Consider the following 72,089-nt stretch of genomic DNA (forward strand, 5'->3'; position numbering starts at 1 on the left):
ATCCGTCATGGCAAAGGTCAAAAACTTAAATTATATAATTTATATAAATACATAATTTACACAATTAGTCAAAAAATAAATATAAAAGTTAGGAAAGAGATAAAAGTATACATACACACAAAACCAAAAAAATAATGACGGTGTGATAGGGAAAGTCGAGCAAAAATAATGTACTAATATCCTTTGTCATCTCCCCATCCCCACAAAACCAAAAAAATGTTAATTTTATTGCATTTGTATGGCTGACTTGCCATGCTAGCACACCGTCATAGCAAAGATCAGACACATAAATTATATAATTTATCTAAATATATAATTTATACCATTGGTCAGAAAATAAATATAAGAGGTAGCGAAAATAAAAAAGTATGCATGTAGACAAATGGGAGATAGGGAAACTCGAGCCGAAATAGTATCTCAATATCCCGTCGCATCTCCCAATCCCCTCAAAACTAAAAATAGGGTGAATTTTATTGCATTTTTTGACCTGTTATGCCAGGGCACCCGCCATGGCAAATGTTAGAATCGTAAATTATATAATTTACGTCAGTATATAATTTATATTAGTTGTCAAAAAATAAATATAAAAATTAAAAAATAATAATAATACACAGGCAGACAAATGGGAGATCGGAAGAGCCGGGCCAAAATAAAATATTAATATCCCATGCCATCTCCTCATCCCCCCAAAACCAAAAAGACAAATTTTATTGCACTTTTTGACCTGCCATGGGAGCGCACCCGCCATGGCAAAGGTCATATACGTAAATTACAATACTTGATCTTCTCAATTCTAATAACAAATCATTTTTTTCATCTCACAATTTTTCCACACGTCTCACTCTCATTCCTTCAACACAACCAATCAGGCATGGAATGCCACATATGAGCTTTCCCAGTGCCATATGACCGTAGCACACTACAACACTGGATCTCATTGGAATTGAACCGTTATCGATTCTTGGAAAACTGCAACAAAAGGATAGATCTCATAAGGTCTCTAACCTGACTAGCAAAAGTTCAACTTGATTATTTAGAAATCGAGTCCTTCTCTACTTTTCTTAAATCATATATCAAACTTTTTCAAGAACTACACAATCAATTAATAGCTATATGATGAAAACCAATATTGTAGCGCGCAATTCAAATACAATAGTCAGAGGCAACATTGTAATAACTAACAAAATAATTCAAACCATAGTTTACTAAAAACAGGGTACCTACAAAATGTTGTATGGGTACAAGCAAGGAATATGGTATAAAAATCTGAAAGAAAAAATTGATGATAGCAAACACAAGAAAGAAAGAGAAAGAAGCTGTTGGTTCACTTATCTAAATTCCTCTTCAAATTTAAAGTTTTAACCTCGAATTTTGATAGAACGTTTACTTGATGTTTTAACGTCAGAGATAAAAGAATATATGAAAAGAAAAGAAAAAGAACCTGCAGACTTGATCAAGAGAAAATATGAAACGAATCAAAACAAAACAGCCAACACAGGAAATAAAGCCTATTTGAGAAAAATTTTGGAGGTAGATACATTAGAATTCAACAAACAATTCAATCTCAATAATACAAAAACAAAACAAAATATTTATAAATACGGGAAAAAAAAATAAAGATTCATGGTCCGTGTACCTACGGTCTTGACCAAGAAAAGATATGAGAGGAATCTTAACGGAACAGTCAACGAAGGAAGGAGAAAGCAAGAAGTGTTAACGACATGTTATATATCCGAATAAGCGACTGTTCTTGAGATGTGGAGTAACTCGAAGTTGATGACATCCAATAGGAAAAGAGAGATAAAAAGGGAGATAAACGCTACGATGGAAGATAATAAATTTAAAAAGAAAAAAAAAAAGATTCAAAATCAGGCACCTGCAGTCTCAATCAAACAAATATACGAAGGGAATCAAAATGAAACAACCAATGCAGGAAAGAGAGAGAGAGGAGTGATAACAGCACACGAAATAACCAAATCAGATACTCTCCTTGAGATTTGGAGAAATTCCAAGTCAATGACATCAGAGATAAAAAGAGAAAGAGAAAAGGGGAGATAGATGCAATAGGATTCAATGGACAATTATATCTCAACGATACAATACAAAGTAAAATAGTAATAAATTTGGAAAGGAAAGAAAAAAATTAGAATAACACATTGCAAAAAGTTAAACAAACCATATAATGGTTGAGGTAGCAAGCTGAAAAATGCCAGTTAATATCCACCAAACAGCCAAATGAGAAGGAATTGTTAGAACAGATCAACAACCAAGAAAGATGTTCTTTTTAGAAAACAAATCTTTCAGCAAATTAAGTATCATTAAACAGTCTTTCGCCTGGCTTTTTTTGCATGCTCTTGCTTTCCTAGGAACAAAAAGTGAGCTATTAAGCATGCATTCTAACAGTCCAAAACATAATCAACTAGCAACCAAAAGGCCTAAAGGCATATTAGCCTCTGCACAGGCAGATTTTCCAGTAACACAGAATACATGCAAATCAACTCACACACTTTGGAGTTTCCTATATCCTATTAGATAGAGTCAATGTAGGACGCAAACACACTGGATACTGTAGGTGATCAATGAAAAGCAAGAAAAGAACTCACGTAATAACATCCAATGCAAAAAAAAAGTGGTCAAGGCACACCAACATGCACTTTGATAGACTGTTCAAATTGGGTATTCATTTACCGCAAGTATTGATAGATTGTCCAAGTATAAGTTTGCATGCATGCCAAGGTCACACATCAACCAGCATAAATTCCCTTATTACCTCACCAACCAATTGTGAGTAACGATTACATGAGGCAGGGTGAAATTATAAAAGAAAACTGGCAAATAGGAAAAAAATAAAAAATGAGCAGGAAAAGAAAACTGGGCAACAGATGCCTCACTATATTTCACACATTTCTCATATTTCCTTCAAATTTCATGTTCAACAAACAAAAAAGTTACAGCAACAACCGAAACAATACCTATAGGATTGATGCAAATAAATAAACATACCAACTTAATCACCGGTAATAACAAAACACAAAACCAACAAACATTAAAATTGATACTAACCATTCAATTTTAAGTTTACGTCCAAGAATGACATTACCGCAGAATAAGGATGCATATTAGAGTTGAAGGGCGTAGAGAGTAGTGTCAGTAAGGAGTCTTCCTTCTCAGAAGAAGAAGAAGATAAATCCAAAAGACGAGATTTGTAGCATACCAACAATTCCTCCGCACTATCTCAAGACCTCGATATAAACTTCTACACGAACTCCTTTTCTGTCAAAAGCACCGCCTCATTAAAACTCAAGTCCTCTCTGCTACAACTTTTCAACCTCAAAACCTGCAAAACCCTGTAACAAGGAAAGATTCTATCTTCAAAACTGTAGGTCAAGCAGACAGGTTCTCAGCAAAAATTTCCCTCTTAAACCCCATTATGTTCAAGAAGAATTGAATTTCTGTCTTCAACTTCTCCTTGGAGGTCATAAGAAGAAGCTTACCCCCTAAACATAATCACACTTTAATTTCTCCGGAAACCCATAGCTTACAATCAAATCAAATTTTTTCTTGAAACTTTTTCCACTCGGGCAACTGATCATATTATATTGCCCAAACAAGCATATCCTCGAGTTAACTGAAACTCATGACACCAAAAAAAAAAAAAAAAAAAAAAAAAAAGGAACCAAGCAAGATCAGAAGAACCAAAAAGAGCTACTCCTCGAAAGAACTGGATATTTGGGTTAACAATCTTATTGAAGCCTGAAAAAGTAGGCTTCTGGGTAGCAGGACAGTGGACTGTATCTGGGTATCAGAGAATCTGCGCCTCTGAAAGAAATCACATATTGAGGATTTTCAGGGGACTTTATGCAAGAATACCGATTCTAAAAGTCGGGCACACTAGACGTCAAGAAACCCAAAGATTTGATTAAATTGTTGATCGCACCATATACCTGTGCCTAAAATTGATAATAGCGGAGGGGAAGAGAGAAAGACAAATGAACCTTCGGATTTCAGTGAGGGTTTTCGGCAGCTAAAAAGCTTTGGAAAATCTGCATTCCTAGAGAATGTTGGGAGGTACAAGAGCTAGGGTTGGTTTAGGATTTAACCAAACCGGGAACCACTGAATCGTCAGACCCCGAACAGGTGCGCCACTCATCAAGATTGAGAAAACAAAAACACAATTAACCTATTCAACGAACGATACCCGCGTTTTCCAGAATCCACGATAAACAATAAAGAAAACACTGCTGGAGGGATTAAATTCTTGAAATGTTGCAAGACCAAGTACTATTAAATTGCAAATCAAGTCGAAGATAAAATCCAAAGAAAATCAAAAGATTCACGTACCAACCGAATCGGAAATTTTTTCCATCAGTGGGTTCCGCTATTGATCTTATCCGAAACGACAAATACAATCAAGAAAGAAGAGAGACACGGTGGGTACATGAACGCCGACAACATTGTCCGGATAAAGAAAATACCTCGATAAGCAAGCTCGCGGCGAGAGAAGATATTGTCGGTTATAGTTGAAAATATTATTCGTCTTCGTCTTCGTCGTGTTGGGCTTAAATTCTTTTTCATCCCGTGAGGCGCTCTGCTTCGGGACCTTCTACCCTTCTTTTTTCTTTTGTTTCTGAAAACTTGGGGATTTTCTACTTAGATAGAGAATCAGGGTTTGACTTTGACCGGAAATTTACATATCCAGCTGTCGTTATGTTATTTAATATATTTTAAAAAATCTGAATGACCATATTTTTTTGCAAATCTTGCATTATACATGCTTCCAACATTTGTTTTCAGGATGATTGAATTTACCACAAATTTTGCAAGAATGATATTTTCCTTGTTTTAATGAATCTTCTGAACTCTATGAATGTTTCACTTTATTTACTGAGTACTAACCTTCATCTTATAAAGTTGAAGTCCTAAACTTGTCCCTCAGCCTTACTTGAAAAATACTCTTAGTGATCCCATCATTTCTTATTGAAACCCTTTGCTTCTGAGCCTGTAGTTTACTGATAAGTTCAACAGCAGTAAGTTTTTCAAGATCACATGTTTTTTTTTTCTATCACAGACAACTTTCATTCAAACTTCTCAAGGAGGTTGATCATCATTTTTTCAGCGGCTCTCTGATCATTGAATTCTCCTCTAAGTAGCCTTATTTAATTAAAAAAATTCATAACTCTTGTAAAATACTCTTTAATACTTTCTTCCTCCTACATTCTTAACAGCTCAAACTCTCTTTTTAGAGTCAATAATTTCACACCTCTCGCTTTAGCACTCCCTACATATTCTTCCTTCAAATAGTCCCAAGCCTTCTTAGCTGTTTTGAAGGCCATCAACCTTACAAATATGTCTTCAAGCACTGTAGAATGAAGAATCAAAAGGGTTTTAAAATTCCTCATGGATCTTTCTGTGTCTTGCCTAATTTGGGGTAAAGTGGGATTTTTGGGCAATGGAACTCTTACAAGTACCTCCTCCATAATACTCCACAAATTATGTGATATTGCAAGTGCTAATTAAGACAAATGAGTGTCAGATATAGATTTAAATAACGAGTGTATGATAAAATTTATGCAGCGAAATCTAATCATAACAAATTCCTTACAAATATATATAATATTCTAAATACATATATAAACTGAGACCAAAAGTGGCTACAAAATACAAAATATAAGAGCCACTTCTTTCATTATGTTACTGGATTCATTAGAGTGCGGGAATAGTCATGTACTCAGACTTGTGGATCCACGGGATTCTCATACACTTTTAACAGTAGGTCTGCCTACGGTTCCTCATTTATTTCCTCATCTAGGGGGGAAGACATAGAAACAGTGAGTTCCATATGCTAAGTAAGGAAAACAGTATTAAATTAACATCGTAAGATTTTAAAAATTTATTATTTTGTCTTACCATTTAGCTTCCTCGTTTACCTATCTCACTATTATGAAAACTATTTGTTTGAATATGAAAATAGTACGTTAGCAAAGAAGATCAAATATATATCATGCCAAATAATAGAGAAAATCAAATAAATCATAAAATGTACAGATTTTTCGTGCATACTTCACGAAGTCGTTACAAACTTCCATCTTTGATGGCAGATATAGATTTCTAACTACGCAAGTGGAATAAGCAAATCAGATACAGATACGAAAATTTATTCAGGCCCACTTCTAGTTGGCCAAACAATAGTGCGATCTATGATCACGACCGTACCAACCATCATAATCCTAACAGATATCTATCGTCATGACATTACTTAACCACGGGTGACCCCTACAGATAGTGCGATACCACTCTTGTCAGAGGACACGCCGTCATCTACTAAGAGTGGTTCTCTTACGTCTTCTCAGATCAAATAAGGGATGAGGAAACAGATACCCCGAAGAGTAAGGGGAACAGATACCCTCAGAGATAAAAAGGCTAACGAGATATTTGATTCAATATGCAAGTCAATACAGATACACTTCGGACCATACAGACTTCATTCCACTTTTCTCTTTTTCTTGTCTTTTTTTTTTACTTTTATTATTACGAATTACATATTATATTTATTACATGCAAATTCATCAAGTGTCTGTAATTCACATAGTATACTTGAAAACCAGAATAATTCAACTCATTTTAACATAGAAACATACAAAACAGATAAAATAACAATCATATTAAATTTGCTTATATAAAAATATTATTTAAGATGTTGAAAGTAATACTAGATTTCTTACCGAAATCTTGATGTTTTCTTCTTCATCTTTTCCTTTTATTCTCTTTTTCTCTCATTAATTTACTATCTCTTTCTCTCTCTCTCCACCGGTAGCTGCGGCGAGCCGCCCAAGGCAGCAGCAGTGCACTACCCGAGGTGGTAGTGCTCTAGTCGACACACGCAGGCACGCAGTAGGCCAGCGCAGATAGGCCCTGTGCACCTGGGGCTTGCACGCAAGCATACTGCGTGCAAGCCCCAGGTGCACAGGGCCTATCTGCGCTGGCCTACTGCGTGCAAGCCCCAGGTGCACAGGGCCTATCTGTGCTAGCCTACTGTGTGGACGGCGCGTGCACAGTATGCAACGCTAGTCTGTGCACGGGGTGACGCGTGGACAGTCCGCCTACGCACAACTTACGCGCAGTAGGTCCTTACCCCGCATTGTGTGCACGGATGAGACGTGTGCCCGTGCATCCGTGTGTGCGGAGGGGACGTGCACGTTGTGCGTACATCTCATGCGTGCTAGCGTGGAAAGGGGACATGCGCACGCCCTGCGGCCACTGTGTGCGCATGCACGCACGCACAGTGCCCAGCACTCGCGCGAGCAAATCGCCCTCTCGCGGGATTTTTTCCGCGGGCAGGTTTTTTCTATTTCGCCGTTTTCCTATTTCTTTCTAAAATTTTCTTTTAGTTTAAAAATAAAATAAAATAATTTTTAAAATAAAATAAAATTAATAAAAATAAAAATAAATCAAAATTACGAATCATGAGAAATATTAAATAGCGTAAATTTATTTAGTTTAAGGCGGCTAAAGATCCGAATAAATAGAGTTTTTAAATCATTTTAGCACAGTAATGGATGAGGTATTACAAACTATAAATAAGATGATAGACTTCCATTTTCATTGCTCAATAATCATAATTATCTACTGTAAATACTGGAGGAGCTGACAAGTCCACATTTGAAGCCATTTTTTGTACTGGAATGAGGAACAGAGTCCCTTAAAAAAATTGGTCTGATCTGTTGAGCCTTGTGAAAAATTGAGTGAGAAGTTGAGAAATTTATGAAAAATGAGTGCAAACTACAAGGAAGAAAGAAGGGGAAATTGCTGAAATGATATTTTTATTGATATTTTCAGCATACATTCAACTCTTTAAATCCATAAAAAACTTAAGGTAATCAACATGATCATTAAATCAAATTTATTGATTATACAAGTTCCAAAAAAAGATAAATTTACAATGATCTATGCTTATTCAACAACCTGAATTAATTTTTCTAGAGATTTGTTTAAGTTTTTATTTAAAAAAAAACTCATAAGTCAACACTCCTTAGGTTTTTCTTTGAATACACCAAACTTTGACCTTAAATCTTCAAATTTGCCTCTTGGAACAATCACTAATTTGGAGAAACAGAAACCTAAAGACTTACCAGCAGTGTCTTAATAAAACGTTGATGATGTTGTTTGTCACTCTTTGATTGTGAGAGGACTATTGTATTGTTTAGTCAATTACCCTATTCCTGTCACTTGGAAAGTTGATGAAAGCTGCCTCATTTACTGCAGAAGACTTGGTCTCTAGAGTTGTTTACTTCTAGTCAAAATTAGTTACACAAAATCAGGGTTTTATTGCAAATAAAACAGGAGTAGAATAACTCTTTTTTCTTGATAAACATGTCTTTATTTTTTGCAGATTTTTAGACTGTTAGTTACTCAAATTCTTGTATAAAAAGGTGCTTCTGTCAATGAAAAAAATAGATTTCTACAGTTCCCTTTCAACCTTATAAACTCTATCTTTTTTTGCTTTTTATTATATTTACTTTGCCAAACAAACACAAAACAAAAATACAACAACAAATTGGTATCATAGCTATATTCTTAAGGGTTTTTGTGAGATTGAGAGAGTTTAAACACTTTTCCTAAACACTAACCCTTACCTCACTTTAAACAGAAAATGGATTTAGAAGCTTCATTCACTCCAATTGCACCTCTAGTGTTTGATGGAACAAATTATCAAATGTGGGCTGTTAAAATAGAAGTTTATCTCAAAGCTCATGATCTTTGGGAAGCTGTAGAGCAAGAATATGATGTTCCTGAGTTATCCAACAATCCAACTCTTGGGCAAATCAAACTTCAAAAAGAAATGAGGCTTAGAAAATCAAAAGCCAGATCAACTTTACTTACAGTTGTCTCTTATGTTATTTTCAACAGAATAATGACAATGAAAACTGCTAAAGAGATCTGGGATTTCTTAAAGAAAAAATATAAAGGAAGTGAAAGGATCGAAGGAATGCAGGTACTGAATTTGATTCGAGAATTTGAAATGCAAAGGATGAAAGAGTCAGAAACTATCAAATATAATGTAGACAAACTTCTCTGTATCGCCAATAAAGTAAGACTTCTTGACACTAATTTTTCTAATTCTAGAATTGTTTAAAAAATTCTTGTTAAAATCCTTGAAAAATTCAAAGCTATAATTACCTCTCTGGAAAACTTAAGAGATCTGTCAAAGATTACGTTAGCAAAATTGTTAAATGCTCTACAGGCTCAAAAACAAAGAAAGCAAATGAGGCAAGAAGGTTTGGTGGAAGGAGCTTTCCAAGCTAAAATGCAAATCCAGAAAAGTGACAAAGGCAAGAAGAAGAACAAGAAAAATAACAAAGGTGATGGTAGCAGCAACAACAAGAAAACTGGAGATTTTTCTCCTTGCCAACACTGTAAGAAGACAAATCACTTACAAAAAAAATTGTTGGTGGAGACCTGATGTGAGATGTAAGAAGTGCAATCAGTTGGGACATGTGGAAAAGATTTGCAAGAAAGGGGCTCATCAACAAGAAGGAGAAGCATAAGTTGCTGATCAACAACAGGAGGAGCAATTGTTTGTTACTACTTGTTTTGCCAGTAAACATGCTAGTGATTGTTGGCTCATTGATAGTTTGTTACTACATGACTATTATAGAAGTTTGTTTAAGCAATTTGAAAAATCAAGCATCTCCAAAATCAAAATGGGCAATGGATAAGATATTCCAGTTGAAGGCAAGGGCATGGTTGCCATTGAAGGAAATTCAAGTGCAAAATTAATTTCAGATTTTCTATTAGTGCCTGAAATTAATCAAAATCTGTTGAGTGATGAATAACATCTTGACCAAGGATACTCTGCAATTTTTAAAGACAAATGCTGCTCAATTTTTAATCACACTAGTGTGGAAATGGTCACCATAAAAATGAAAGGAAAAAGCTTCTCATTAGACTGGACAGAAGAGGAGTCAGCTGCATTTCTTAACACAACAAATGAAACAGAATTATGGCATAAAAGGCTTAGGCATTTTTCACCAAACACCTTAAGTGCATATGTAGAAAAAGGAGATGGCGCAGGGAATGCCAAATTTGGAAAAAGAAATCTCAATTTGTGCTTCTTGTCAATATGACAAGCAAAACAAGCTTCCTTTTCCCCAGAATGTAGCTTGGAGAGCAAAGGAAAAGTTTTAACTCATTCATACTGATGTTGTTTGGCCAATGAAAACAGAATCCTTAAATGGGGGCAAGTATTATTACTTTCGTTGATGATTTCATAAGAATGTGCTGGGTCTATTTCTTGAAATTTAAATCTGAAGTTGCAAATGTCTTTTGGAAGATCAAAAACTGGATTGAGAATCAGAGTGGTCAGAAAATTCAGGTGCTAAGATAAGATATGGCTCTGAATATAGCTCTAACAAGTTTGCTGAGTTTTATGAAGATGCAAGTATTGAACATCAGCATATTGTACCGTACACTCCACAACAAAACGGTGTGAGTGAAAGAAAAAATCGAACAATCATGGAGATGTCAAAGTAGCTGTTATTTGAGGAAGATTTATCCAAAACGTTTTGGGCAAAAGCTGTGAACACTGCAGTCTTTCTATTAAATAGGCTGTCAACAAGAGTACTCCACAACAAGACTCTCTATGAAGCTTGGCATGGTTGCAAATGCTCACTGCACAATTTAAAAACTTTTGGATGCTTATGTTTCACTTATGTTCCTCAATTAAAAAGAGATAAACTTGATAAGAAGGTCAAGATTGGCATTTTTGTAGGCTACAACAATGTTATAAAAACCCATAGAGTTTATCAGCCCCAAACAGGAAAGCTTATCAACAGAGACATCAAATTTCTTGAAGCTGAAAAGTGGAATTTTAAAGATGCAGAAAAAAGCCAGAGTGAGCTAATTGTACAAAATTCTGGTGATCTTGTTGATGAAGCACCAGTAAGAGGAATGAGATCACTTACTGACATTTACCAAAGATACAATGTAGCCACTTTAGAACCAACAGAATTTGAAGAAGCAAAAAACAAAAATCAAAGATGAATGGATGCTATGAAGGAGGAGCTCATGATGATCGAGAAGAATCAAACATGGAAGCTAGTTGATAACCAAGCCACAAAAAATCCATTGATGTAAAATGGTTGTACAGGATAAAACTCAATGCAGATGGTACTATCAACAAACATAAAGCCAGACTTGTGGTCAAAGGTTATACTTAAGTATTGTGTAGATTATTTTTCAGAAACTTTTGCACCAATAGCAAGAATTGACACCATCAGAATGTGAGTTACTATTGCAGCACAAAAAGGCTGGAAAATATTTCAACTTGATGTGAAATCAGCCTTTCCAAATGGTTACTTGCAAGAGAAGATTTTTCGTAGAACAACCAGAAGGATTTGTTGTCAAAGGAGAAGAAGACAGGGTGTATTTATTGAAAAAGGCCTTGTATGGCCTAAAACAAGCTCCAAGAGCTTGGTATAGCCGGATTGATGAGTATTTACTCAATCTTGACTTCAAGAAAAGTCTGAGTGAATCAAATTTATATGTCAGAAGCACTAACATTGATTTGATTGTAGTTTCAATGTATGTTGATGATTTGTTTATAATAGGAAATAATGAAACAATGATGAACCAATTCAAAGCAGAAATGATGAAGGTCTTTGAAATGATAGATTTTGGAGAAATGTCCTAATTTTTTGGCATGAAAGTGTAGCAAAACCAGCATTGGATCTTCATTGGTCAACAAAAATATGCCAAGGATATTCTAAAAAAAATCAATATGGAAGAGTGCAAACAAATGAATACACCAATGAATTAAAAGGAGAAGTTTTGTATTGAAGATGGAGCTGAAAAAGTAGATGAGGGAGTCTATAGAAGTCTCATTGGCTGTGTGATATATCTCACAGTAACAAGACCAAATATCATGCATTCTGTGAGCCTGCTGTCCAGATTTATGCATTGTGAAAGTGGAATTCACCTCAAGGCTGTCAAAAGAATGATAAGGTATATCAAAGGTACAATTGATTATGATCTTCAATTCACTCATTCTTAAAATTCTAAGCTACAAAGTTATACTGATAGTGATTGGGGCGGTGGTTTTGACGACATGAAGAGTACTTCAGACTACTGCTTTAATTTTGGTTCAGGAATTTTCTCTTGGTATTCCAAAAAAATAAGAGATTGTTGCACAATAAACTACAGAAGCTGAGTATGTATCAGCAACTGGCTGCAAATCAAGTTTTATGGCTTAGAAAGATCTCAGTAGACCTACACATGGAGCAAAGGAAAGCTACTGAGATTTATGTTGATAATCAAGCTGCAATAGCCATATCCGGCTATCCTATTTTTCATGGGAGTACCAAGCATTTCAAGATCAAATATTATTTTCTAAGAGAAGTTCAAAAACATGAAGAAGTACATCTTGTCTACTGCAAAACAGAAGATCAACTTGCTGATGTACTAACCAAGCCCTTGTCTAAAATAAAGTTTGAAATCTTGAGAAACAGAATAGGTGTCTGCGGTAAAAGATGCAAGAAGGAGTGATGAAAGCTGCCTCATTTACTGCAGAAGACTTGGTCTCTGGAATTGTTTATTTCAAGTCAAAATCAGTTCCACAAAATTATGATTTTATTGCAAATAAAACTACAGTAGAATAGTTTTTTTTTTCTTGATAAATATGTCTTTATTTTCTGCAGATTTTTAGACTGTTAGTTGCTCAAATTCTTGTATAAAAGCGTACTTCTGTCAATGGAAAAAATAGATTTCTGCAGTTCCCTTTCAGCCTTATAAACTCTATCTTCTTTGCTCTTTATCATAATTGCTTTGCCAAACAAACACAAAACAAAAATACAACAACAAAAGTAGAAAGCAATGTTCTTGCATGTTGCATCCTTATAAAATATTGGTGATGTTGTCCGCTGCTCATTGATTGCCGGAGGATCTGGTATTGTCACGCGATTAATCTATTCCTCTCATTTATAAAATAGAAAGCAACGATCTTTCAAGTCTCACATCATGTGATTTGATATTGTTTTTTTTACTTTAGGGTATTTATCTTGCTCTCGTAGTCTTTTTATGCAGTAACTGTCTGTGCTTATTTAATTTTTTCATTTTCTTCACTGATTCACTATTTTGGTAAACTACAAATCAAACCCTAAGTTGTTCTTGACAGTTGTAGTTGTTATTGGCTCATAGATAGTTGTAGTTCTCAATGAGAATGCTATCTATTCTGCTATGTACAATGATAATCTGAAGTTTCTTATGTCAAAAATTAGGTTGATTCCTACTCAAGTAGTGATACAGCTTTTTTTTTCGCTGACCTAAGCTTCCTTGGTTCCTAAGTTTCCATGTCAAATTTTGATGTGGTTATTTACCAAGTTGTTGCCAAAGCCACAAATGATTGTTGTATCTTTTTCTGACAGCTGAAGTAGAGGCATGAGCTGAAAGCTAAAGAGCAGGCATTGGGTGAAGCTAGAATCTTTTTTGTTGTTGTTGCACAATTAATAGTGGTTATAGACTCTTGTAACCAGTTGGGTCTTCTTTTCGCTCTTGCACTTGCCCTTTGAGAGTGAGACTCACCATTTTCTATTTCAGCATCAAGATTGGGATGGCGGATGCCTTCTGTTTGTAGCATATCAGAATCTAAAACTTGGGCATCAATCGATGTACTTGTATCGGGTAAATCACTATTGATGACATCATCTGTTTGTGCACCTGTATATTGATGTGTGCTTGATTCAGTAACTGGGATTTGAGGAACGACTGTTAATGCTTCTGTCTGTCCTTGAGTTGCATATGGGAACTGATTTTCATAGAAGACTACATCTCCGAACACTATCCATTCATTGTTATCAATATCAAAAAGCTTGTATCTTTTCTTTCCTTCAACAAATCCCACAAAAACACATTTAAGTTCTTGGGGCAAACTTGTGCCTGTGAGGTTGATTATTTGTTGAATAACATAGGCATCCAAACACTTTAAGTCTGCTGTAGTCTGGCGGTCTTTGATGCTGTATTTCATACGGACTTTTTCATTTTAGGATTGCAGAAGGCAATCTATTTATAATGTATGTGGCCTGCAATATTGCTTCTCCCCGGAATGTCAGTGGCAGTGAGGCTTGGAACGGTACAGCTCGAGCTACTTGCAATAGTTGCCTATGTTTTCGTTCAACTCTTCTATTCTGTTGTGGGGAATAAGCACAGGTGGTGTGATGAATTATGCCGAATTCAGTGAAGACATTCTGACATGTAGAGGGCCAAAAATTCTCCTCCATTATTACTTCGAATTGTTTTGATTTTTGCATCAAACTGTTTTGTGATCATTCTGATTAACTTTTCAAGCAGAAAACCAGTTTGTGCTTTATTCTGCATGAGATAGGTTCAAGTGCATCTACTTTTATCATCTACAATTGTCAAGAAGTAAGAGGCACCAAAAAAGGATAGTTGATTATAGGGACCCCATACATCCACATGCATTAGTTCAAACAATGTATCGCTATGTTTATCACTACTTTAAAATGACATTCTCATCTGTTTTGCTTTTGCACATACATCACATGGTTCGACTGACCGATCTCCTTTATTATCCTTAAAACGTAATTTTTGCAGCACAAGTGAAGAGGGATGCCCCAGCCTTTGATACCAACATGTCGAGGTATCCATTACATTACTGATTATTCCATTATTCAACTGGTAATCTGAAGCAGAGCCACATGTATGAGCTTCATACTGTCTGATACTTTCTGGTTTGAAGGAGGTGGAATCAAGGCAATATAGGTTGCCTGCAGACTTGCCGACAGCCACTGTTTTGTTAGTCTTCTGGTCCTATATTATTTGGCAAACTTTAGGGCAAAAGACAAATGTAATTCCATTAGTTTTGGTAAACTTGCTACCAGACAATGAATTGTGGTGAAAGGAAGGTATATGTAACACTTCTTTTAGAGTCAGCCCATTCTTCAAATCTATATCTTCAGAATATTCGACCCTTAAAATTGTTCCATCTGGTAAATGCACTGAGCTCGGTCATTTTATTCTACTGAGACTGTGAAACTAGGAGCTATTTGCACAAATATGATTGCTGGCCCCTGTATCTATTATCCAACAAGAATTTTTTAAAGTTATATCAAAAGCTATACCTGTAAATTCTTGTGTATATCCCACAAAGTTGTGATCTACAGTGGACTTTCCCTTCAGTATCTTCGATAGCTTCTCTTGGATAATTTCCCTCATAGACATCTTCATCATACTTCCTTCCTGTTTTTCATAATTACTTCCCAATTCCTCATTATCAAGTGGAGTATCTACTATGCTGATTGCTGATTTTAGTCTTGTATGCAGCAGGCCCTTTATTTTCTGCCTCAGTTCTTTATACCAGTCTGGATATCGATTAGCTTAAAGCATGTATCTTTTATATGTCTATTCTCTTTACAATACGTGCAGAATTTTTCTTCCTTCTTGAAGAACTCCTTCCTGGAATTGCTTCTGCCTATGCTGATACTCTTTTGTGAGGCGAAAGATGTGGTTAAGGCCGCTACCTCCATCGCTTCAGTAAAACTGCTCTTCATTTGTCGTTGTCTTTCAATATTCATTACCATTGAGTATACCTTGTCAATGTGAGGCAGAGGATCAAGCAGCAGTATTTGATTTTTTGATTGATCGTATGAGTCATTGAGACTCATGAGGAACTGCATAATTTTCGAGTTGTCGTTTAGCCTTAAGACCTGTTCTGAAATGCCACAAGTGTATCTTCCACATGTGCATTATGGAGTCAGAATGATGTTGTTCAACTCATCCCCCCAGCCAGCAAAGCTTGGTGAGGTATACCACGAGGGAGTCGTTTTCTTAAGAAATAGATCCTAACTCTCTTTTTAACTGATATTCTCGGGTCCATTCGACTCACCAAACCTCTTTTCTAGTTTATCCCATAGTTCCTGAGCTGAGTTCACAAAGAGGAACGCTTTGTGGAATTCTTTTGAGAAGGAGTTTAATATCCAAGAAACCACCATAGCATTACTTGTAAACCAATCTTTATGTTCTGCTGAATCTTCAGATGGGATTCTTACTTTACTAGTTACAAATCCTAGTTTATGTTTTGCTGCCAGCACGATTTTGAGTGATTTGCTCCATGTCCGATAGTTCATGCCATTAAAAGGGATTGAGACAAGTGAAATTCCGGGGTTCTTATTTGACTTACTCATCGCTGAAGTTCTTTCAATCGAAGCGGTATTGTTCTGCACTTGATTCATCGCCTTCTGTCACTGGTGTTGCTCTGATACCATGAACAGAAACATGTTTGCTGTAGAACTTGTTACAGAGGAGAAAAAAGGAAGAGAATGAGTTTACAGTAGAAATCTATTACGAAGAAGAAAATGAATTAACAAAGGAAGAGAATGAGTGTTCTGTATGATTTGGTGAATTTGAGATCCAGTTCTGTATCATCGAACCCATTTGCCAATAACATTATTTTTCTCTTGTGCGGCGAAGTTTCTTCTTGCAACTGAGAATGTTATTTTGCTCTATAATTTTGTTACTCTTTTATATCTAAGAAATCTCTATAGCAGAATTTTATATTTAAATCATATATGTTACTGCAATTCTAGGGAAATGTTACGTGAAAGAAGTATCTTCCTCAACAGTCTGTTACATCTTAGTAAAAAAGAGTTTTGTACTTGGAGCTAGCAATTCATAGTTAGGAATTATCATAGTTCAATATGTGTGTCTGCATGCATGGTAGAAATTAGCAAGAATAAGAGTATTGGAAAGGGAAAATGAAATGGTTGGAGTTGTTCAAATTACAGAAATGTAAGGTTGAAGTAGGCACCAGAAGTTTTGCACTCAAAAAATTCAAAAGCACCATACTCTATGAGGGTGCTGGATCTTTGTTATTTCTCTAGGAAGTCATGGTTCGAGTTATACATTTTCTGTCCCGTGTGTCTGAGAGATCTTGATTCGAATTATGGATTATATTGTGCTGTGTGTCCTTATTATATGGTGTTATTTTGATATTTAAAAAAAATTGAAATCCCGTATTCCAAAAGTTACCACTTTAAATCTCTAATTTCTCAGATTTAAATCTTCTTTTGACTATAAAAAGTTATTAGTGAATTTTTCATGTGTTATAAAAGAATGATGGATGTACCCATAGCTACCCCTAACATGAACTACTCCTTGTCAGTGGCCAAACCTAATTTCATGTGCTGTTGCACAATTTCTGGTCAACAGGCGGTGCACCGTCAGACCCAAATACAAGTTTTGGAAATTAATTTGGGACTACATTTAATGATTAGGTTGTCTACAACTTTAGAATTTCTAATGTATAAACAAAGTGGACTGTGATACGATTCGATAAGTTGATTAAGCTAAATAGGATCGACATCAATTTTAAATCAGATATGGAAAAAAAATACTGTTCAGTCTATAAATTGATGTTTTAAATAATATGGCAAACATACAGTTGTAGAAAATATGCTTTGTTGGATTATGAAAGTTTAAATTGGCAGAATGAAAGTTCAAGTGGAACAAATAAACGCCACAAAAAGAAGATATTATTGGGAATGGCTTCTTATTCTATCATAACTCCGCTTGAAGAAGAGAGAAGAGTTCATTTTATAATTTCTTTGATAGGAAATTTGCCACAAAAAAAAAAACATCCCCCCTCTTACCATGAAGTTGATCTTCCCTTTTCACCTTTTCTGCCTGACAAAACATTCTTTTATATATATATATAGATTTACATGTGTATGCGTGTCTCTCTAACTGAAACATTTAATTTACTTGCAATAACATGTCCTGTTCAATTAAGCTCGAGGAGGGCCGCAGTTCAGGGCAGATGGGCTGCTCACTGGACCACCATTAGCACCTGTAATGGGAGGTTTTGCAGGACCTGATACTAATTCAGGCGTTGGGGACTTGAGCCAAGCCAAGTCAACGTTAGATTTGTCATATGCCAAGAGACAAGATGGGAAAGTTTCCATTATTGGATATGAGCCCAGAGCTACCCTCCAACAAGTTCTAATCTTCTGCACTCAGATTGTAGCTCTATACCAATAATTGTATCAGTTCATGGGAATGGAGAATATAAGTTAAAAACCGATCTTTTTTATGCCAAATAAAAATAGCTAAAAATTTTGTAGGCATCAGCCGAAAGGCTCAAAGTCCCTTTATCAAAGTGGACAAGAGAAACTTTTACACTTGGCAGAGACAAGAAAGCAGACACACAATGACTTTTTCACTCCATTTTCTCCACACACAAACACATACACATACACATACACCTGTATATTTATATTTATTTCACTCCAAGAGCAAACGTTAAAAGGCATTGTCTCGGAGACTATTCTCATCATACTAAGATTCTCTGAACTTGCAAACTGGGGCTAAGTCTTTCAACTTTTGAACTCTGTTCTGGTAAATTACAGGGTTACTATGAACTGGTACAATGATCATAACGCATATCTTCATCCCCATAAAAGTCCATGAAGTTTATATATTCCAAGTAAGGTGACATGCAAGCAATTTCCCCATTATAATTTGAGATAGGTTCCTGGTTTTCATATTGCTGCCATTGATTCACCGAGCTAACTGAACTAAACTCGAATGACGGAAAGTACTCTGATGCAGCTTCTTCCACTTGTGGGTAATCCTGCATTTATAAGTACTTATAAGAAATCAAACCTCACAAAACAAAGAATTAACGTTAAGTAGTTGTTATATACAAACACCTTGGAAGAATCAACAATTAACTCTGGTGAGATCCACGGACTTGTAGGATTGCTGTCCATACAAACATTTTCAAGTGATGGAATTACTCTTGCTTCACCATAAGGATATGGAGAGACAAGAGGACTGGCTTGACGGTTATCATTGCAGGGGTTACTCCCTTGTGGCTCACTTGCTGAAGGACTGATATCCGGGTTGCTTGAGCTTTCTCCAACGCTCTTGAATTTCAGGTCTCCATGTGTTTTTTTAACCACACGACACAAAGCAAAAGCTCCCTACAGGACATAATATTCGTTAAAACAACTATAATTTCAGTGTTTGAAAGTAGATGTTAAGTCTAGAGAGTTCACCTGAACATTTTGTGAGCCTTGAGGAAGATCATCATCATAGAGTCGATATTCGTGCATTACATAATCTGTTCTATTGCCTAAAGGGGCGCGTCCATGGTAAAAAACCAAGGTCTTGCGGTAGCCAGCAGTGGTAGACTGACACTCCACTTTTCGATCTTTTCCAGTTGCTTTCCAGTAACCTGATTTGGTGGCTCGATTTGTTCGTGATCCATTTGGGTACTTCCTATCCCTTGGACAAAAGAAAAACCACTCCATATCTCGTCTTGGAAGGAAGGATTTGTCTGCAAAATTGCAGTAAGCTAACTAATAAGAAAATCAATCAACATTGCTTCCATAAAAAGGAAGTAAATTTCTTAGGAATGTTGTTAGTCATTTTCAGTGTGGCATTTCTGAAAGCATCTGATATTCAGCTTAAATTAAGTCAATGATCTCTATATGAAATCCAATTAACAACAATAATATGCATAAAATTATACTTGCAAGGTGTAAATGGATTAAAAGTACCTGGTAATTCCCAAGGATCAAACTTGTATAAATCAACCACAGGGATTACTTCAAGCTCAATCTCCAGTCCTTGTACTTTTCTTTTCAAGTAATAATCAATCAGTTCCTCATCAGTTGGATGGAATCGAAAACCCGGTGGCAGCGATGCTCCTCTCATCACTCTTTCTTTCACTCACTATTTCTTATACAATTACTATACCAAAAGAAGAAGAAAGAAAAAGATAGAACACAAGAAAGTAGCTAAACAAAGATCTGTTTGGCTAAGTGCCTAAGCTGTACCTATTAAAGATCTGAAAAATCCAAAAGTAGAAGCTTTTATCCACACTTGATTTCTTGTCAAGGATGAAGTGCAACTTCCATGGATTGCACCTTTTGTATTGCATAAACATTGTCCTTAAAACTTGCTACTCTTGCTTAATCAAATTATATATTACCCACCCACCACTTACCCAGATATATAGTGAACAGAAACTGAATGATATAGAAGCAAATACCCAGTTAATTTATAGCAATACCTAGAAGCCTAATCGATTGATGTAGCAAAAATCTGATCCTAACAATACAAAAAGGTTCAGATTTTGGGTTGAATTAATTTTGGGTATAAGTGAAAAGTCTGGATGAACAAGAAACTCAATCAATTAAAAAGGAGGGAACTTAGAAGGAAATGAAGAGAGTGGAAGTAGAGTTACAGGAGAGGAATATAGCAAGTTATATAAGATTTGGAATGAGACGAAGAAGCAACCAAGTACCAAAAGTTCCTCATAAATAAATAAATTATTAATTAAAGAAAAAACATGGACCGAAAGTTTACAGATTACTTGTCTGCAACCTCTCCAAAATTCCACAGGAATGGCCCACGAAGAGAAACTCTTTTCACACTTATACAGTTACTCCCGCCCACTTAATGTCATGACCGTTGAATCCTCTCCCTCGTCCAGCTGAATCCTTGTCAGCTGGTAAAAAGGCCTTTCAAGGGGATTATCACAGTCTAATTACAGTAGCTGACATTTCCTTTTGGCAAGAGCTAAATTCTTTTTTCTTTTAAAAAAAACTTCAAATATGTATATATATATATATATATATGTAATTATACATATTTTTAAATTTTATTCTTAAAGTTAATAGGTTTCAAATCCCTAATTAAAATTTTTGATTCATTTAGAAATTTTAAATTTCTATGATATAATTTATTTTTCAAACTATAAAAGAAAAAGAATGCGGTGACCTCACAATTTACTGGATAATATAAAATTTAAATTAGTTGGATTAAATATATTTAAGTAGACTTATAATATATATTTAATACACAGTAAAAACAATATTACAAAAAGGTAATCCAAATACTTTTTCAATTAACATTTAAAATAATTATATTATCTTGAGACAAAACTCAAATGTAAGTCCCACAATTTTTAGTAACTATAGATACATGATATTTTTATGACAAGATCAAAAATTATATTTAACTCATATAGTTTGATACTTGTATCTGTTTCGAATTCAAAAATATATATATTTCTAATAATCTCAATGTTTACCTATATTAATAGGGTCGAATTATAATTAACTCAAAGTTTCAAAATAAATTTACAAATCAATTTTCATTCTTATCAAAAGCAAATAATTTCATAGATTTTTTTAAACCCTCAATTTCTTAAAAAATTGGATTGATTCTCAACTTTTACTCATAAGCTGTAAAGGCCTCATTTCATAATAACAAGAAAATAGAATGATAATTTCATAGGCAATATAATTTAATACTCAATAATAAAAAAAAAACATAATCAAAACATTCATTTTAAACTAATTAACTGACATAAATAAAATGGTTGAGTAAACTAACAAAAGAGAAAGCAATTAAAATTAATAAATTAAAGTGTATGAAGCAGTGGCAAGTAAACAAAGTAGTATAGCAATAAATAAGCAACACACATAAGCTATGGCAATTATATACTGCCAGTTATCGGCTCCATCGATAACCTGTATTTAATTAATTAGGGATTGTTAGTATTTAAAATTTTCAGTTTATTATTTATTAGACTTTAATTAATCATAACGAAAGAAAGGATGATGGATTCTTACCTCGGGTCGGTGTTTAAACACCCATTTTTTACTGTACTTTTTTGTGGTTCTTAATTTCTAGATTTCTTGAGTTTTTCTGTAAAAACTAAAAATACACGTCAATTATCATGGTAATACATGAAAAACGGCCAAAATGGAGTTAAAATTCCCCTGGAGCCTGTTTAGGGTTCCGACACGGCTGCACCTCAGTACTCTGGCACTAACTCTGCCGCTTACGGCGGTGCCTCCTCTCGGTCAGGTTAGTTTCGACTGGTTCTGTGCGAAAACCTGTGAAATTTGAGATTAGGTGGCCTCTATTGGCAGAAAAAAAAAAAAAAAAAAATGACGACAATTTGGGATTTCCGATGCAGCTGCTCCGTCATTCATCCCTCGCAGTTGCGTTTTTTTTTTTTTTAGGTTGTCCTGCACTGGAAACACATTAGGAAATCAATGGTCAAAAAATAAATGGGAACAGAAAGGGGATTCAGGCTCATCAGAGGGGTTTTGGGTTTTGGGTACAGCGGCTCGGTTGAGCTCCGCCCTCTGTTTCTGGCTTCTCATTTAGTTTTTCGGTGCTGATAAGGGTTTGAGGTGGCTTAAAATTGAAAGGGAAGAAAAAACGAATCAGAACCGTCCGATCAAAGGCACGTGGACCATTCGATCGTATCTTAAGGGGAAACAGATATGGATCGTTTGTGCGCGCGGGAGCAAATCTGGACCGTTGGATTAGTTGGCACGCGAATTGCCCACGTGGCTTCTTACGTGGACGCGTATTCGCATCTCTGCCACGCGTCGCACGACAATTAGCCGTGTTACTGACATGGCGGTCCTACGTGGCCATTTTTCTATTTTTGCACTTTTGTCCCAGTTTTTCAATTTTTTTTTGAAATAGGTCATTCTTTATTTTCAATTTCGCCCTAACTTTTAAAAATTATTTTTAAATACACTCAAAATGTATATATTTTAAAAAATTATAAGAAAAATTAAAATTAAAATTATTATTAATATAAATTTAATTACCCGACCTTAAATTCCGGAATCAAAGCGTTACATAAGCAACAAAAGAAATTATAAAATTGATAAACAATTAAATAAATCAAAATTCAAAATATCTCAAAAGAAAAGCAAAATAACTTCTAGAACAGATTATCAAAAGAGTCACCAAAAATTTAAAACTTAACTTGATATGTAAACATGAACTAACAATAGTAGAGAAATTTTATGACATTTGGAAAAAGTATGTGAGAAAATTTCAACAAAGAGAAGTAGTAATAGAGGGAAAAGTTTAAATGTTCTTATATCGTGTATAGTTTAAACATTTATTAAAAGGAAAAAAAAAGATTGACTCATGATTTGAGGTTCAAGTAAATTTAGGTGTGAAATTAAAAAAAAAAAAAAAAAAAGGTAGTAAAGAGAGAAAAGAGAAAATTAAGAAGATGTTTTTATGGGGAAATGAAAAATGAGAAGAAGACAAGGCGGCGGCTTCCTTATCCTATCGCTGTTTGTCTGCTGCTTTCCGTCCTTCTCTTCCATTGCCGGACGCCAACGGTGCATAAAATTTCTCTTCTTATTTTTGTGAAATAATAATATAGACCATGTAAAACATGCAGACCTTTTACTATTTGAAATGAATGATGTATGCCTATGCCTATTTAGTGGAGAAAAGAATAATGAAACACTTATTCCCCATCTTCTTCTTGAACCAACTCATGTTGATTATCTTCGTGCATTACCCATATTGATGTTTTTTGTTAATGAAGTGACTAAGTGGAATCCTCATACGCCTTCCAACTTATTCTACAAGAAATTATTAAAGAATATCATGACTTCATAATATTTGTTGAAAACTAATATACGTTAATCTTAGATTGGGTATAAATAAATGGCTTATTAAACTAGTAGTAGTATATCACGAATGAAAACCATAATTACTTCTCTTCTATTTTTCTCTGTTTGTGTTATATTTTCTCTTCAATTTTCTCATATAACCCTTTCTATCATTATAGTTTATCAATAGTATTGAAGTTGATTTCAGTTTTTAGGGATATTTTAGAGAACATGAAAACCAAAAAGGATGGAGGAAATGGACTCAAAAAAATGGTTGAATTCTAAAAAAAAAAAAAAAAATAGAAGGGTTTAAAGAAAGAAACAAGAATTTGGGAAGTAAAGTAGTTACTAATGTGTTTGCCGCCAAATATGAGAGAGTAAAATGGGAACACAGAGTGAATGAATTACAAAAATGTGGAAAGGTTCAAGAATAAGGAACCAACTGGATTACCCATGATTGGCAAGGCAAGAGACAATTTTAAAGGGTAAATAAATATACGAGGTTGAATGACATTGAGTTGGAGGAGACTGTGGAAGAGCAAAAAATTAGAATTCTCTCTTTATACTTGTAATTAGTGAAATCTTATTGTAATTTAACTATGGTTGTTTGATTTATTATCTTAATTATCTTCTCAGTTTTAAAGATTATTAAGGGCAAGTGTTGTAAAAAAGAGAAGGAAAATAATCAAACGCCAGAGGAGGAAATCTCTATCCCCTTTCCTGTACAAATGTTGTGAGCAAACCGTCAATGGAATCCCTAAAGTAGTCAAAGAAAAGAATAAACTTTTCTCCAAGGAGTATGATACTGAAAACCTTGCATTGAAGCAAAATTGATGCATTCTGAATATAAACAAGTTCCTTCGTAAGAACACAAAAAAGATATGGTTGTCAGAGTTAAATTTGATTTAATCAAATATACAAATAGTGTGTTTGGTTATGTGCATTTCTAGAGATTTACTTGTAGTTGTATGCATTTCTAATTTTTGTCTAATGTGGTGGTGGTTGTTCTTTTCAGAAATTATGATAAATAGTTTCTATTAATAAATTGTATTTTTAAACTTCTTTTTAGACTAAACATATATAATCTATGTCCTTGCAATTGAAATGTTAAATATTAGAGACTTAGAAAACAATATACTTATACACTAACATATTTTTTTTTTAGTTTTTTATTTAAGAAAAACTTATTTTTAATGTTGAAAATTTGTTTTTAAAACTTGAATAAAAAAAAAGTAAAAAAACAATAATATGTCCAACAATTTTTTTTTGTAACTAATTGGTAATTTTCCAAATGCTGACCAATTCTATTCTAACTTTTATACCCGGCCAAATCCATTTTCAAACAGTTGGAACCTAGTTGTTTATTGAATAAGTCAAAAATAAATAAATAAATATGTCATTCAAAAACCAACAATCAAGTTTATTATATATCAACACATTCAAAATTTATTATGTACCTACAATACTTGGTAATATATATACTAATCTATTGAAATTTAATTTCTTGTGTGAATAATTTAATTCCACTCCTTCATATGTTTTCAAACCAAATGATCATTGAAAGGGAAAATAGTTGAAACCTAACTATTTAGCTGAGATTAGTTTCTTCCCCTTGTTGCTAAAAAAAAAAAGAATATATTCTTCAGTCATTCTCATTATTATATAATATAAGCATTTTACTTTCCCTTGTGCTCCACCATCCTTCCTTTCTAATTCCTTTCTATTTCATTCTATTACTTAAACCCCTCTCCCGTCCCACCCAAATAATCTAGAAGACCAAACAATGTCCACATAAAAATTAAGATAATAAATAACAATACCATGTTACAGATGAGGAACGTCTGTTTCAATTTATTTCAATATCCTCACATAAGATGCAATTGTTCATAAATAGCATACATGGTATGGAGGCACTAAGATGATGCAGCAGCCTCTTCCAGCAGCTGTTTAACCTTGGTGATGTAGTCATTCTTTGCTTCTTCACTGGATTTCCCTGCCATATACCACCACCATCTGATCATTCAACTTTTTCTTCTCCAAGAAAAGGCTCATTGTGTATGGTGCACCTCATAAAAAGAGAATACATATATTGTATAATATATGTATATCAGTATATGTAAACTTAGTTTACAAATTTCCAATGGATCTCTTACCTTCAACAGCCTTCCACGCATCCCATTTTGCTCTGTCTCTCATGTTAAACATTCCAGGACGACCTGCTTATATGACACTGAGGGAATTAGGGGACCAATAAATTTGACTAGGAAAGTAAAATTGAAAGTTATAAAAAAGAAGCAAGCACAAAAGGCATATTAACTGGTGTTCACTGGACCAACAGTGGCTTGCTTGTATAGCCCATAGAGGATAAGCTTGTTCTCATTTGTTGTAGTTTCTGGCAGGGTCTTGGCTTTCTCAGCATACTCTTCGAATTCCTCCTGCAAGGACCACATCAATCTAACAAGATCCAGAACAATCACATGCACACAAACACATACACACACATTTCAAATTCTTGATACAAATCTTATCCACCCAAAAAAAAAAAAAAAGAACAATGAAAGATACCAGATTCCATTAACAAAATGAGCAGCAAAAAGGGTAAATTTTTACTGACGAGTGAATTCATGAAGGAATCAATAGCATTTGGCATCAGGATTCCCACCAGTACTTGAAATTCATTTGTTGATATAAGCAACAATGAGGTTTAGAAATTAACTATTTATTTAGATAACAATCTAGTTTAATTCTTCCATCAACCGCTAAGCCCATCCAAAACCTTAATCCCCGATAAGCATATCATCGGCCTGAATTTGAACGGGGTAACAACAGATACATCTAACAATTCTAGTCCGTCCATAAATGTCCAAAAGAAATTATTCACCCAGCAAAATTACACCCAAATTTTCCCGACGGGAACAAACAAAAAGAATTTCAGGTATCGAAAAGCAAATTCATGGAGAGTCACATAGATATGACAGAAAACAAATGTAATACAAATAAGCATATAACTAATACCAGGATAAACAGAAATTGAGAGATCTGAGCGACAGATCTTTCCTCAACCAAATAGCATCACACACAGAGAGAACCCGATAACTCAATTTCAGTAAAACAACTGCGAAAGTTTCACATACAAAAGCAAACGAACAGATATACAATCTATAAAATGAAATAAAAAAGTAAAAAAAAAAAAAAAAAAAAAAAAAAAAAAAAAGAAATGAAGATTACAAAAAAGGTGGCTACTAATCTTACCTGCAAACCCATGATTTGTCTCGCTTAGTTCTTCTTGTTCCAGGTAGTAAAGTGAGGGAGGGCAAGAGTAGATTGGCGTAGAAGTTTTTTGTCTTATAAATAGGAGGAAGAAAAGTGGTTCGATATATTTGTTCATTGATTATTCGTAACGCTCATGCCAGCCTTGCATGCAAAGCACATGTCATTGGCCAACACGGCCCAGATATGCCACTCGTTCCATCGGTTTTTCCGCCCACTTCTTCTTTTATATATATATATATATATATATATATATATATATATATCTTTTGTAAATTATCGAAATATAAATTGAGGTATAGAATTATTATATAAAAATATTCATCCATTTTTAAAAATTAAAAATTATATGAGATATTTATAAATAATTAACCAAATTTCTCATTCCTTGAAATTGTATTTATTATAAATAATGTGATTTATTTTCTTTCTTTATAACTTATAATATTATTAATACAAAAGCAAGTTTATTGAGAAATGAGCTCCAGTAAATTCTGGGTCTTGATAAATATAAATTGGCCGAATTTCTTGCAAGTCTTCAGAACTAAAAGATTGAATTAAACTTTAGTACTTTCATTCCCCACCCAAAAAAAAAAAAAAAAGGAAGCAAAGAAAAAAGAAATCTAATTCTAACCGTGAAGAGTTGACTATTTTCTCTCCTATCTTAATTTACAATGTTATCAAAAATATTTATGTGACAATTTAAGAAGATTGAGTTTTAATTAAAACATTGAGTTATATAAAATTAAAGAGATAAATTTAACAATAACAACTGAAGATGATGTAAAACCGAACGTGTTGTTACTCAAAGTTGGTCCAAAGTCCATCATTTTGAATTTGAACCAGAATTCAAACTTCAAAAATTTCTATATGATCTCTGATTCCCATTAATTAATTATCTATATAGTAATAAGAAAAAACCATAATCAAAACTGCTTACTAGAAGTCTAATCATCTAATTTATATAATCAAACTTGTAATGTAACAATAATGACAGCATTTTCCTGTTGTAACTAATTACATTATATTAATATTGCATTACATTATAAGGATCATTAAATCCAACCATAGATGAGGTAAAAGATTGTACAATTCTATGCAACCTAAACTGGAATATAAGCTTAAAAACAGCACCCACCTACGTGCAAGAAAACTGATGCCGCATTTAACATCAACAACCTTCATCAATGTAGTTCTTCCCTAAAGTTATTCAAAACTCTGTTCTATTTTTTTATCCGACATGTACAACTACTAAAAATGTGGATTATCACTAACCAAATTTCTCAAGTTGAAATTTGAGTTTGGAATTATCAACATCCAACATCTTTTTTTCGAGATAAATTTGTTGCTGCTCTTTCTTTAACGCTTCTTTCTCCAATTTCTTTTTCTCAGCTTCAGCTTGTCTTTCATTCTCTTCTCGAGACTTGCGGAACATTTTTGTGAAAACTACCAAGATTTGAGTCACTGCAATCATGAACATCACCCATTTAATTGTGATGGGATTTTGTAACTATACAAGTTAGAACTGGAAAATTCTTATAATTTGAAATTATTTGCTTACCAAGACATACAGCTTGAATTCGTGTTTATATAAAAGAAGAAATCTCATCAGAAAGGATAAGAATTATACAACTATAAAACCCATAACACAGCAAAAAAGGCCCCTCTTTCTTATCTTATCGATAATCAATGATCAATCACTTCTTAGCTTATTTAATTTATTTAAACTATTATTAACCACATTAATAATTGTTTAAATATATACCCTAAGTAAAATGAAATAATTTAAAATCTTACCTTAGTGTGAACTGGGTTGTTTATCTATATAAAAAAATCAAAAAGAAACCAATTTTATGTAACCTTTGTCTTGCCATTTCCAACTCTGATCTGTAGGGATTAGTTTGGATTAGTGCTGGACTCATCTGTTGTCTGTTTATTTTCACATATCATATCCAAAACCCAGTTCATAGAAAGCTACTCTGAAATTGAATTTCTGAAGTTGTATATGTTTATTGATAAAAATATAAATAGCTGTTCAAAAATGAAAAATAAAATTTGGAAAATAATGGTAATATTTGGTATTAGCTTGAAAAGAAGAAAAAGGCTTTTTCCAATTCATTTCAGAATTTTCCTACTATTTTCTGAACATTGTTTTCATTTTCAACAAATACCCATGTGTATCAAATATATATATATTTAGAAAATAACATCAAAATAATTTCTACTATTAAAGAGTGCCTAAGCATCCTCAAAGTAAGCTCCGCTATTATAATTCGTTATCAGCTAAAATAATGCATAGATCAGTACCTTGCTCAAAGGGGCATCGAGCTGGATCCTCCCCGAAGTACTGAGACAGTGAATCTGCATTTCTTCCCTGTAAAACAAGACCAGAAATCAAGGTAGCATGTGACAACCATAAAGTCATTTGTTTGGTGATAGAAAAGAGACTTGATAGGACAAAATTTGTCAAATCACAGAACAAAATTGTTCCTTCATAATGGTGGAACTAATTTGTCCCAACCAAAATTTCACAACTTCACTGACAATAAAAGAGGGAACTTACCACTTCAGAATATAAGGAGATAAGTGCCCTTACTTCAGCTTCAGCAGTATCAAGGAAGTCCTTTAACACCTGAAAAAGATGGATTCTGATTCAACACTAGCAGTTTCTATACAAAGAACTCTAGCTTTCAGACATCTTTAAAAACAAAATTTATAATAATTTTAAAAAAGACCTATATGTGCGGAAAATATCCTAAGGGTCAATTTGGTTCAGTTAATGCTTTATACTATAATTTTAAGGATATTCCGAAAATGACTTCTAGAAATATCAGCTTTAAGATAAAAACATTAGATAAGATGTGCTGTAAAAAATATTGTCAAAATACAATCTAAATATTTATTTAATTGATTACATTATAAAGCAGTAATAAATATTCAAGTCATGAAAAACTACACAACAAGAAAAACTAATTATTAAATTCAAATAAAAAGAAATATTTTTTAATTTTTCTAATAATTTAATTTATTTTTAAATATTAATGCTAATTCAATCATTTTACTTATTTTCTTCAATATAATTGTGATTTTGAATTTAAAAATAACTAACAAAAATAATTTACAATGAATAAAAAATTATTAATGATAAAATACAATTATATTCTTATGTTAAAAATATTAGATTAATAAACTAGTAGTGTCGGGGATATTAGTTGGCCACTTAAAATCAGCATATTTCATTATTATAGTTAGCAGATCTTACACTCAAAGTCAGTAGATTTCACAATTATAATTAGCAGATCTTACATTTAAAACTCAGCAGATGTTATACTTAAAATAGCAGATTTTACACTTCAAATCAGCAGATGACAAAATTAAAGTCAGAAGATTTTATCATTCAACTCAGCAAGCCTTATTATTAAAGTCAACAGATTTTTTCATTAAATTCAGCAGATTTACAACTTTGACAAGTATGGCCTACTTTTGGTAAATCTTTTTTTTTTTTTTCCTTAATTAAGATATACCATCTGTAGATCAAATTTGTACACTATATTTTACTTAATCTTAGGGATGGAATTCGGTATGTATTTTTCATATATATGATGGGAAATCTCCAATGAGATGACATACTATTCTGCTTAAAGTTCTCTACATTTCGCATGGTATCATATCCAATTTCAGCTTAGCCTTAGTACAACCCTTTGTTCTTGGTAATTCTTGATTAAGTTATTTTAGCCTCATATCTTCAGACAAGTACAATATCTTCTTAATTCGTTTTAATGACAAATACTATTCAGTCTGACATTCGCTTCAAGATATTTGTCAAAGGTAAGGATCCATACAGCCATGTAGATGGCAACAGTCCTACTCCTAACAAAAACAAGGATAAGGATGGGCATGTCAAGTGGGAGGTCAAAGATGCCCAAATCATTCGTCGATCCCAGAATCTGTTCAGTCCAACATCATTTTGAACCTTCAAGATTGCAGCAAAGATACGTACTTAGCTAAAAAAGCTCTACAATCAGCATAACACTGCTTGTTGGTTCCAATTTAAACATGAATTAACTACTCTTCAACAGTATAATCTCTATTTCTAAATTTTACTCTAATTTTATAAATTTATAGGCTGAATATACTTAAATAATTTATGTTACCTTATCTCTCAAAGATCTTAGTTTTGGTCAATGTTTTTATAAAATTACTAAAAGTGTCAATTTCTAATAAAACTAATAAATGCATTTGAAGGCACCAAGTCCAATCTTATGAACCGAGATCCTATCTCTTACATGGAAACATGTCTCAATGATTTGTTCTACAACGAGCAATACCTTCTCACTCAAACCACCATGAAACAACAAAAATCCACCTCTATTCCTATGGAATATGCAACACAAGGTAAACTAAAAAGAAGAGACATGAGCATTATTATGTATTTTTGCCACAAAGAATTTGGTCATCACACTTCAAATTTTCTCAAAAAATTCAGCAATTATTTTAAAGAAAAAAAAATCATCAGATTATCAAGGAATGTCCTAGTAGACCTACAAGAAATCTGCAACAACGTATATCCCATCAATTGGCTTTTCTAGTATTGGTTGTTCTATGGATATAGCATATCTGACACAAAATGTTCATGCTCCTGTCAATCTGTGACCCTTGAAATGATTCAACAAAAGATCACTTCTGGATTCTCTGTTTTAGGACTGTCAAGTAAATCCTTCTTTGCATCATCTCCTCAGTACTTCAATTCTACAACTTCCAATCATATGACAGAAAATGTTCATTTCCTTACCAACGTAAACAAATGGAAACTTCAAAGATTCATATTGTTGACGGTAGCCAATTACCCATCACAACCATCGATGATATCTCTTCCCCTCTAAATGATGTCTTTGTCTCTTCTGTCTTTATCACTAATCTTGTTTCTGTCGATTACTTAATTAAAAATAATTGTAAAATAATTTTTTCTAAATCTGGTTGTGTTGTACAAGATTAATAGGCAGGAAAGATGAACGCAAAGGGGCCCTAAAGTAGGACATCTTTTCCCTCTCCAACTCCCTTCATCTTCATCTTCATCTTTCTCCTTGTCATTTGTCACTCAATTCTACTTTTGTTGATTAACAAGGATGCATACATGTCTCGGATATCCAAGCTCTGATACTTCACTATTTGTTAAAATCCGGTTTACTTGGGAATAAAGAGTCATTTTCTTTAACTATTATTAGATTTGATTGCAAATTCTTGTAGACTGGGAAAAAGCAGAAGTTAGCCATTTCCCACTCATGCATCAAACATAGTCCATTGATCAGATATATAATGATGTGGAGGTCACAATCTCAGTTACTTTTCATGCTATCTATAATACTTCATCACTTCTATTGACGACTATAATCGTTTCACATGCAGCTAGTACTTGCAATCTAAAGACAAAATGTTTTATATTTTTAAAATTTTTCACGCATATGTTTAGACCCAATTTTCTACTAAAATTAAAATCTTTCTCTTTGACAATCAAGGTGAGAACATATCCATTTTATTTCAGGAATTTTAGCAAACTAATTATATAATCTCTTAAAGGTCTTGTCCTTCAACACCCCATACAAAATAATGTAGCCAAAAAAAGAAGTCTGACTTTCTCGACATTGTTCGCACCCTTTTTATTAGAGCCATTAGTGGCCTCTCAGTTCAAGCATAAAGCTCTCTCCACTATACCCCACCTCGTTAAACGATGGCCCTCTCCCTCATTAAACCATGTCCCTTCTCTCACATCTGGTAACACTCTAAATTATTCTAATCTTTGTACCTTTGGTTTTGTACTCTATGTTCATCTTCCTACACATGAAGACACAAAGTTCACGACTCAATCAGTTAAATGTATTTTTCTAGGATATTTTGGACACTAACAAGGTTTCATTTGCTATAATTCAAATCTACGTCTTATTCGGGTTTATAGAAATGAGATATTTCTAGAAATACTGATTTTTTTGTCCCTCATAAGACCTTTTTTTCCTTCATTTCTGTTCTGCCCTTGTTTACTAACACTTCTACAGGTTCATCGTCTAAACCTTTTCTACGGATCAGCAATGCACCTCCACCACATTAAATCAGACTTATAAACCTCCTGAGCCCATTCAAGATCATTCCCTGGCTATTGATCATGCCCATGCAATTGAACCTCTCTGACACAGCATTTGAGTTTCTAAACCACTTGCAAGGTTTGGTTTCACCCCTCCTTTATCCCTAACAACCACCTTATCTTTTAATCTGATTCCCTCGTCTTATAAACAGGCAATGGAGCACTTAGTGTGTTATATTCTCGAGACCTGGATCTTATCAACGGGCAGTTCACACCGGATAATCTGATTTCGGGTCTTGCTTCTTTCCCTAGTTATGATTCCTCAAGCGATCTATTGTGAATTGTTTTCAAACTCATCAAAGGGAGTTTGGCATCTTGGATCTCGTAAGAGAGAGCTCCGATCTCTATATTGTAATTATACTTATGCTATCTCTTTATTAATTTTAGAGCATTTTACATACGACTGATGCATTACATTATAAGAAACCTTTATTATTTAGGTTTCTCACAGCAAAAATCAAAGAGATTCCTAATTAGGAGATAAGTCTCCAAAAATAAAATTAAATTCCTAAATAAGAGATAAATTTTCCTAACTAAGGGATATGTTTCTAGAATAGGATAAACCTCAACTATATAATAAAAATTAAATTTCTAAATAAGAGATAAGTTTTCCTAACTAAGACATAGATTTCCAAAATAGAATAAACCTAAACCATATCAGCTCCTTATTTGCTCTTTCTACAATAAAAACGACCCAAAAGGAGTATATAACAGAGTGTCAACAAAAAACTATTGAAATAAAACTCCTTACACATCAAGAAAACCAGACCTAGGATTTTGTTTCATGAACCCATCCATGACACCTCTTGGCAGTAAGTTTTTTTCTACCAAGCTTCATTTTGGTGGATCCATAGACCATTATAAGGTTCGGTTAGCTGTTCTTTGAAACAAGCAAGTGTATGATCTAAACTACGACGAGATCTTCGCCCTGATAACCATGATAGACTACGATGACCTTGTAAGCCCATGTACCATATTCTTGTTTTCTTCTTTTTTTTTTAAGAGAAGTATATATTCAAGAAGTGTCAAGGAGGAGTAACCCATGTACAAAAGAATTTAAAAGTCTAGCAAAACATCAATAAGATCCGCCTATGTACCAAACAATATCTCAAGATAGTATTACATTGGTTTTTCTTTGGGATAACAGAGATATCTATTGTGAGCATATTTGAAAATTTTAAGGAGACAAGGGGATAAAGACTGTCCAATAAAAATGACATCTCCAAAAAATCTTTTGTTACATGTCATGACTTTGAAATACAAAGTTAGGATAAAACAATGCAGTGATTTTAACCATGAGATGCCAAGTATAAATTAATTTAAACTTGGATGTATAAGTTCTTTAGGAAGTGGAAGATGTCAAGTAGATCCATATTTTTTAAGTAACATGACATGTTTTTACTAGCCTCACCTTCTGGAAGCCAACAGATATAGGACCATCATGTTCTGAAGTAGTTAGTTCTTGCTCAACCTTTTCAAGACCTTTACTCACCGCCTGCATTTCTTCAGCTAACGTTTTCAATTGAATCTATTCATTTCGTGGAAGAGCATAAGAAAGGGAAAAATAGACAAGTTAGGCACTTGAGCTAAGATGGTTTTAACAACTAAGCAGAAGAGAAACAAACACCAGAAACATATGAAACATACCTTAGAAGCAGCTTCTAAATGTGCAAGATCCTTATCAAAGACCAACAGTTCTGGCATTTTCTCAGCAAGGAGCTAAGTGAAAAGAAAATAAATTCAGGTATATTACAGATTTTTTAACCAACACCAACAAGAAAAAAAACACTCGTATTTATGGTATAAAAACTGGTATATATTTACATGACTGGCACAGATGTGTACGCACATATAAGAGGGAAAAAACCAGAAGAAAAGACTAGTGCTTATGTCTCAAAGATTGGAAATGAATAATGATAAGAATTTAAATGCCATCTGAATGGTGCATTGAAAAGGTAAGCATGTTTTAAGATCAAATCTTCTGCTTCCAATTAATAGGTACAACAATTAAAAAGAATCTGGAACAAAATGAGGAACTCTGTAAGCTCAAACCAACAAATAATAAACCTTAAATGACACAGAAAATATGCAAATTAAGTGTTATGGTTCTTATTTTGGATTTAGTTACAGGATTTTGTTAATAGTATGGACTCATTAAGAGAACCAAACAATTTCCTACAACTTAAGAGCACTGAAGAAATTTCTTTGATAAATTTTTGTGCATTTCTTATTCAAATTTAATCATATTTTTGTATGAGAAAATATAAATCTAAGAATATTAACTTCCACAGTAGAAAATAACTATCCTTATATCCTAGAAACCACCTAAGTAACAACCCCGCATCCTAGAAATTACCAACACACTTATCTCACATATCAAGAAACTACCGTCACATTTATCCCAATAGCTACTTATATCATTGAGTAAAACTAGACATCTAGATAAATAAAATAAAAACAATTTTTTTCTAGCAACAATGGGTCACCCAGTCTAGCAGCCATGTGTCACCCGTTCTAGCATCTATATATCAACAACTCTAATAGCCAAGTGGCACATAACAATGCACCCTCCTCCGAAAAGGTGATTGTCTCAAGCATCCAAACTAGGTGGGCATCCAAAAAGTGGCAGTAGCAATAGCAATAGAGATTATACGATCCAGTAGAAGGCCAGCAAGTGCAAATAGCAAATCCTTCTCTTTTTAATCAATATTTTTTCCTCCCATTCTAGATCCTTAGTGTAAAAGTAAATTGGTATTGATAGCATAAATTATATTCAGTTCTAAAAGCCAATGTGAGCAAGTCACTGATACTTTCCAACTTGATGAAAACCAGAAAGTTATTATTGGCAAACTGTCCACCAAGTTGCATCGTCCTAGAAATCAGCTGCCAGTAAATATTGGAAGCAAAGCGTGTTGATTTCGTGCAATTGATTCATTATTGTGCGTTTCCCTTTTTCAGCTCATGATAACTGCTTTTGATAAGCAAATGACATAAGATGACTTGAATTACTAGATTCAAAAGAATTGAAACTCACAACTTGATGGGAATCATAAGGCTCTTGCCAGTGCCGATTTTCTCTTATTTCACAGATACGCATACCACTGTTAAGGGATCTAAGTTTTGTTTTGTTTTGCTCCCTTGAATTTCCTCCCATTCTTCTTCTCTTCCTAGAGTGTAAACTTATAGTGAAGTCTGCACCAAATTGACATCACCACTTGATTATGGTTTGTGCTTTCGCAGTCCAAACTAAGCACAGTTATCTATCTGGTTTGTCATTTCCCAGTCTTGAAAACCCTAGCAGCTCTATCATGCTTCTTACAAGGAAAATCAAGTTTGGGGTACTTATAAATTAAAATGCTTCCTTTTTTGCTTGAAGATTACCCCCATAACATCCTTGGTGGCCATGATGGACGTTTTCTTCTCCCAGTTCACTTGATGCACTTCTACCGGACGGAAGTTCTTTTGAATCTTCACCCAAATGACCTGTCTAACAGATTGATCTTCATATGGTGTTAATCTCAACCTTCTCAGTATCTATTTGTCACATAAAGTATGTAGTTGATCTTCTAAATGAGATAGGGATGTTGAGATCTACTCAAGTACTTGATACTCTTATTAGTCCTAACTTCGAACTACTTGTAGAGAGAATGAACTACTGGAGGTCCCCATTGCGTAAAAGAGGTTAACTGCAAAAGTAACTTACTCATTATGACTCCTCTAGATAATCCATGGGAAATAAGTGTTTGACGTCATTTTTGGACTTTCGTCTAACTAGTCGCGAAAAGGTAGTTGCAAGCATCTTGAGATATTGTGGATCACTTCATAAAAATCATTGGCATATTTTAGTTCGATGATATACAGGTGTTTGTTGGCCAAGAATCATTTCCTGGTAGGAATTTTCTTGATTCTCTCATGATCTCATAAGAGCATGGGAGACAATCAAATTATTTGATCGCATGAGAGCATGAGAGACCAGAACAAAGCTGCAAGTTTAAGCTTGCATTTACCTACCTGGCTTTGTTAACTTTATTCATTTACTGGTTTGCCAGTTAAATTACACTTGTGCTTAGGATCTATTTGTGTATTTGCATGTTTGCATGCTAGTTTGTATGTACCGTTCAAGAGATATTAATACATTTTTGTAGCGAGATGAAGATTCCTTGTTTCAAGTGAGGAACCTCTATTCATATGAAGTATTCTTCCTGGTCCATTTATTTTAAAGTTCTTTGTAAGATACTGGGTAAGTGTCAGTCGTCCATTCTCATCATTTCCTGTCACAATGATACCATCCACACAACACAGGCTGTAACACCCACTGAATTTTAAGTGTTGGTGAATAAATTTTGTTTATATCCCATGATCATCATTACTTTTGCAAATCTTCCAAACCAAGCTCTTAGTGATTGTTCAGGTCTGCATCATGTCTTTTTTATTCTGCATATTTTGGGGGTTGCTATATTTTTAGTGAATTCTGGTGGAAACTCCATGACATTTCTTCCTCAGGATCTCCATATAAGGAGACATTTTTCACATCAAACTGTTAAAACTGCCAGTCATAACTAGCCACTAGTTACAATTGTACTCAAACTGTGTTCATGTAAGCAACAGGTGCAAAAGTTTCTTAGTAGTCTAACCCATAGGTTTGCATATATCCCTCGGCCACTAATTTGACTTCATACCTTTTAATGGTGTCATCAACTTTGTACTGCACAGTGAACACCTACTTGCATCCCACTATCCTCTTTCCTTTAGGCTTCCCATGCTTTGTTCTTTTTTAATGCCTATATTTTCACATTTATACCATTCCATTTTTCACATAATAACATCTTCAAAAATGTAGCACGAACAGACACAATACTTAGACTCACGAGAAAGCTTTTGTAGGCAGGTGAACATATTTCAAATGACGAAATTGTAGGAGTGGAAATAGTGAGTGTTTACTGTGTTCCATAATTCCTTTCCGAATTGCAATAGCTACAGTAAAACATATGGCAAAAAGTTATCAAAAGTTACCTCATTCCTAGAATTCAAGTCTGTTACTTGGATTTACTTGGTTCAGGATCAGGTTTCTTCTTCCTTGAGTACATATGAGAAAATCTTGGGTTATGTGCAGTCATTGGTGCTATGGTAACTTCTGAGTTTTGAGATGAGGGTACTTCGAGTTTATTTTTTCAATTTCAAGGAAAGGGTAGAGATATAATTATAGGTAATGGGAAAGTAAGGATAGGTCAAGAAAGAAGAGGTCTTCCTTATCTTCCACCACATTGTCCTCCTAAAGTAAAGTTGATCAAAATTGACTAAGACTTTGTAAATGTAACATCCGTAAAAACATAGAATTGCTTAGTAGGTAGATGATAACATTTATATCCTTTTTGTATTGAGAAATACCCTACAAAGACACATTTGAGAGTTGTCAGGTCCAGTTACACTATACGTTGTTGATGTATGCAAACAAATAAAAATTTATGGGAACAAGATGGTTGATGGTAATTCTCGGGGTAAAACTCAGCAAGAACTTCCATAAGACTTCGGAAATCCAAAACCGTGGATGGTAATCTATTAACGAGTACTGTTTAGGAACATAGTTTTGGAACAAAAATACCCGAGTTGTGGCAAGCAGCTGAGCCGCCTGAATGTATAGAAATTCTCCAGTTGGGTGGTATGATTGCATTCCTTCAAAGTTGACTCCATTGATTGTGAGATTACTTTTGGCACGATGTATTAAACTTTAGATGATTAAAAGACAAAACTGTTGCCAGAGAGGCTGATGGGGACACAGCGGTGTGCATGAGACTGAGCAGGACAGGTCGCACAGAACAGAGCAGAACATGCCGCGTGGAACAGTGCAGAACAGTGCAGAACAGAGAAGCACAAAACAGAGGAAAACAGTGCTAAACATTACCACTGAAACAGAGACCAAACAGAGCAACGGTCCTGGAGCGGAAACAGAAGAAAAAGGGAGCAACGGCTGGAGCGGAAACAAATGCAAAACGAAGAAACAGCCGCAGCAGAAACAGAGGCAAAAGAGAACAGAAACAGAACACCGACTGGAGCAAAAGAGAACAGAAACAGAGCAGCAGCGGCTGAAATAAAGCTGGCAAAAAACAGGTGTGGTGGTTGGATGTTTTCGAGGTATGAAGGTCGGCTAAGCAGTAGTAGGACAGCTGCAGAAATTTTATTATGAACGCCGGTTATGTTTATCGATTTTTTCTTCTAGTTAAAACAATGAAGGCTGGTTTTGAAGGTTTGTGATAAAAAAAGTTGGGATGTTTTTCTATATAGCACTGATACCATTTCGGAATGTTGTGATTATTATCGGATAATTTATCCCTATATACACCTTAGGACAAAACAAAAAGAAAATGTAATCCTACTCAAATACTTAATTACATAACCATATTTACTAGCATGTTTTTTCACAAAATAATTACATATATAAATATATATACTTTCCAACAATAACTAACTATGTATTTTTCTTTCTAACATATAATAAAAAGTGACAAAATTTTCTCCATCTGGGTCAAAAGAAATCCAAGTAAAAATGCAACCTAAAAACGGTTAACCGTAGGGAAAAAATTTCTTCACAACAAAGCATGATGAAAGCGTGTGCAAATAAGGGAGGGAGGGAGGGAGAGAGAGAGAGAGAGAGAGAGAGAGAGGAGAAACTTTAATGCAATGATGCAAATAGAGTATGGCAATCAAAATGCAAAAATAACTCAAACAGAAAAGTGAACCTATTCTTCACAATTCACACACTAATGTCCATATCCAGACCCATTTAACGAAAGGGAGCTAGAAATATACGATGATGCAAGTATTCTCTGACAATCAAAATTGCAAAAATAACTCAAACAGAAACAATCCTCCACATTTCAAACAATCATGTTCCAGAATTTTTACCTTGCACAAATAATGCATTAAAGTCATTTTGTTGTTTTTTGCTCGTGTATCAGATAATTTAAGAAGACTATCCAGTTTGAACCCTACAGCAGAACCTGTAGTATAGAAATAATATTTAAAAATAAATTACATGTGGCTGGAAAAAAATCAGAAAAATTTCATAGAATGATAATATTTAACCAAGAAATACCTCTAGCGGTGCCCTGGTTCAGAGCATTTCCCAGAGTGAGAATTGTCTGCATTATCTGGCGCAACTTCACTGACTCTTTGACCTGATATAAGCACACAACATCTTAGATGCTAAAGCATGATATATACGCTGTTTCAAGAATTCTTGGCTTCAGTAGCACCTCTCTAGAAGCATCATTGATAGTATTCAGGTTACTTCTCAAATCCTCCACCTGAAAAGATAAAATAAAAAAAATAACAACCACATACTGTGAATTACTCTATCATGCAAACCAATAAACAACATTGAAATCCACCATAGTACAAAAGGTGGTGCTAGGGGAAATACTTTTATTCATACTGCCAATTATGATTGATCATATTAGCATGTCAAATCAATAAATAAATACCTAATTATACCTGACTTGAAAATGTGATTTTAAATGCAAATACTCTTAATTTGGCTTCTACTCGTGGCACCTTCATCAACTCGAGGAAAAACTGATATCAAATATGAAGTTAGCAACAAACAATAGGCTAATGCCCCATGCAAGATTTCAGCACTGGAAAAAGAACCTTTTCACACTTTCCAAGCATTTCCTTGTCACCTGCATAATTCTGAAAATGGCAACAATAAAAGAAAGTTCAGGAAACAGCACTATTGCAAATGGGAAACCATGTAAAAAGTACGCAATAATGAAAAAAAAAAACCATGAAAAAACTTGATGCAGAACCCACAACTATTAATGCAAAATGGGATCAAATTTACAAAGTAATCACTTTCAACACCAAGTACTAATAAAATATATTGTTCAACAATCCAAACTCTGCAAAATTGAAGCTTGTTAATATTATTATTTTCGCATCCTCATTCAAAAAGATATTCCCATCGAAATCAATTTCTTCTCCCTTCAAAGTCAACTAAAGGAACCATATTTCAAACAATAATAAACGTTATGTCTTCCAATCTCAGCAAGCTTAACAAAAATGGTTAATAGAAGGAATATAAGATGCCAGAGGCAGGCAGTCGTGCATGGATCAGTGCACTAATGAGCACATCTTTTTGAAATAAATTTGATTAAGATTTTCAAACCAACCAAACTGAAAAACCAGTTTCTAAACTATGAAGCAAACTGATAAATTTAACTGAATAAGCTGAAGAAATTAAAACCAATTCTTCCAGCTAATGTTGCAATAATTGAGTACTGCAAACCACATAATTCAGGGTAAAGGTAATGCAGTAAATCCAGATACATCAACCACCATTGCCAGTGAACTTCTGTCAAAAACCTAATTGACTTGCAGAAAGCCATTTGTAAAAAAAAATTGGATAGTTGTATCCATATATTTTATTTTCAACAAATTTGTCAGTTAAAAAAGAAACTCATGACAAGAGAACTTGTCCTCTGACAAGAAAGAAAAAAGAGAACTACTTAAAATGGTAGACAGATGCATGAACATGCACATTTTCTTGCAAGCACACGAACATCCGTAAATGCCTGCAGTCATCAAGTGTGTTGGTATATTGGTGCACACCACATGTAACTTGTTTCTAATACTTCCTTCTTCTCAAAAACAGAAGTGTGTCAGTGAATGTCTCTAGAAATAATAATATGTACAGGCACATAAATATTTATCTCAAAAAACATACACATAAATATAAGTGTCTTGCATATAAGAATACACGTTAATATACATAGAAATAGTGTAGATTACCTTCAAGACTTCCATTTCTTCCTTAATGGGACAGAATTTGATGAGATTCTCAACCTGGTCAATATCTAGAGCTGAAGAATCCAAAGCAAGAATTGCATTCTGGAGAATATTAAATTTGGGATGTTAACTTCAGCTGAGGATCAAAATATACAAAAACAACACAAATAACAAAATGGAATACAATTTAGAAGGAGAAAAAAGGGTTGAAAAGAAAGCAGTCAGCAACATGGGATTTGTTTTTTCCTTTTGGGGGTGGGGGGGGGACGGACAGAAAGAATTTATCTTTCAAATATACCACCCTTTTATTAATGAATGCAGACACTTCAACTTTAAGGATCCTGCTTCTCAGTGTCAACTTCTTCCTACATCTTATTCTTATCATAGCATGTTGATGCAGAAAATAGATGAGATGAATACTAAAGTGAGGAAATGATATTCCTAAGAAGAAAGATACAGAGCGGTCATCGAATAGAAAGAATTTAACAAACTTACATTTTTCGATTGTATACTCGAGGAAAAATCTAAAGCTTCATGGTTAAAGGGGATAAAAATTATTTTTTCAATGGTGTCACTACCTAATCACAGAAAATTAAACCTATGGCTAGAATTGAGACAAAGTAGGAATTTGATTTCCAGTTTCTACATAGAACAGTGCACCATAAGGAGTCATCTCTTAAAGACCACATCTTAGAGGTTTTGCCTTCAAGGACATAAGTGGATAAGATACATGCAGTGACACAAGCGACGATACATGCAGTAATGTACTACAGTAAGCATTTCCAAGGACATTTCCAAGGAAATAAGGATTAACCTTTTAGACCAGATGGTTTATTAATGCATCTAACTTCACATGTTTAATTTGGATCAACAGTTTCTATGCAACTGAATGGATAGCCAAAGAATAGGGGACATTCGACCTGGTAAGTACCTAACTATATCTAGCACAAGTTATATAAAATATTTTCTAATCTGAAAATAATATCTCTTGGATAGATAGAGAGGGAGGGCAAAGCTTTTGGTTTATATGGTTTCAGTCTTCTTTATGCCCCAGGCTAGTGTTTCCCCTTATTTTTTTTCCTTTTTTAAAGATAAAGAATAATAACTATATTATAAACAAGAGAACAAGGCTACACATGCTGTATTGATAATCTGTGAATTTGTCTCAAAATCCCTGAATGAAAGGCAGCTTCTTTCAAAAGGAAAACTCCGTATTTGATCACAGGTCTCACATAGGCGACGATGCGCAAGGAGGTCATGGTCATCGGCCTGAGACGTTTTGTGGCAGTCGAGAAGAAGACGTTTGATGTGGTAGCGGAAGGTAGAGGTGTTAGGATTTACAAGAATGGGAGGGGGTTCCAGAAATCTATATTCTTCCAGAAGGAGGACGTCGAATGGTTATTGCAGAGCTTTAAGGAGTTCAAGTGGGGAAAGGAAGAGGGAGGGTGCGTGGGGAAAGAGCCGAAGGAGCAGCTGGAGAATACATCGGATGGTGCATAGCGGAAACAGAAACAGCAATTTTTTGGTGTTATCTGAAGGGAAAGGACTTAGTGGTGAAATGAACAGGCTGTTTCTACCTGAGGGGGATAAGGCGGAGGGGTGGTGGCATATGATGGAAGCACTTCATGAGGTGGTTGGAGTGATGCTGGTTCCGCCTGATGGGGTCACGAAGGAAAAAACACGTTCCTACGATTGAAGCTATAGCAAAAACAGAGCTACCGTTTGATGTGGTCTGATGTCCGGAATGTAAGAACGAATTTGAGCTGAGGATGGAGAAGCGTTGTGGAGCCTCGTTTACCGAAATCCTAGCTCGACCTGAGCAGGGAGGGAACCGGGTAAGGAAGGAGAGGATGACGGGTCAAACTGGAGGTGGTCGGGTTAATTTGAATTTTGAAAACGTGCCTGGTGGAGGTCACGTGAGGGGTGATAGACGAAAAATTTCAGTTGGGAAAGTGAAGAGTGAGCCAAAGCTAGGTGCTTCATTTGGGCCAAAGGGAAAAGGAGACTATTATGGGCTGAAAAACGTAAATGGGTGGACCAGCCTGGGCCTAACAGGAAACAAGCGTGGAAATGGGTTCAAATTTGGAGAACAAAACGGGTCAAAACCAGATCCCCAAAAATTAAATCCCTGCTAGCCCCAAAGTCATGTCTTCTGTCTGCACCTGAAAGAGAAAAAGAAAATTAAAAAGAGGAGAACGAAGCTAGGGTTCGAGAGGAGCAAGAAGCCGATGATGAGGGAGATGAGAAGTCGAAGGAGTCTGAAGAAAATGTGGAGGGGAGCGAAGGCGAAGACGGGATTGACTCTATGGCAAGAGATTTCAAGTGGGTGACAGAGAGGAAAAATGTGTGGGGGAAGCAGATAGTTTGGGAGATGCAGTGTACGGGGAGACGGAGAGGAACCTGTATGACAAAATGGTCATTGATGATCCAACCGAAGAGGCCCTAAACGTGATTTCAATTCAATATGGTGTCCTCAACGATACTAGTGACCAAATATACCTGACAGAGGAGAGGTGTAGGATGAATTTGCACTCTGAGCAGGTTCAGAGAAATTTTCTAAAAGGTCAGTAAATTATTTGGGGTTTCTTTTGATGGTTTGGAGAATATAATACTCAGTTTGATAGAGGAGATTGAATTGGTGTATTTAGAGGAGGGAAAATGTAAAACATTAGTGGAAAAAAGTAAAAAGAAGTAGGGAAATGGGGAATGTAGAGAGTTAAAAAGGCTTCAGTGTTCAGTTAACTGTGAAGGAAAGAAGAGTAACAGGAAGGGGGAAGGGGTTGTGTTTAGGGATTCAACTTCATGATTGGGAAAACTATCTCTTGAAATGTGAGGGGTCTGAATGACAAGAAAAAGAGAGGAGTGATTAAAGGGTGTATTAGAAGATGAAAGCCGAATGAAGTGTGTTTCCAGGAAACAAAAATGGAGATTAACCAGAATATTATAAAAAGTTTATGGCACAATTGAAAGGTGGATTGCGCGTTTTTACTGGCTGTGGGTGCGGCTAAAGTGTGTTAATTATGTGGGATGGGGATAAACTTAATTGCAAGGAGACAAAGATGGGTAGGATATCTATAACATGTTTATTTGAGAAGTGTGGAGGTGGAGAGCCTTGAGCGTTTACGGGGGTGTATGGCAAGAGCACTAGATAAGAAAAAGAGAGGCTGTGGAGTGAGCTTCAACAGTGTCAAGTTAGATGGGAAGAGAGATGAGTGGTTGGGGAAGATTTCAACATGGTGTTGCATAGTAGGGAGAGATCGGGGGGAACACAAATCATAGGGAGATAGAGGAGTTTAGAGAGTGGGTGGACAAGATGGAGTTGGTTGATTTGCCGCTGGGGGTGAGCAGATGGACATGGTCAAATGTGAGGGATAGTCCATCATGGTTGAGAATCAACCGGTTTTTAACCATCATGGTTGAGAATCAACCGGTTTTTAATCTCTAACACTTTGCTTATGCAGCTTGCAAGGCTTAGTCAAAAGGTGTTGCAGCGGCCTATTTCCGATCATTTTCCCAGTTGTACTGTTCCGGAAGGTATCATTTAGGAGTCGGGTCCATTCAGATTAAACAATAAATGGCTTGGTCGGAAGGGTTTAGAAAGTTGGTGGAAGATGTGTGGAAGAGTAAAAGTGTTAATGGCACGGCCAGCTATATCTTTGCATCCAAATTAAAAGCACTGAAAAATGAGATTAAACTTTGGGCCAAGGAAAAGGAGAGCAAGGCTGACATGATGATTAAAAAGAACCTTGAGGAGCTTTCCATATTAGATAATATAGATATGGATGGCTTGCTTGGTGAGAGTGGGACGGAGATGAGACGTAATCTAAAAAGAGATAGTTACCATCATGAATATAGACGCTATATCTTGGAGACAAAAGGTGGGGTTGAAGTGGCTTAAAGAGGGAGATAGGGATACCAAATATTTCCACTGTTTGGCTAATTACAGAAAAAAAAAAATAACCATGTTGAGGAGAGGTGCATCAATGGGGAGAGGATCAGAGGCAATGTTGACTTGAGGCAGAAGACTATGGCTTATTTCCAGAACCTTTATAGGGAAGAAGGGGGTCAAAGGCCTTATCTGGATGATCTTTCCTTCAAACAGATCAGTGCTGAAAGCAAAGTAGGATTGGAGGTTTCTTTTACGGAAGAGGAGATTTTAGTTTGTTTGAAGGAATATAATGGGGATAAGGCACCAGGTCCCGATAGTTTTCACGTGAGATTTTATCAGAATTTTTGGGAGGTGATTAAAGAAGAGGTGATGGCTGTGTTTCGGGATTTTCATAGATTGCGTTCTTTTGCTCAATCCATCAATTCTACTTTCTTGGTGATTATTCCAAAAATTATTGGTGCCAATAATGTTAAGGATTTTAGGCCGATTAGTCTTGTGGGTAGTCTTTACAAGTTGTTGGCTAGAAGAATGTCTAAGGTGCTAGGTGAGGTCATTGCTGGGGGGGGGAATCAGAATAATTTTGTGGCGGGAAGGCAAATACTTGATGCGGTTATGGTGACAAATGAAGTTGTTGCTGATATGACGGGGCAGAAAAAAGAAGGTGTTGTTTGAAAAATTGACGTGGAGAAGGCCTATGATCATGTATGCTGGGATCTTGTTATGGATATGCTTGAAAGGCTTGATTTTGGGGAAAAATGGAGAAAATGGATTATGACTTGCATTTCGACGAAATTTTTTGTTATTTTGGTGAATGCAGACCCATCATCTTTTTTTAGAGCGTCCAGGGGCCTCCAACAAGGGGATCCACTGTCGCCTCTCTTATTCCTCATGGTCATAGAAGCTTTTAGTAGGTTAATGGATGGGGCTGGTGACCCGAATCTGGTTGAAGGCATTTTGGTGGGGGTGGAGGATTCCTTGGTGACAGTTTCATGTCTTTTCTTCATGGATGATGCCCTTATTTTCTGTGAACCAGATTTATCCTCTCTGCTGCACTTGAGATACATGCTTTTGTGTTTCCAGCTGGTTTCCGGTTTGAGAATTAACATGGGGAAGACAGAAATGGTTGGAATTGGTCGTAGGAGGGATGAGCTGAGTTTGGCGGAGGTATTGGGGTGTAAGGTTAACATGTTGCCTATAAAATATCTTGGGCTTCCACTTGGTGCAAAATTCAAAAAAGCTAGCACTTGGGAACCCATAGCTGACATGTTTCAGAAGAGATTAGCAGGATGGAAGAGTAACTTTTTATCTAAAGAGGGGAGGCTTACTTTGATGAAGAGCACACTGTATAATTTGCCAATTTATTACCTCTCTATATTAACTATTCCGGTTAGTATTGCGGCTAAACTTGAAAGGATCCAATGTAAATTCCTTTGGGGTGATGATGAGGGGAATAGGAAATAACATTTGGTGAGGTGAGCTAATGTGAAGAAATCTATGGGGAGGGAGGGGATCCTGGCCTAAGATCTATTGTTGAGATGAATTGTTCACTTCAAGGCAAATGGCTGCGGAGGTTTGTCAATGAGGAGGGAAAACTATGGAGAAGAGTGGTGGAGGCGAGGTGGGGGGATTGGGAAAAAGATGGGGAAAATATAAACTACACAGGATGAGTATCTGGAAGAAAGCCAGTGGGGGTGGCAGTAGGTTTCTGAAGAGCAATGGGTGGCAAGTTGGGAATGGGGAGAAGGGATTTGATTTTGGCAGGATGAATGGCCTGGTGAGATTAAATTGAAGGACAGGTTTCCAAATATATACTCCATTGCTTATGAGAGAGACATCCTGATAGAGAATGTGTATGAGGGTGGTGATGGAGGGGGAGGTTGGAATCTGAGGATTAAAAGAAATTTGAAGGACTGGGAAGTGGAAGAATATTGTAACTTACTCCTCTGTTTGACCAATATTAAGCTGATGGGGAATGGTGACAGCAGAATATGGAAACTTGACAAGCAGAATGGCTTCTCAGTGACGTCCTATTACAATTGCTTATGCAAAAAAGAGAGTTGAATTGAGCTGACAGTACCTTACAATCAGATTTGGAAATCAAAAGCTCCTCCCAGAATGTCTTTTTTCGCTTGGGAAGCTGCTCAAGAAAGTATCCTAACTATTGATATGTTGAAGAGGAGAAACAACATTTTGGTAAACAGATGTATCTACGCAAAAGTGATGAGGAATCATGTAATCATATCTTACTCAATTGTCTGGCTGTTTACAACATTTGGACAACTGTCTATGGGATTATGGGAAATAATTAGGTTATTGCGGATTCGGTTGGCAAGGAACTATGGACGTGGTCAGTTATATGCAAAAAGAAAAAATATTTATTCTTAGTTCCGCTTATCATTTTTTAGGTAGTGTAGAAGGAAAAAAATATGAAAGCTTTTAAGAATATCGAAATTGACTTTGTAAAAATTAGAAATAGATGAATTAACACTTTTGATTCTATTTTGTTGGGTCATGAAATGAAAGATTGGAAAGAGATTGGGATGGTCTTGATTACTTGACTAATATGTAATTATTTTGTATACGGATGGTACCCCATTGGTACTATTATTCATAATAATATATTTCTCTTTTATTTCAAAAATAAATAAATAAACAAGAGAACAAGGAGGTGCACTCTTGAACAATATATTTACATTTTTGCAACAGAACCAAAATGTAATTAACGCGTCTTAGATCCTCCCTGCAACGGAGGTAAAATTAACGTAATGGTAGGTCCAAACTGTTACCACATATCAAACTACATGGTGCAAAATGGTTCATTTTAATATATGATTTTTCCTTTAAAATCAATTCTAACTGTACTAAAATTAAGGTAATGGTAGGTCCATACGGTTACCAGATATCAAACTAGATGGTGCAAAATGTAATTTTCAAAAATTTATGATGAAAAATGGTAGGAAAGACAAAAGATAAGATTATGTAAATTTTCCCAACCTAAAATCATGAAGACGCAGCAAAGCAGATTTTTGAAAGTTTTTTAGAACAAGTAATATGACCTAACCATCATGAGCATCAGAATCGCAAGCACTAGGGAAAAGGTAAATAGGATGACTTTCTAATCCTTCAAGAAACTAGGCTTGAAATTTTTTTTCTAGAAGTCCACTCTTTTCATCTAATCAGAATATGTTTTACACACAAATAAGAAATAAAAAGCATTAAAATGCGATAAATAATGACATATAGGAGAAAAACACAATAACTAGAGTGCTTAATATACTAACAAGGATTTTATACTTACAATCATATCTGGCAGAGGAATCTTTATTTTTGTGAGCATTATTTCACAATTATACGCTCTGCGCAAGTCAATCTGATAGAAACAAAAATTAGTGTCTAAATACACCTCGTTAATATGCATATAAAATCACATATAAAAGAAATGTCACGCTAAAAGAAACAAATGGAATTATACTAAACCATCGAGACAAGAGTTGCCCAAATCAGAATAAACTTGTTTTATAGTATGTTAGATAGATATAAGATGGGTTAACTGCGACTCCAAGCTTCAAAGAATTAACAGCCTGTTTGGTAGGATGAAAAAGCCATGAATCAAGGCTGAATATAATAGCCATGCAACTGCAATAGCTATTTACTATCTTCTACTGGGACCACAAGTATTCCCAAGAATTCTTGTTCCTCAAGAAAAATGAATAGCCACTCCTAACATCTACCCATGAATTGCAATTCAGAGATAGACTACATTCTTAAGCACAATATTATTCATGTATATTTACAAAATAACCCTTAAAATTTCACCACAATAAGAATATTTGAAAATCACCTCATCGCCATCAAACAACCACCAATCTACCTTATACTTTGCCAAACTACTGCTGGTGGTTTCAGATATAGTAATATCTCACCAATTTTGGGATTCAAAATAATCCCTAGACTTGCACTACTGCAACACTCATACGCCTAAATTTACTCAACTACTGCCAAATTAGCCCCATCTGGGGGAAGTGTTGGGATGAAAGACTAACTAGGGTATCTGATTCTTGGTCTTGCAGTTTATATTCATACTATAGTTACTATATTTTCTCCTTATATTCTATTTGAAGGTCCCAAATCAGAATCTCAATAAAAACGTAGAACTCACTACTTTATCGGTATATCATGGTTCAAAGCAAGCGAGCCATAATATTTGATTCAATAACGCCTACGGCTTCGTACTAGCGAGGCATTACATATACGGATGAGAGAAACATTTCGTAGCAACTAGATTTTTTTACTAGGAGTAGAAAAAACAAGACCTAGCCTTTATTATATTTTTTACCCTCATGTGCACTAACTAATGAATTCAGGCTAGATTCTTGGTGGTATTTCTTTTATTCTTTTCCTCCAATTCAATCACAAGATTAAGTCTCTGCTTGGACATTATTGAGCAGACATTACAAAATTATGTTATCCTGCAACTTCACAAGGTATAAGGAGTTGCATAAAAGCATAGAAGTTCAAGAAGTACAGACAGTATTAAAGGACAGACTTTACACAGTTAAGAGGATATATGATCAAATTGGACTTATTCATCAGCCTTTGTAGACAGCTCATCACCCAAATATTCAAATAGCTATCTATATAATACGAGTTTCCAGCATAACACCTAACTGTTTAAGCTTCTATGTTTGGCTCAGCTAGAATTTTAAACAGAATAGTGTTTAACATGCAGGTTTTTTCTCCTACCTCTCATGTATCCAACTTTTTTTAATTTATATTTTAATAGCAAAGATTTGGATCTTCCGATTGCTACTGTTCCATAATTTTCAGTTGCTGCACTATTGAAGAAAACCAAAGGTAAACAAAGATCTGCCTGCTTATGTATTGTTAGCGTTTTCCTCATGTTTGTTCACAAGTACACCATTTACTCCAACTTAATGCTCCAGTTACTCCAAAAATATCATTTTCTTCAAATAGTGACTCACCAACTGCACTTTCTCAGGTTTGTTGATGCTCGAACCACGTCGACCTCCAATTTTGTTTGTGCCAGTGGTCTCTGATGAAGCTGCAGAGAACAGACTTTCCAGCTCTGATATATCTATTTCAGGGGCTCTGCCAAGAATTATCCCAATAAATGAAGTATCAGCCAGACCTTATCTCAGTAAAAAAAACAACAGTAAAGCACAATAGCAAAGAGAGAGAAGAAAAGAAAGAAATGATAACACTAGGAACATACAGAAGATAAAAGTATAGGTAGATATACAATATAGTAGAAAGGGAACTAAAGGATGAACAATGTGCAAATAATTTAGAAGAATGTGCATATATTTTTTTCAGAGAGTATTATCTGGCCTGTGAAAAACTGTGAATGCCATTAAACGTTAAAAAATTATATAAATAGAATTATTATTAGATGGGAATATAATCCTACAGATCCGTCTTTCATGGAAATTTAAACCATTTTGTCCCATCTATTTCCTAAATATAAGTGAGAGCTTAAAAAGAGCAAACAATAGCAACGATGTAGCAGTAGGTGCAATTTCATATGCATGTTTCAGATAAATAATACCTTGACTGATTTTCCTGCTTTTCAGAATCAGCCCACAAACTCCCTTGCATCGCTCGAGTAACTTTCACCCAATGTAAGGGCCTTAATGAAGCTTTCTTAGTAGCTGCATTACTAGATGGAGTGGTAACTCGACCTCTTCCATGAATGGCAGGCCCCAAGGAAGCCTTTCCCCTTCCAGCAGATGGAGGTGGTGGTGGTGGTACATGAGCACTCTTTATTCCAGTTGAGAGAGATGGAACCAATGGTACACTACGACTTGGTGGAGGTGGAGGAGGAGCAGCTGGGGGCTTGGCTACTGGTGAAGGTGCTGGAGATTTGCCTAGCCTCATAGGTCCTAAAGTAGGTGGAGGGGGAGGTGGAGGTACAGGTGGATTACAAAAATTGGAGGAACTATGAGGAACATGAGAGGGTAGTAGTGGGAATGGATTTGTAGGTGCAGGTACAGCTATAGACGTACTCAGATTATGAAAAGCAGGAGGTGGTGGAGGTGGTGGAGGTGGCAGAGCAGGCGGTGGAAATGGAGTTCTAGATGCAGGTGTAGTAAGAGCAGAATTAGGACTACGGAAAGCAGGAGGTGGTGGAGGAGGCGGAGGAGGTGGTACGGCAGGAACACTGGCAGCTGACTTTGACATAGGCAATGCAGGTGAGAGAGGTGGCTTATTGGTTGTGATGCCTAAAGATGGCATTGGTGGCGGGGGTGGTGGAGGTGGTGGAGGTGGCAATATACCTGTACAATTAGTCTGATCCTTATTAGAAGAATCTTTCAAAGAAAAGCTCTGGTGTGGAGGTGGAAGCGGAGGTGGAGGTGGAGGAGGTTTAGGTGCAGAAACCTTAGTAGAAGTGGGAGAAGAAGATGACCCAGAATCTTTATTGCTGACAATTGAAAAAGGAACAGTTGGTGAAGGATGCGGTGGAGATGGTGATGATGCAGAAGTTGATGGAGGAATTCTGCTAGATATAGACGGTAAAAGTGGAGGTGGAGGTGGAGGAGGAGGTGGGGTTGGTGCCTGATCTGGTAACTGAACAAAAGAAGGATTAACTACGACCACTTCTTGTTGAAGGGGAGATTTTCCATCTCCTACTGCCGCTTGATTTGGAGATCCCAAATCAAAATTTAGATCATGCTGCCCATTGCTTTCCAAAGATAGACCAGTATCTGGTATTGGTAATTTTGTTGGATCTACTAAAGGCTTATGAATAAAGTCAAACCCTTCATCTGAACTATCAGCGGTGCTAGATGCATTATTTTCTTCTTCAGAGTCAACAGGTGAAGTATATGAACTTGTTTTGCTTTGGAATCTTGAAAATTCCTTCACATCACTCAGCACAGAAAGTTGTTTAAGTAACCATAGGGTAGCATCATCACAGTTATCTACCCATTCACCATTAAAAAGTTCTTGGACCCTAGAAAAAGCATCAACAGGCAATCCACATTTCCCCTCACCATTTAAGATTGTGGTCTGAACCTTTTTGGGAGATGCACACTCAATGTCTCCAAACAAAACCTAAATTGCAACAATTGATTAATTAGATGGATATGTAAAGGACTAGAAAATGATAACTTTCAGCATGACATGTTTCCTCCCTATTTGGATTTTGGGAGAGTATAAGGAAAGAAAAGTTCCCAAAATATCATTGTCTCAATTCTTTCGACTTTTCTTTTATTCTCCTTTCCATAAATCCAGAATATAAAAGGAAGCTTTCAATACGCACCTCTGCTCGAAAGCCTTTTGGAAACTGCTCCTTCGAGTCCCAGAGGATATCCAAGTTCTCCGGGTCCAGTATTAATATGTTGGATCGAATGAAAGCAGTGTTGAACATTACTCGGAACATCATTACTTCCCGCTCTGGATCCAAATCCAAATGGACACACTCCAACACAACATCTCCTTGAACCCAGCATTGAATGTCAATTTTGATCACACCAGAATCTGCCTGCAACAATAGAAATTATCACTTTGCACCAAACAGTGCAAGAAACATAAAGTAAAGGAACAAAAAATAGCCACTTACTTGGCAATAATGCCGAATGCTTCGTTTCTTCTTTGCCATGGAAAAAAGCATTTTACTGGAGAAGCCATCCTTGCTATGAAGGCTCCGACCAAAAATACGGATAACTGGCCTGCAACCTTGTTGAGAATCAAAACTTGGAATAGCTCGAAGAATGACACAATCCAAAGAAAGAGCTCTCTCAGGAGGTGGCCACTCAGGAGCTATATTTCTTCTTGCTACATACTGGAGATACCGAAGCTGAGATGGGAATGGATTTAATGGCGAAAAGAGCTGTAAGTAACCTTTAGGAGCCTCTCGATGAACAATTTCAAGAGTCTTACGCTCTCCACTATGCAATTTTCTGAAAATCAATAAACTGGCTAGAAGAAAGGCCAGGAGTGGCCAGCCACCTCTCTCACAATGAAGAAGAATAATATTACGATGATTCCCACACATAAGCCAACTCTCACATAGACGAAGAAAGTGTTGGATCAAAGACAAAGGAAGAAGTGGACAACCTTCATACTGTCGTGGGTAATCAAAGACAGTAACATCATATTCACACAGAATTTCAGCTAACTGGCTCCTTTTCTCACCTTCACGGAAATTGATTGCCAAAAAGGATGAGTCAGGGAATTCTTCATGTAACTCTGTGACTATTTCATGCAAGTACATTTGGTATATACCATCGGGCAAGACCTCAGTGGAAAAGCACGAATCAAAAACTGCTCTTATGCACAAAAGCAAACAATTAGTATACATTAATTAGACACGGCAGATTCTCCAATAACACATAACTGGAAGTTTGACATGCATACACGCAATTTAGATATTGGAGAAGAAATCACATTACCATAAACTCTATCAACAAATTCAAGCAAGCCATCTGGGGGCCTTTTGTAAAAGAATCTACTCAGGAGAGACATTTCTGACAAATTAATTGCAGGCGGGTTGGGAAAAAGTATAAAACCTGAACAAAATTGGAAGCTGCAGCAGGTCAACTCATTATCCATTTCCACTTACCCCCTCCATTATTAACGTACTTGAAATCAAAAAGGAGAACTAAACTATGGGAAAAAAATTTAAAAAATAAATTAAAATAGAAGAATGTCAAGATTGAAACTGAAGTTGATTTTTAGAAATACAAAATGAACCTATGCCAGGTTTAATAAGTAAGCAATTGAAAGAAAGAAACTAAAATGAAGGAAACTCCTAGATTCAAATCTCAAACTACACCTAAAGCAGCACATAATTTGTTATTAGAAATGATTGGAACTAATATAGAAAACACAATAGAATAAGCTCCAAAAACTAAACAGCTTTGGCAGCCAAAAAGAAGATTTATCATTTAAAAATATGCACACTACATAGATATCTAGGTATGACAGCAGCAACCTGAAGGTTAGAATAAAAAGGGATATTAACAAAAATTCCTAAAATATTATAAATTCTTATCTTTCTTAGTTTTGTAAAAACTTACAAAGAAGCATATTGCGTAAAACACGCTGTAATTTATTATTATCAAAATATTTCGTAAACTGAACATACCTTCAATTGTCTTATGTAGATGGACATCAAGTAAAAACAAAAGATTAGGGCTACATATGGAAAGAGGACCTACTATCATCCAATTAATATTTTCTTATTTTAAAAAAAAAAGTAAATTAGAATAAGAAATAAGAGATGCAACAACGATCTCCACAGAAATAAAAGCAGAAACACATAAACTCCTAAACAGAAACTAAGAAACAAAATATAATTGATCCAAAATAGTAACCTAATCCCTACAATAGTAGAAAGTGGGATCCCCCAGAAGAAGGATCATCCAATTAACCTGTGGACGTGTGCTCCTTCACTTCCTATAAGCAACCACTTGGAAAACATATGGTGTTAAATCTAACAGTAAATGACAAGTCCAACCTATTCATTAAGCCATTACCTACTCAAGTCTATTCTTGGTGAAATACTATCTGATCATTAGGAAAAGTCAAAAGTCTATTTTTTTAACCTGAAGTTATTAAACATTACAAGAATAGATATTTCTAAAACTGAACCTCCTTGCAAAAGAAAATGAAAAACTATAAACACGTAGAAAATATGTTTTAGAAGCCTTAACTAACAGGTACTAGCAAAAGAAACAGGTCAAAGTGAAAAATTAAAGTTCTTTTGATAGAAAATGAACTATTATTAGAAAGAAGAGAGAAAGGTACAACAGCAGAGGATAAAGACTTCTCCTAAAAGAACAAAGTAAAAATGGAAAAGAAAAAGTACGTAAATATCAGTTTGACCTTCCATATGAAAAGCAGTGTCATTAGACAATAATTATTATCAGACAAGGTTTAAGGCAACAACTGTTTGCAGCAACTCCGGGAGTCCTAACATGGTCACTATGTCTTGTCTTGCATGTGATGGTTGGTTTGTTTGCCTTTTTTTTTTTTCTAGCTCTCTCTCTTCAAAAACAGAGAAATCTTCTTTTTTTAAATGATACTCTCAACAAACCAGAAAATGAATTAGTATAAAGTTAATATTAAAAAATAGCAAAATTACTCTGATCCGAGAATCCTATGATTTTTCACAAGCTTTTCGGGACATGAAGCACACTTCATTGAGTAGAACATCGACATTAATAATTAACAAAAGAACAAATAAAATGTAACTCAGGATCAACTGAGTTTCAAACATAATAAGTTTACCCAAAAACATGATGGCTTTTACAGCATAATAACTAAGTCTATAATAATGTCTCATGATTCATGAGATATTTAATAAAACAATGTGGGATTAGAGACTACGTAGTAGGCTAGCAAATGCACAAGCACTCTTAATAGAGCTAGTTTTTAACTCCAATACTGACTAGGACATGAAATTGAAAACTTTTGATCAAAACTATTATTAGCCATTACTGATGGAAGACAAAAAGACACTAAATTGGAAGAATTTCATTATTAGGAAATACTGCTGCAATAATTATTTAGTTCTAATATTAAATAGGAAAAAATGCTAATTATATTTTATAGTCACGCAAACCAAATAGGGCTAGTTCACTTGCTGGGTAATGTGTTCTCAGAGTTTGGAGAATACCAATCAGTTTGTACATTATGAGGTCGCACGAAAGCTTTGTAACTAATCTTTGAAGCTTTCAGGACCATTGGTTTTGTTCAGCAAGACTGGAGATTTTCTTCTCTATGCATCTTCAAAGAATCGTAAGAAAGAGCAAAAGGTTTCATGCAAAGGAGCACTCTTCAATAGTCACTGCATTTTATGATTTGCAATGCAAGGCCTTAGTCCTCAATTAGCAATCATCATGTTCATCCTCGACATTTTCTCCAGTACAAATCACTCTCCTTGGCATCTTAGCAGGTCAATGAGCATGAATTGTCCTTGTTTTTGTCAAGGTACCTTTGTCTATAATAAGCACAGGTTGGGAGTTCTTTTATATTTAATGAGTTTAGCCTTTTTCTTTGTTTACTTTCTTTGTTTTGGTTTATGTTTGTACCTGTTAGGAAGATAGCTCGCCCTCCTCCATTATATTCCCTTTCTTTCCCAACAAAGTTCTCCTTTTTGCGTATTTAAAGAAAAGTTATGAACATCTAATTCAGTTAATATTAGTGGTTTGCAGAGTGGTGGATGGTTCAGTTAAGGAAACTAATCGTGTTTGATCCCACTCTCCATTCTCTATGTAACTATGAAGCAAAGTAAGTAAAAAGCTTTTTAGAGGAAGGAACCTGCACTACATAGAATTAGTGATACTTGGCTTGTAGGTCATATCTTTTGCAATATGTCAAATCCCACTTTATCAAGGATCAATAGTAGACTTCATAAATATCCTGACATGGAAATAACTACGTAATAACATATTTTATATGGTAATAAAAAGCAGTTCCTGGCACGAATCTAATTAGGTAGTTACCTTCTCCTCTTATCAAAAAAGAAGTTTTCATAAATTTGTATGTTTTAATAATTTTATTAGTCTCCTAATATATTTTTTATTTGATATCCTAGCAACTATTTGGCTTTTTTCACCAATTTATTTAGCATTATATCCTAATCAAATTTCCTATTTAAGATTTACTTTGTGTGATATAAGAGAACCTTTATTAGGATCTCCGGTTTTATGGGCAGTCTTGTCAAATTTATGTCCACAGAGCTTATGTCCAAAAAGATTCTTCATACTTTTTTGAGAGAAATGAAGATTCTTAACACTGCATCTCCTTTCACCAAAAAAGTGAAAAAGGAGTCAAATTCTTAAGTCTCTCCGCTCAACTACAGCATGTAACCACAAGTTGAAAAGTACAAATAGTATAATTTTTTTAATACATGAAGTACTTATAGACCATGATAACAGTAAACCTCTAATGCAAAGAACTGGTCCAACATTTTGTGGCCAAATGCTTGAAGCCCAAATTGCTAGTAGTGACTTAAACCTTGTGGATAGATAAATCAAATTATTATCCATGTGATTTAAATCATCATTATCCTAATCAAGAGCACATATCAAAACCACACTTAAGTTCCCACAAAATCAAGATGATATTAGCACAATTGCATTGGAAGTACACATGCTTTACCATTTTTAGTGTTCCATTCCAAGCCCCAGTGACCCAGCAACTATTTTGGACCTGAACTCTTGGTGCTTAAAAGCTTTAACTCAAGATTGATGATTGAACTGCATCAAAGCTTTACCAATTAAATTATCTCTAAAGCATGCTTGGGATTGTCCCACCAACAACTAATGAACATGCTGAAATGTCCATTGAAAGGAAAATAATGAGCAAGGTAGGAAACTATTTATTTTTTTGATTTACTACAATTGGTTTCACACTCAATCTAGAATGTGCATTCCTTCACACCTTTTTTCCATGAAAGTCACAAATTTAATAAGTTTTAAATATTTAAAATGCACATCCAAGGATTACAGTTCTTGATATTATATCACGACAAAGCTCAAGGCCAAGCCTGCAACAACTGATGGTAGATGATAGAGAATGTAGGAAATTAAACTAAAAGAATTTTAGTATTAAGAAATCTTAATGTTACATGACATTAAACAGGAACTAGTAGAGCATTCAAAATATTTGGGCATAGTTTAGGAATTTTATTTAGTTTCATTAGTAATTTTGAATATTACCTACTAACAACAATTTTGACTACAAAATGCCTTATCCTAATTAAGTTTTCGAATATAAGATGTATTTCCAATATAAGAACACTTCAGTTATAGTTTTTCCAAAGCTAATGAGTATCTAATAGGAAATATTAAGTTTTGCATCCACCATCATTATCTTTTGCCATTTCTTCTTCCCACCCCCTGGCCCAAGTTTCTTCCTCTTTCTTCTCCTTTTCTTCCACGAATTCTTCTATTATCCCTATCTTCCTTATCATTTTATGCCCTCATCAATTATTACCAAATCCAGCTTCTCCTTCATCAATTACCATTGCCTCTTTCTACTTCATATTTGGTATGCTTGTTCGGAAAAAAAAAAAAAAAAATTCCCCAACAAAAGAATACTTCCATATGGGAGTCAGGCAATAACTTTCTCCATGGGAAACTAAAATCTAGGTTTTCCTAAAGAGGAGAAGTCATCATACCAACTTCTGTTCTAATGCAAGCTTCTAACTTTAGATTGGAACCTGTTTGCGAGGGAGAAAAATTTTTCTAGGGGTAAAGAGGAAGCAAAGGAAATGAGAAAGGAAGGGAAGTCCAAAATGTTACAATTTTCCTGTAAATTCCTCGCAACAACTAGTATCTGTACTGGTAAACATAACTTTCTTATATCAGCTAACTTTATCACTTCAAAGACACTAGCTAAGATATCACTAACTACCAAAGTCTGACATCTAATATACATTAGAATAATCTAATGAGAAAACAATCAAATTAGACAAAAGCTAAGCGACAATAATCAATCTAAATAAATAAATGAAAGCATAAAACTCGATGTCAAATAGGAAATCCTTTCGCAGGAAAAAAAAAAATCTTGTATATAATGTCGAACTCATATAAAAAACAAAACGGACGAGAGGTATCTTATAAAATATCAAACAATGAACAAATAAAATGTGATATACATTTTGATACCTTCCAAGGCAGATAAATCGAAAGGCATGACTTGCTCTCTTTCTACTTCACAGTATCCATCCTCACTACTCTCTAATTTACGCCGAGTCAATAATCAACATCTTCAATTTCAACTGCAATTATAGTTTGGTTAGCCTCCCTGCTACGCAGCAGAGAATGCTACATGAACAATCTGGTACATTAACAATCAGGCAAAGACAGTGGGGAGCTCTGAGGGAGCGAGCGCAAGGGCTCTACAAACCTTAATAAAAATCTGAGTAAAAAACAAAGAAACGCGAGATAGAAAAGAAATCAAAAGCAACAAAGAATTTTTTTCATACTTGAATTTATGGATTGCAGGTAGCGTTCCACGAATGCGGCACTCTCGAACAAGGTCCTCTTCTCATTTACTCTGAGCAAAACAACGCCACAGGTGACGAACAACCAGGAATTGGACAGGAACAAAGAAGAGAATCTTAAAGAAAAAGTTAAAAGAAGGAAAGAGATGAAGGAGAGGTAGAAGACACTGTGAAGGAGAAATCGAAGACAGAGAGCGTATTATTCATGCTGAGAAATGAAGAATTCAAATTAAACCCGTCACTCTTCTTTTTTCTACCAGAATGAGGGATTTCAAAAAATGGAAGATAAACATGAGAGCGGTGTGCGAGAGCCAATGAGTTGAAGCCCAGCTCAATTTTCGAATGGGCCAAAATTTATGCAACAGTAATTGCATGAAGCTATTTAAATTTTTAATTTGTTTTTACTTCTAAAATAAATATATTTAATTGTTGAAATTATAAAATATTATTTAAAAACATTACAAATTTATGGATCAATAATTTTTAAAAAATTTGTTAATATTCCTATAGAATGGACAATATTTTTTATGTTATTTTAAGACTTATGAGGAAATTATTTATAAAAATTAGAATTTATAATATATAGTTTAAATATTACAAGTTTGGAATTAGTTAAAAAATTAAAATGTATGTTTTAATGAAAACATGTTTAATGTACATATACTTTAAAATAATTCTTACTATAATAGTTAAATTATTTAATGTTTAATTTTTTCCATTAATAGTTAATTTACATTGAAGATGTTCAATATATCTTTATGAGGAGCCACTTAAATAGTTTAATCGTATAAAATAAGATTTATTGGGTAGCTACACATTGTCATATATATTTTATATATTAATTGTTTTGATAAGTATATATACTAACATGACTTGATATGGTTAATATCAATGTGCCTGTTCATATTAATGATAATATATTTAAATAGGCATTATCCCAATATAAATAAATAAAAATATAATTAAATATATATTCTTTTATATAAGTAGGTAAAAGTCACACAAACTATAGGATTATGAATTAAAAAATTTTACTTTGGTCATTACTAGAAAGTATACATTAAATACTAATCATATATTGTCTGCATACTAATAGCTATACATTTTAATACACGTTATTTATATAAAAAATGAATTTATATGGCACAATATAATAAAATCAACATCCAAAATTTTAAAGTATATATAAATTATTATAATTTTTAGTACATATTTTATCATATAAAAAATAAAAGTATTAAATAAATTCTCATAAAAAAATAACTGAAAAAATTTTTATTGATCTTTCAGGAAAATTGACAATTTTATTAAATACAGCTCATTAGTCGATAAACTTATAACGTTATCATTAGTTAATAATTTTAATAGTATTCACGTAATTATATATGTAACGACCTACTTTCTCTGTTGAGAAATGAGCGTCATTTTATACATATAATTTGATAAATTTACGCAGCAATAAACTAGAACTTAAGACTCAATCATCACTTAGTCATAAGACTTACAAAATTCTTTACATTACATTGTTATGATATAATTAAACCGACTTTTCAAGACAAACTCTCACTGTCACTAAAAGTTATTCAAAGTCTTTCTTAAACTTTGAACTTGTTTTTTATCAACACTAATCTGCATTGGGAGGGGTGTGAATTGGGGTAAGTTTTACGGACTCAGTAAGAAAAAGTGGCAGTGCCCACAACAAAGATATGCACACACTCAGTCACTAAATTTTCTAAATCAGTTTATTCAGTAAACATTCAAAATTTCTCATTTCAGTATTATAATTCGGGGCATAAACAGTTTTATAAATAGTATAATAAAGTATTCTGTATCACAATTTAAACAGTAAACAGTTCAATAGATATTAATTCAGTATTTTAGTAACGTAGACTTTACTAATGACTTCATACTCCTTCCTCTCAGTTTATATCTTATTAAAAATAGTTTCAACGTGCGATGTCGTTTCCACCAGCATCAATGATAGCAATAAGGATCCCCTCTACTACTGAATACATTACAATTTAATTTACGGTTCACAATTTGTAGTACACAATATACAGTTCACAATTTTTATTATTTCGCCACATCTGGCTAAAGTCGTATTCACAAATAGGGTTCACCATAGTCACATACTAAAAGGCTACACACATACTCACCTCTCAGTGATACCGATTAAATGAATTTTTTCGTCTTTTAAAGATTCTTATGTTATTTTTTTACTAATGAGATTAATCACTAGATGACCTACTCATGCATGCACTTATATATACATCATGTGAATTATACATAAACAAGCCTACATAATAACCATAATATATACATCTTATATACACGGTCATCAACTTAAATAAATGTATATATATATACACACACAATACATACAACATAGATATATTTGTATATTTATACAAAATATATATGTATTTCATAACATAAACATACAAATTATTCATTCATATCCACTAATAGTATACATAAATACGTCATACAATATACAATTAAATATATATATATATGCATGCATCATGCACACATACAACTCAGTAACTAAATTGCACAAAATATGCATATACACACTAGTGACAATATGCATTCATAAATGTAAATCATACACAACATTATATAGATCTTCAATCGTATGCAATTGCACACACACATAATGAATTCATAAAAATTATGCTGGAAAACTTAAATAATTTGTAAGGTTTGTAAATAATTTATTTTAATAAAAAATAAAATTTTATAAAAATATGAGAGTATCTGAATAAGACTAACCTAATTCCTTACCTACAGTTGAATTGGAAAGTATCAGAATTCCTAATGGTTCGGGTTTATACTCTCATCTAACTCCGGTATTGTTTAGATAATTCTCTCCTTTATAAATAAAAAATAAAAAATATGTAGATTAACGATGAACACTCGTAAAAATAATTAAAATAGAAAAATGATATCAACTTTTACTGTAGTACGATTTCGGTAACTGGAATCGCCACACGCCACCATATGCGTGTCCATAATTTGCTACGCATCGTTGCTGGAGCGCTGCTACCAGAGCACCGCTGCGGAACCACCGTCGGCCACTGTACACCGCCGCGAACCACCGTAAATCGACCAAAATTTACCACGAAATGGTTTGCGCACTTAGATCCAGTGCGTATATGGTGAAATCGCACCCGAAGAAGCCAGGGATAGGCGGAAACATGCGACCAACCATTGTAGATCTCCTTCTTCTTCGAATGGGTGTTGTCGCACGATTCTCCTTCTAGTTTCCAATCACACAAGTCGTCGGCCGCCTAGACTCCTCGACTCGTTGTGAGGAAAGCTGCGCACCGTCTTAGACTGCCTTGCGCAGGTCAGTGGTAGCTGCGACTCCCTCTCACAGGTCTGCTTCTCTTTCTTTGCACAGCTCTCTTTCTCTTATGCGCGGATCTCTCTCTTTCCTCACGCACAGGATCTCTCCTTTCCACGGCTCTCTCTCTATTTTTATAGTCGAAGTAAGGAGAGCCCCATACGGCCCTTTCTCTCTCCTCTTCTGTGGAGGGAAGAGGGTGTACATCTCTGGTCAATTTTTTTTTCTTTCTTCTTCCCCAAAACGATATTGTTTTGGCCTCCCCAAATTTTTTTTTTGGACAACTAGCCCATCTTGGGCTGGGGTATTACGAGAGAGAGAGAGATATATATATATATATATATATATAAAAGACAATTTTGCTATTAATTAACATTCATGTAGCGTCCAAAAGGCTAGTATATATAAAGGTGATAGTAACTAATTAACATCATAACTTAATAACAATACATGTTATACTACAACCATATTAACTTAAAATTTTATATATTTATCAAAAATCATTAATTCTAAATAAATTTAAATTATACATAATAATTAGATATACAACCAATTAATTGTATTGAAACAAAATTCTGGACAAATATAATTAGATTTGGGTATAATTGTATTAATACAAAATTCTAAACAGTTACATTTCATCAAAAGTAGAGAAAAAATCAATTTCTATTTTCACAAAAAGAAATGAAAAATCTACAAACTGTAGTTACATGATTGATTGTAGAAGCAAAAATTTTAAATTTGTGATCATAATAAAGGAATATATAAAGATGACTTTTTATTTTTTATTTTTTTAAAAAGTGAAGCATGTAATATATGCATTTAATTTAGTATGAAAATATAATTGAATTAAAAGTTAAAAAAAGTGGAATAAAACTTGAAAACTTTTTGGATATTTGAGAAAAAAAAGAAAATGGAAGATATATCGCATAAGAATTATGATTAAAGAAAAAATAATTAAATAAAATTTACAAAAATTTAATTTAATTTATTTATTTTTTCTATAATATATCAACACATATGATGTGGGTATGAAATATTCTTAAAAAAAAAAGAAATAACCATTGAAAAAAAGCTAATCGTATAATGTATAATGTTTCGTTCTTACTTTTAAGACTCTTTTCCATCTCTTATTTCAAAACCTTCATTCTCTTCTTTTGAGTAATTTTTTTTTTTTTTTGAGGAAATAAAATATGAAATAACTTAGAATCTTTTCATCTTGTAACAACACATGCATTCTCATTACGAAATTTGTCATTTTAGTTGATTTAAAAAAATAACATTTAAAAAAATTTCTTTTAATTAATTTAATTTTAATTAACTCTTATTTTTAATTAAAAAATAATAATAATAATTTAATTCAAAATATTTTTAAAAATTCACAATTTATATAAAGTCTAAATAAACATCACAAGGTGATATTAAAGTTGATATCACAAAGTTTAATAATTAGAAAATCATACAGTTTTTAAAAAGAGTTTCTTTTTTTAAAACAAAAAAAAAAACAAAAACAAATGAGAATCTAAATTCCTAAAACAAATTCTTGAAGATAATCTGCCAAGAGGACCCTTTCAAACAATTAATTATCTACATGCATCTTACAACCCAAACCATGCAAGACATTCAAGTTACATGTCTTTTTATACACACACACACACACACACACATATATATAGTAAAATGATTTGAATTCATGTATTAATATTAATAAAATCATCATTTAGAAAAAAAAGTTATGTAACTTATTTCATCCCCATGCATGATATATAAATAATTTAAGAAGGCACTTTGCACACATAATGCATAAAACTCAAGAAACTACTTTGATTTTCATATTAGGTATATAATATATTTTGCTTCTTCGTTTGAAAGCAGCTTTCAGACATACTAAATCATTTTTATATTCATACTAAATATTTGGCTCACCCGGTCCTCAGTTCTTTCATTTTTTAAATGCATTATGGATGCATCTTATCTTTATTTCATAGCACTTACTCTTTCATAACAAATGTATTTGCCTCACCCACTTCCTCCCTACTAATTCCTTTTCATGTGACATGTGGGTGCATTGGGCCCCTATGTTCATAAACAAAATATTAGACTTATCTAGTTCTTGCTCCTTTACTTCCATCATACATGTAAACACATCTGAGTTTTATTTTCTTAATAAATATCGGGCTCACCTCATCCTTATTCATAATATGTATCGGTATATCTAACCATTATTTTTCATAGTAAACGTAGTTCGGTTGATTCTAATTCATCTTTTATCATGACATACATGGACACATATGACCCTACATGTACATAGTTTAAGTAGTAAAAATTGTTAGATATCTAAATTAGTAAAATAAAAAAGTATAAGGAAACAACAAGACCCTCGCAATTTGGAACACGATAGTTTTCCTTTTCATTCTAGAAGCAACAAAAAGAACAATTGGATTTGTATCCAATCAAGGTGACATCTTTAGGTTTAATAATTTTCCTTGGCTAGTTGCCATAATTTTATTGTCAAAATGCTAAAAAATATATTACATTAATTAAAATATAAATAATTCAACCAATTTATTTCGGTAGTCCATGCGAAATCATCCATTTCAAACGAAATTCAATTTGTAATTAAGAAATCAAAACATCTGAACTAAATATTTTCTACACTACAACTACAACTACATTTCCTACTAAATACTTCTTAATCATTCAAAATGAAATTCTGAAATAATTAAACTAAGACGTTTCCTATGCTATTTACATCACCAACTAAGCTTTTTTATTAGTTATAAATCTTCAACTACAATGTATTTTAAGCTTCTTTTTTTTTTATATTTATAAATCATAAAATCTTCAATAGTTGGTAGTTGGAAGTAAAAATATGTACAATTGGAGGTTGGCGATAGCAAAATGCAACTCAAAAAAATCCTCTAGTTGGAAGACTCTATTTTGAATTTCATATATAATTAAATCCTACATAAGTTGCAATAGGAAGTCAAACCCTAGGTCAGACATGCATAGTCAGCAACTATTAAAGTGGTTGTAATTAGTTGCTTAAGTTTATTTATATTAGTTTTAATTAATTAGTATTAGGGTGATTAATTGTGATTATACCCTATACATAAATATCTAGATTATACCCTATACATAAATATCCAGTTTCTCATTAATAAAAACAAGTTGTTCATTTTCTCAAATCTCCGATATTTGCCTTCACTCTTGCACTCTACGTCTATAAAATTTCTTTTGATTGACAGGGAAAGTATGCACCATTTTTCTTCAATTTCTGGATAGTTTCAAGCTTTAACATGGTTTCAGAGCAACATTATGTATTTTGATTCCATTTGTCCTCACCATTTTTCTCTAAATCAATAAATAGAGAGGAGCTCTAAATTGTGGTATGTCAAGCATCAGGGAAAAGAAATGAGATTCTGGTTTGAGTCACTTACATGAAGTATTTAGAATGAATACCACAATTGAATCAACAGTAATGGAGGAGCTTCTTGCTAGTTCGTTCTACCTCCACCCGATCGAAAGCCCGTCTCTTCAACTCACAACTATAACACTCACAGGTAACAATTTCTATTCATGATCTCGGGAGATGAAGAGGGCCCTTATTACCAAAAATAGATTAAAGTTCATAGATAGAATTATTTAAGTTCTAAATACGGATGATCCGATATATAAATATTAGGAGAGACACAACACCATAGTATTGATTTGGATAACGAGAACTCTGTTACCTTGGATTGCATAGTGTTATTTCAGTTGATCATGCTAAGGGCTTGTGGAAGGACCTAGATGATCGCTTTGCTCAAGGGGATTTAGTAAGGGTTTCAGACTTGCAGAAAGAGTTAAATAATCTAAAACAAGGAAACTACTCTATAACACAATATTTTACACACATTAAGGTACTTTGGGATGAACTGCATAATCTTTATTCGACACCAATATGCAAATGTGTTGTTAAGTCTGCTTGTGATACTAAGTTAGTTTTCAGAAAGTACTAAGAAGAAGACAAAATTATAAGGTTTTTAAGAGGGTTGAATGAAACATTTAGTGTGATCAAATCTCAAATTTTGTTAATAGAACCTCTATCAAATTTGAGCAAGGTGTTATCTTTGGTGATACAGCATGAGAGGAGTATAAATGTTGAAACAATTTCATATAAGCTAGAATATAATATTCTATATACTAGTAGAGGAAGAACTACCAATCAACAGTCAAGAAACACATCCGGTGACTCTTGTGGGTTAGGATATGGAAATTTCAATGGATCAGGAAACAATAAAAGGTTTAATAATGCTGGAGAAGAAAATATAAAAAGGCCAACGTGTACATATTGTGGTCTTAGTGGACATACAGTCGACAAGTGCTATAAAAAGCATGGCTACCCACCTGGTTATAAACTAAAGCAAAGAACTTCTAATGTCAATTAAGTAGGCACATATGCATATGATTTGGATGTGGATAGAAGTAACAACAACGTTAGTTCCTATGCCAAATTCAATGTTCAATACAAGATATCTGAAACGTAACCTCTTTCATCTTATTATTAGAAAAAGGGGAAAGGGCTTTTTCAGCTGGTGCGCAGGAGCGCACTTCCGTTTTCCCTTTACGTCTAGGGGGGGGGTCCCGTGGTTCCTATGCCGCCGCGTTTCCCGGTTCTTTTCTTTTAGTGCTTCGACCCGAAGCGATAGCTTCTAGCTAGTTCAGTGGATAAGATGGCTGCGCTCCAGCTCACTCAAGAATGGGACGGCAGTGGTCCGCCGGCAAGCTCGTTCTGATCTTGGACGCAGTACATTGGAATCCTGAAGCACCACCACGAACGCTACCGCGCGTTCGCCTGCGGTGCGGTAAGGCACCACCCTGTTGTGCCAGCAGCCAACTCCGGCGTGTCAGCTTAGTTATCCTCATCAAGCCACTTACTTGATGTCTAGCTTCCCAACTGGTAGACGGTTCCTTTTCCCCCAGATCAATGAAGAAGGTAGAAGTCAGTTGATTCTTCCGAAGAACCGGAAGCGAAGCGCTATGCCGGGGTGGGGGGACGAGGAGCAATATGAAAAAATATTGGTCATGATTCAGCTCTTTGATTCCACATACAGTAATGCAGCTATGCTACAAATAAATAATCTTTCAGTCAATTTTAATCCATGTGCTGAACAAGATAATAATTTCCTCACTTTACAATAATTAAATACAGCCAAAAAAGGTGACTAGATTTTTTACTTTGGGGCTACAGACCATATAGTAAGTTCTATTGAATTTGTCACTTACTTTAGACCTATACGTAGCACACATATCAAGCTACCAAATGCACAAATTATAGGTGCAACTAATGTTGGAGATGTGCATCTTATACCTAACTTTACTTTATATGATGCCCTTTTTGTACCCATTTATTCACTTAATCTCATTTCTATTAGCAAATTATTACATATTTCTTCTTCATGCCTGACTTTTAATAGTAACCATTATTTGATTCAGAATGCTCTAACTAGGAAGATGATTAGTACAGCTGAACATCATAATGGATTACACCATCTACAATTTTTTAGAACTGAGAGCATTATTGCTATTAATAATGTTTGTAAGAATAATTCTAGCAAACTTTCTCATGTTGTCAATAATGAAACCTTATTGCATTTTCATCTTGCACACCTTTTTTTGCCAAGACTTCATGTACTACATAAACTTGTTAATTTCATTATACTTGGTTCAAACTTTAGTATGTGATACTTGTCACTATGCAAAACAGAAAAAATTTTCTTTTCCAGTTAGTAATTCCAAAGCAAAATACTGCTTTGATTTGATATATCTTGACATACGAGGTCCAATTTCCATTGTTTCCTTATATGGACACCATTATATTATTACTATTATTAATGATAAGAGTAGATATACTTGGTTATTTACCATGAGGACAAAAGGAGAACAAGAAAGATTATCATCCATTTCTTTACATATGTAGAAGTACAATTTAATAAGAGAATCAAGTGCATAAAATCAGACAATGTCAAAGAATTTGACATGCCAGAATTTTACACTAAAAAAGGGGTTATTCATCAAAATTTGTGCCCCTATACGCCACAAGAAAACAGTGTGGTGGAAAAAAAATCAACATATTTTGAATATAGTAAGGGCTCTGTAGTTTCAAGCACATCTACCAACAAATTTTTGGGCAGATTGTGTCCTTCATGTAGTTTATCTCATTAACCATACACCTTCTCTAATCATCAACAATAGAACACCCTTCAATATACTGTATGACGTTCCACCAAAATTCAATCATTTGAGAGTTGTTGATTGTCTTTACTATGTATCAACCCATAATGTCCAACGATCTAAGTTTGATTCTTGAGCCACCAAATGTATTTTTCTTGGTTACCCCTCGAACATAAAAGGACATAAAGTCTATAATCTTGAATCTAAAAAAATTTTGTATCCCAAGATGTAGAATTTGTTAAAAATTCTTTTTTTTTTGCCTCTCCTAAAACATTAAATTTCAATCTTACAAATATATCATATACTAATTTTTATTTGACGGATGTTAATAGTGGTAGGTTCTGGTCTATATCTTCACAAAATGGAGTCCATGACAATTACGTTCAACTAATCACTTTTGGTAATGTTTCTGATCGATCTCTTACATTTTATCATGACTTTATATACTTGCCAACAACTAGACATAATATTTCCGTCACACAACAACCTACATCATGCATACTTGAACCTACACAACATAATATACTCGAGCGTCCTGTTATATAACCTATAGATAATTATATATCTGCAGATAACCATACTAAACAGCATTCTAATACACAGCCAGTTTCAGGCCAATACTCCATGCATAATCTTCCAGCATATAGACATTCTAATAGGCCTCTAAAGCAACCATCATATTTGAAGGACTACTATTTGTATGGTCAAAAGTCCTAAGTTAAATCCAAGTCATCTACACCACATAAAATTTCAAATTTCCTTACCTATAACCATATAAATGATACCCATAAATCATTCAACTTTGTCATACATCAAGAAAAAGAACCCAAATCATACAATAAAGCCATCATGCATCATTGTTGAAAAGAAGCTATGTTTGCTGAAATCCAAGTATTAGAACAAAATAATACATGGAAACTGACAATTTTACCTTCTAATAAACAATCAATCGGATGTAGATGAGTTTATAAAATACAAAAAAAGTTGATGGGTCTATTGAGAGGTATAAAGCCCGATTAATTATAAAAGATTATACACAACAATCGTGTGTTGATTATCTTGATACTTTCTCCCCAATAGCAAAGCTGACAATAATAAGAACGTTACTTACAATGGCTGCTTCCAAAAATTGGTTTTTACATCAATTAGATATTAACAATGTTTTTCTCCATGGTGATCTTTATGAAGAAATATACGACACTTTCACCCGGGTTTCAAGCTACTGCAGGTAGCCAGGTATGTATATTTAAGAAAAGTCTTCATGGGCTTAAACAAGCAAGTCGTCAATGACGTTTCAAACTTACTAAAGCCTTGAAAACTCAAGGTATCAAACAAGCTCATTCTGTCTCTTCTTTATTTTTAAAAAATACAAATTCATGTTTCTTTGCTCTTATCGTATATGTTGATGGTGTTATTCTTGCCAGTAATGATATGCATCATATTCAACTTGTTAAAAACTATTTGTATGAGAGATTCAAAATTAAAGATCTTCGTGAGCTCAAATTCTTTTAAGGTTTGGAGGTAGCTCGTTCTGCTCAGGGATCAGCATATGTCAACGTAAATATACATTGGATTTTTAGGTTACAAACCTGCACCTACAACTATGAATACCTCAATTAAATTATGCAAACACGATGGTTCACTTTTAGTTAATTTTACTTCTTATAAACACCTTATTGGCAAACTTCTATATCTTATTAATACTAGACTAGATATATCTTTTTCATTCAATAACTATCTTAAATTTTAGATTCACCAACACAACATCTACATGTAGTGCATCGGGTCTTACGTTATTTGAAGAGCGCACTAGGACAAGGACTATTCTATTATTCTCAAAACTCTTTACATCTAAAAGCTTTTAGTGATTTTGATTGGGCTTCTTGCATTGATTCAAGGAAGTCTATAACCGGATTTTGTGTGTCTTTAGGTGATACCCTGATATCTTGGAAGACAAAGAAACAACAAACGATCTCCAGATCTTTGTTAGATGCTGAATATTGCGTTATGGCAACAGTGACGTGTGAACTTCAATGACTTTAATATATACTTCAAGACTTGCAAATTCCTTACAAAACAGTAGCATTATATTGTGACAACAATTAGTAATTTGAATTACCGAAGATCCTTTCTTCCATGAGCATACGAAGCACATAAAAATTGATTACCATTTAATTTGGCAAAAACTTTCTAATGGGCTTATACATTTGCTACTTGTTTCTTCAAGTCTTCAATTAGTTGATTGTTTTGCAAAGGCTCTTTCTATTTCAGCATTTTCAAAATGTTATCATCAAGCTGGGTATACAAAATATATATACACTAGCTTGAGGAGAGGCTAAGAGGTAGTCAAACGTTAGGTTACACATGCATAGTTAGCAGTTGTTAAAGCAGTTGTAATTAGTTGGTTAAGTTTATTTAAGTTAGTTTTAGTTAATCAATATTAGAGTGATTAATTGTGATTAGATCCTGTATATAAATACTGAAGTTTTCACCAATAAAAATAGGTTGTTTATTTTTTCAAATCCTCGGTATTTGTTCTCTCTTATACTCTATGTTTATAAAATTTCTTATGATTGATAGGAAAAGTCTGCACTATTTTTCTTTAATTTCTGGATAGCTTCAAGCTTTAACAAGTTGTTCGGTTGATAGTTGTCATTTTGAAAAAGTGAGAAGAGAGAAATGAACTATCCTCACCTCTACACAATTAACAATAAAAGAATATGTTTTAACAATCTACCATGTATCATATTACTTAATCATATATGAATGTTATATATATATATATATTTATTATTTGATCTATTTATTTTATATTTATAAAATAGATTTTAAAATACTTATCATTAGTATAAGAACAACAACTTCAGTCATGTAAATCATGTATTTATATGAATAGATAAGAAAACTCAATTCTAAATTAAATCCAACATAACACTTTCATTACATAAATTTTCTTGAATTATTACGTAATGATCTATACTAAATCGTTAACTCACATACTACAATTACTCATA

At 34.2% G+C, this 72,089-nt stretch overlaps 3 protein-coding genes and 1 long non-coding RNA gene across 26 annotated transcripts in view; all 4 read right to left on the reverse strand.

The window, feature by feature from the left end:
- Positions 1-4,647, reverse strand: part of LOC110811385 (uncharacterized) — a 13,769-nt gene extending 9,122 nt beyond the window's left edge. For 13 of the 22 annotated variants that reach the window (XR_015817959.1, XR_015817958.1, XR_015817962.1 and 10 more), the window contains exons 1-3: positions 4,476-4,647; positions 3,101-3,347; positions 1-969 (exon numbers count right to left, since the gene is read on the reverse strand). The exon at positions 1-969 is cut by the window's left edge. This is a non-coding gene — a long non-coding RNA (uncharacterized LOC110811385). Of the gene's footprint in view, positions 970-3,063; positions 3,348-4,341 lie in introns of all 22 variants that reach the window. The other 9 variants (XR_015817969.1, XR_015817965.1, XR_015817966.1 and 6 more) reach the window with 6 other exon arrangements.
- Positions 4,648-18,141: 13,494 nt separating this feature from the next.
- Positions 18,142-22,700, reverse strand: LOC110811410 (NAC domain-containing protein 71-like). The gene is made up of 4 exons (XM_022037909.2): positions 19,569-22,700; positions 19,065-19,345; positions 18,717-18,989; positions 18,142-18,637 (listed from the first exon to the last, which is right to left on the reverse strand). The coding sequence occupies exons 1-4, from the start codon at positions 19,723-19,725 to the stop codon at positions 18,419-18,421; spliced, it is 930 nt and encodes a 309-aa protein (XP_021893601.2). The 5' UTR covers positions 19,726-22,700; the 3' UTR covers positions 18,142-18,418.
- Positions 22,701-25,240: 2,540 nt separating this feature from the next.
- ACBP6 (acyl-CoA-binding protein 6) lies at positions 25,241-26,913 on the reverse strand. Of its 2 annotated transcripts, none has more exons than XM_022038747.2 (4): positions 26,709-26,896; positions 25,774-25,891; positions 25,610-25,672; positions 25,241-25,449 (listed from the first exon to the last, which is right to left on the reverse strand). In XM_022038747.2, the coding sequence occupies exons 1-4, from the start codon at positions 26,718-26,720 to the stop codon at positions 25,370-25,372; spliced, it is 273 nt and encodes a 90-aa protein (XP_021894439.2). In that variant the 5' UTR covers positions 26,721-26,896; the 3' UTR covers positions 25,241-25,369. The 2 variants fall into 2 exon arrangements, with proteins under 2 accessions (XP_021894439.2, XP_088072475.1); XM_088216349.1 differs by having other exon boundaries at positions 25,425-25,522; positions 26,709-26,913.
- Positions 26,914-27,662: 749 nt separating this feature from the next.
- Positions 27,663-59,777, reverse strand: AFH14 (Formin Homology 14). The gene is made up of 19 exons (XM_088216350.1): positions 59,493-59,777; positions 59,173-59,285; positions 53,947-54,063; positions 53,115-53,818; positions 52,815-53,036; positions 51,102-52,606; positions 50,518-50,644; positions 48,834-48,905; positions 41,650-41,748; positions 40,510-40,551; positions 40,354-40,434; positions 40,116-40,166; positions 39,956-40,037; positions 39,766-39,860; positions 34,510-34,581; positions 34,274-34,390; positions 29,290-29,358; positions 29,034-29,100; positions 27,663-28,190 (listed from the first exon to the last, which is right to left on the reverse strand). The coding sequence occupies exons 2-19, from the start codon at positions 59,198-59,200 to the stop codon at positions 27,997-27,999; spliced, it is 3,744 nt and encodes a 1,247-aa protein (XP_088072476.1). The 5' UTR covers positions 59,201-59,285; positions 59,493-59,777; the 3' UTR covers positions 27,663-27,996.
- Between the last annotated feature and the right edge of the window lie 12,312 nt (positions 59,778-72,089).

Source organism: Carica papaya, chromosome 3, assembly GCF_054855325.1.
Source record: "Carica papaya isolate Zhongbai chromosome 3, ASM5485532v1, whole genome shotgun sequence".
NCBI classification, from domain to species: domain Eukaryota; kingdom Viridiplantae; phylum Streptophyta; class Magnoliopsida; order Brassicales; family Caricaceae; genus Carica; species Carica papaya.

Bases quoted from the DNA above. Each gene is read 5' to 3' on its own strand.
- AFH14 (XM_088216350.1), bottom strand. From the start codon at position 59,200: ATGCCTTTCGATTTATCTGCCTTGGAAG. The intron at 54,064-59,172 runs GTATCAAAATGT...AATTTTGTTCAG, and splicing joins CGATTTATCTGCCTTGGAAG to GTTTTATACTTTTTCCCAAC. The intron at 34,391-34,509 runs GTATGTTTCATA...CGAAATGAATAG, and splicing joins ATTTAGAAGCTGCTTCTAAG to ATTCAATTGAAAACGTTAGC.
- ACBP6 (XM_088216349.1), bottom strand. The intron at 25,673-25,773 runs GTTAATATGCCT...TCATATAAGCAG, and splicing joins TGTTGGTCCAGTGAACACCA to GTCGTCCTGGAATGTTTAAC. The intron at 25,523-25,609 runs GTAAGAGATCCA...TCTTTTTATGAG, and splicing joins TGCGTGGAAGGCTGTTGAAG to GTGCACCATACACAATGAGC.
- LOC110811410 (XM_022037909.2), bottom strand. From the start codon at position 19,725: ATGAGAGGAGCATCGCTGCCACCGGGTTTTCGATTCCATCCAACTGAT. The intron at 19,346-19,568 runs GTACTTTTAATC...GCAATTTTGCAG, and splicing joins TGATCCTTGGGAATTACCAG to ACAAATCCTTCCTTCCAAGA. The intron at 18,990-19,064 runs GTGAACTCTCTA...TATGTCCTGTAG, and splicing joins AAGGCTCACAAAATGTTCAG to GGAGCTTTTGCTTTGTGTCG.